The sequence below is a fragment of the Nicotiana sylvestris genome, chromosome 9 (genome assembly GCF_000393655.2).
Source record: "Nicotiana sylvestris chromosome 9, ASM39365v2, whole genome shotgun sequence".
Classification (NCBI taxonomy): Eukaryota; Viridiplantae; Streptophyta; class Magnoliopsida; order Solanales; family Solanaceae; genus Nicotiana; species Nicotiana sylvestris.
The window spans coordinates 164,823,716-164,895,804 of NC_091065.1; the positions used below are offsets into that span (position 1 = coordinate 164,823,716).

Consider the following 72,089-nt stretch of genomic DNA (forward strand, 5'->3'; position numbering starts at 1 on the left):
TTGATCCGAACCACGTTAAATCTTGTGTTCTTTCTTTTACGTTTTCGCTAACAATTGGTATCAGAGCAACAAGATTCTTTAACGATCCAAGGAGGAAGAACAAGTAAAGATGAGTTCCATGAAGTTTGAAATTGATAGATTCAGTGGACGCAACAACTTCAATATCTGGAAGATCCAGATGATGGCGTTACTGCGGAGGGAAAGTTCAATCCATGCTATTGACGGAAAGTATCTTAAGGATATATCAGCTCCCAACAAGGAGAAGATTGAAGGGGATGCATTGAGTGTAATTGAACTATCCCTTGCACCTAACGTGCTTTGTAAAGTGAGTACGAGTACCGAAGAGACGGCCAAACAGTTATGGAAAAAGCTAGAAGGGCTATACCAAGACCGATCAGTGACAACAAGGATGTTGTTACAACGGCGTCTTCACACATTTAATATGGGGTCAGGTACTTCGTTATAAGATCATTTAGATGCGTTCAATAAACTTGTCATGGACTTACAGATTGCAGGAATTAAAAAGGAGGAGGAGACGCTTGCATGTGCTTTGCTATTTTCATTGACTTCAGGATATCGTGATATTGAGAATTCAATGATGTATAGCAAGGAGCCTATCAAGCTTGAGCAAGTGCGGCAGGCACTTAACTCTAGTGATGTGCGGAGGCACATTGAAGGAGATAGAGATGACCAGGCAAGTGGGCTCTTTGTGAGAGGCCGGACTAGCCAATAGGGAAAGAGCAAATCAAAGCACATATCAAAGTCTCATGTGAACAAGAAGAATACAGAGTGTTGGGGTTGTGGCAAGAAGGGGCACTTTGAACGAGACTGCCCAATGTCAAAGTCCAAAGAAAAGGCGAGTGCATCCATAGTTGAACAGGTACATGATTTTGATAATGATTATGTACTAACAACATCGTGTAATAATAATAGTAGTTATGGAAACAAATGGGTGTTAGACTCTGCTTGCACTCTGCATATGACGTTCCGAAAAGACTGGTTTAGCAGCTATGAGAAAAGTGGAGGAACCGTAGTAATGGGCAATAATGCAACTTGTGCAATAGTTGGCATTGGCTCAGTTCGGGTTCGCTGCCATGATGGAGTCGTGAGGACTATTACACAAGTCCGTCATGTTCCTGATCTGAAGAAGAATTTGATCTCCCTGAGTACTCTGGATGAACAAGGCTACAGGTACATGAGCGAAGCAGGAACTATAAAGGTGACTAAAGGTTCTTTAGTCATGCTGAAAGGCAAGCTGGAGAACGGCCTTTACACATTGGCCGGAAGCACCATTGTTGGCTCTGCAAATGCATCTACAGTGCAGTTATCTAATGATGACAAGGCAAGACTATGGCACATGAGACTGGGTCATATGAGCGCACGTGGACTGGAGATGTTGAGCAATCGTAAACTTTTGGAAGGTGAGAAGATCAGCACGCTTGACTTCTGTGAGCACTGCGTTCTAGGGAAGCAGAAGAAGGTCAGCTTCAGCACTGGCAAACACAAGACAAGAGGAGTGCTAGACTACATCCATTCAGATTTATGGGGTCCTTCTAAACTTCCATCGAAGGGCGGAAAGAGGTATCTTCTCATTTTTATTGATGATTTCTCACGAAAGGTTTGGGTGTATTTTTTGAAGGCAAAAAGTGATGCTTTTGAAGCATTTAAAGAGTGGAAGATTTTGGTTGAAAATCAAATGGAGCGGAAAATCAAGTATCTTCGCACAGACAATGGCTTGGAGTTTTGCAATGAAGAGTTTAATGAATTCTGCAAGGTTCATGGGATCTCAAGACATAGGACTGTCAGGCATACCCCACAGCAGAATGGAGTTGCCGAGAGAATGAACAGAACTCTTCTTGAAAAGGCTCGTTGTATGCTCTTACAAGCCAAAATGTCCAAAGTATTTTGGGCTGAAGCAGTTCACACTGCTGCTCATATTGTCAATCGATCTCCAGCATCGACAATTGACTTTAAGACTCCGAATGAGGTATGGTCAGGTGAACCCTATAACTATTCATACTTACGATTATTTGGGTGTCCAGCTTATTATCACGTTAATGAAGGAAAGCTTGAACCAAGGGCTAAGATGGCCATATTCGTAGGGTATGTGGATGGAGTAAAAGGGTACAAACTTTGGTATTTGTCTTTACTCAAATTTATAGTTAGTAGAGATGTCACCTTTGATGAATCCTCTATACTTGATCCCCATAAAGTTTCCGTAGATTTTCAGGAAACAAGAACGACGAGCAGGTGGAGCTTCCGGTGGAGCTTGCCAAGGAAGAGGATCAAGAGACTCAGGTTAAAGATGAGTCAGAACATGTAGACCTTGAAGAACTTGCTGTTAATGAACCATACACAATTGCAAGGGGGGGGGGAGAAGAGGCAAACACGAGAACCGGAACGCCTTATAGATCAAGCAAACTTGATTGCATATGCGTTCGTAGCTGCACAAGAAGAGATTAAGGATCTGGAGCCCTCCTCGTATATTGAAGCAACTTCTTGCAAGGATGTTGTACAATGGCGGTTAGCCATGACTGAAGAGATGGAGTCTCTTCACAAGAATCAGACATGGGTCTTAGTGAAAAGACAAAAGGGGAAGAGGACAGTTGGATGCAAGTGGGTCTACCGAAAGAAAGAGGGAATTCCTGAAGTGGAAGATGCTAGGTTCAAGGCGAGATTGGTTGCAAAAGGATTCAGTCAGAAGGAGGGAATTGACTACAATGAGATTTTCTCTCCAGTCGTGAAGCATAGCTCAATTCGCGTGCTACTAGCATTGGTTGCCCAATTTGACTTGGAGCTTCAACAGCTTGATGTCAAAACTGCTTTCTTACACGGTGATCTAGAAGAGACAATCTATATGGATCAGCCTGAAGGTTTCCTAGCTGAGGGAAAAGAAGATCACGTATGCCAACTAAAGAAGTCTTTGTATGGTTTGAAGCAATCCCCTAGACAGTGGTACAAGAGGTTTGATGCATTCATGACTACACATGAATTCTCAAGGAGTGCATTTGATAGCTGTGTGTATCACAAGAAGATGTCTGGTAACTCAATGATTTATTTACTGTTGTATGTTGATGATATGCTTATTGCTGCTAACAACATTACAGAGATAAATGCTTTGAAGAAACTGTTGAGTAAGGAATTTGACATGAAGGATTTAGGAGCTGCAAAGAAAATCCTTGGTATGGAGATTTCAAGAGAAGACGGTGTTGTACATCTTTCTCAGAAGAGGTATATTGAAAGGGTTCTCAAGAGATTCAATATGCATACGTGCAAGCCTGTAAGTACACCATTAGCTCCTCATTTTAAACTTTCAGAGTTACAAATGCCTCAGTCCGAGGATGAGGTGGAGCATATGTCAAAGATTCCTTATGCCAGTGCAGTTGGTAGCATTATGTATGCTATGGTATGCACACGTCCAGATATTGCTCAATCTGTAAGTGTGGTAAGTAGATACATGTCCAGCCCAGGAAAGAGGCATTGGGAAGCTGTCAAGTGGATATTGAGATATCTCAAAGGAGCTTCTGGTGTTGGTCTGACCTTTCGAAAAAGTGGTGGAGGTATTTCAATTCTCGGTTATGTAAATTCTGACTATGCAGGAGATCTTGACAGAAGAAGGTTCACAATTGGATACATCTTTACCCTCGTTGGCAGTGCCGTTAGTTGGAATTCGACTCTGCAGTCGATTGCCGCTTTGTCTACGACAGAAGCAGAATACATGGCAGCAGCGGAGGCAGTGAAAGAAGCTATCTGGATGAAAAGGTTTAGTAGCGGAATTGAGTTTGGTTCAGTTAGAATCAACTCTTAGATGTGATAGTCAGAGTGCTATTCATCTAATGAAAAATCAGAGATTTCATGAGCGCACTAAACACATTGATGTCAGATTTCATTTTATTCGAGATGTTATTGAAGAGGGAACTATCAAGGTCGTGAAGGTTATCAAAGACGATAATGCTGCAGATATGTTGACCAAGATAGTCCCACTAACTAAGTTTGCACACTGCAAGGACTTGGCGGGCATGTGCATCAACTGATGCAACTCCGAAGAGAACAGTTGTTAGGTAGAGGTGGTATGTTCAACAATGGTTTAATTCTTCTTGTTTCTTACAATGGGGTTTCCCAGTAAGCTTAGAAGTTTTTGCCAGAGTTGTTCACACGCACGCTCGAAACGCAAACCAAGGTGGAGATTGAAGGTGTTGGTTTATGTTTAGTCAACAATGGCATGCCAATTGGAAGAGTTGGTGGAAAGAGTTGGTGTGGATGCTAGGAGGAAGCTTCCTCCTTTGATGTCACCCATGACATCAAGAGGAGGTAGTTTGATGTCACCAATGACATCAAGAGGAGGTCTTTACCTCTATAAATAGATGCACTCCTTCATTTGTAGAAACCATCCCAAAAATAATACAACACATTGTAGTGAGTAGAGAGTTAAGAGAGAAATTCTCTTAAGTGTAATTGGGAACTCTCCCCTTCCTGTGTTAATATTAAAAAGGCAACTGTTCTCTAGTGGACGTAGGATTATTTTGATCCGAACCACGTTAAATCTTGTGTTCTTTCTTTTACGTTTCCGCTAACATCTACTGTTCATCATCTCTTTTAGCGTAAATTCTTGCCTGCATAGATTATTTGTATACCATCTTCACAATCTGGTAACATTTCATCCATCTTTCTTTGTTGAATTTTATAATTTCATTCTTATCTTCATGATCAGTAGCCCATAGCTTCTTCTTTTTCTTCCCGTTTTTATTTATTTTATAGCTTAGGATAGTGTAATTGTTGGATTTTGTGTGTTTGGTGAAACTTGTTGAACTAGGTAAATTGAGTAGGGACAAGTTAGGTGAAAAACTTGAACAAAAATTTCAAAAACTGAAACCCTAACTCAGTGCCTGAATGAAGTACCCTCCGTGGACCGCGGTAGCCTTTGTGCGGTCCGCGGTGCCCTAACGCGGTCTGTGGTACCAGTTTGTGCGGACCGTGGTGCTCATATGGCTGAAAGTTGACTTGTGTCCACCGCGGCTGCATTGCACTTTGTGCGGTCCGCGCTGGCCCACCGCAGTCGTGATACCACTTAGTGCGGACCGCAGTGGAGAGATTCAGAGAAAGGGTTTTATGGACCCAGCCGCAATGCGGACTGCGGTGGCTTTTATGCGGCCCGTTGTGCCCTCAATGCGGCCGCACTCCTTTTTGTGCGGGCCGCGGTGTACTGTTATGCAACATGTTCTGCAAATTTTGATATGCTGTTCTGCAATTCATTTCCATCATTTGTTTCATTGCCTGTGCTTAGACTAACAATGTTAGATGTGTGTGCTTGCAGACAATGGTCAAACAAAGAGCTAGAGGTGCAAAACAACCCGGCCGAGGTGACTCCTCCTGGGGAGGCAAACGAAAACAAGTAAAACTCACTCCCCATGCTCGACAAAACACAAGGAAAGTAGTCAAGGCTGCTGATATAGCTGGTGACCAATCGGGGAGTGAGTACATGCCTTCTCAAGACATCTCCTACGACTCCATGCCAGCTCACTCAGTTCCAGCTTCACCCACTGCCCAGGCTCCATAGCGTATATCTTCTGAGTCGTCTGAGGGATTAGTAGCCGGCAGCGGTGAGTAGTCCATCTCCCCTACAGCTTCATTATCCGGGGAAAGTGCAGATGGATGTGAGAGGGTGGTGATGGTAGTGATGAGGAGGTGCCTCAGAGTAGGGGGTGTTGACCGGACCAGAAACCCCATGGTCTGGGAAGATAGATTTGTTAGCCAGGTGGCTTTCCACAAGTTCAGGATATAGTGGCCACTTCGGAAGTTGATTCTTGAGAGAAGTTTTATTGACAAAGACTTGCTACCCCTTAATCCAAATGTACATAGACAGTTTCGAGCTCGAGTGGGTTGGGAACATTTTAGGGATGATTGTATAAAGGCAAATGAGCACATGGTCAAGGAGTTCTATAGCAATGTGGCCCACATCGTGAAGGGCACAAAAGTGACCAAAGTGCGGAACAAAAATATGGTATTTACTGGTAAAGCACTAAATGATTACTTGGGGTTGAATGACGAAGATGAGACCCACTACAATGAAAAGTTGGCATTGAGTGATGAGGTTTGCCTATGGTTAGCTGCATACCTAGCAATCCCGGGTACTGTTCTAGAGTGGTTACAAGCAGGGGCAAAAATACTTCAGAGGACTCTTAATTTTGAGGCTAGAGGGTGGTTGACTTTTGTGTGCAGTAGCCTTGACCCCACTTCCCATGACCAGACTGTTCTACTTGCCCGGGCTGTTCTTATTGCATCTATCATGGCGGGCTACCCTATCAATGTGGGCAATGTGATGTCACGTGTCATTTCTGTAGTGGGGGTTGAGCATGACCGAAACTACCCTTTTCCCAATACCCTCACCATGTATTTTCGGGACCTGAAGGTGTAGAAGAAACCTTTTGATGTCAAGGTCAAACCGGTGGCTCCGTTCTCGTGGTACATCTTAAAGGGGCCAAACAAGCCCAAAGACAAGAATTACAAGCCACCTGCCTCTGCCCCAACTGGCCAGTCTGAGGAGCCGGTTGCGGTAGAGCCTTTCATTGAGCCTGCTTCCACTATTGCTGACATGCCTCCCGGACCTTCCACTACTGCTGGTCCCTCTACTTCAATTGGCCTGGGGATCCTATCTTCCTGGGCCCATCTATCACTACCAACCAGCTGAGCCAGACACTACATAGCTTGAACAACTGGATGTCAGTTGCGTTATCCAAGTTGTCTACTCTGTCTTCTACCATTGAGGCTCAGTCAGCACCACAAACAACTCATATTCAACAGTCCATTGAGGATACATTGAAGAAGATCTTGGAGAACCAGAAAAAGATCATGAGTACTCAGACTGCCTTGTCTAAAGTAGTGAATTCACATTGCAAGGCTCTAAAGGAGCTTGCCCGGGAGCACAAGAAAATGCGCAAAACACGGGCTTCCAAGGAGTCTGTGAAGGAGCTCAGAGAGGATGAGGACAAGCTGAAGGTGGACCAGCTGCCTTTGGACTTGTTATTTGCGGATCCAGCTCCTGCAGTAGCACCAATAGCAGAGCCACAGCAGCAGCATTTGCAGAGGTTTCAAGGAAGAAGAGGAAGCTCCCTAGTGCAGATGAGGCGATCATCCAGTTGGCGGACCTACCAGAGGCCTCCTCCAGTCAGCCACAAGATGCTCCTGATTCAGCCCGTCCAGGTCCAGGCCCCAGTCCCATCAGCTGAGCAGCAGGATATCGGGAACCATTCTGAGGTTCGCGCGCATACAGAGGACCCGGGGGCCACTCATGTTCCCATGCAGACTGACGAGGCTTAGGGAGTTCCCATATCCTTTACTTATGTTTTTGGTGCTTATTTGCTTAGTTGTCATTGGGGACAATGCCAGCTTTTGTTTGAGGGGGTGCACCCTACATTTTATCCATTGGATGACTGTGCATATAGATTGATTAAGTTTATGCTTACTTTTGATTTTCTATTGGTCTGTATATAACTTTACATTTAGTTACTTTTATCCTAGTTTTTATCTTCTCTTTGGTCTGTATATAAAGTTACATTATTGTATATATTCATCCCACATTGTATATTCTAATCCCATATTGTAAATATTCATTCTATTTTCTATTTTCATAAAAAAATTCGTTTTTAGCTTCGTAGATAGGCTCGTAACCTTTTGTTTCATTTTTGGTACTTTCAATAAGCCTTTGGTTTTTTTATTGTCACGGTTCTTTCCAAAGGTGGAGTAGTGTGTGAACCAGGTGGCTCTTCCCGATGATGGATGGCGTGACAACCTTCTCAAGGGTTTGAGTTCGTTTTTATTTTTCTTTTGTTTTTGGTAGTTTATAATTAAGGGTACCTCAAGCAAAGTTTCACTTGGGCCTAACACATTTGCCTTTAATCCCATGGTCAAAGACAAGTGGTTGTGTTTAGGATGGTGAAAGTAGTGACCTTGAGACTCTTGTGTTGACCAAACAATCATCATGTAGTATTTCGGGACAATTGTATGCTCAATCGTGTCTAAGGTTGTTGTAGGCCCCCGACTCTATGTCTTTAGCAATCCTTGAGTTGTGTGGTGAGAAATCGAATTTTGAGTCCAAGTCCCAAGCCAATGGTCTAGAACTTGCCCTGAATGTTTATTGAGGCGAAATCTTGAGTGAAATTTGACTTAAGAAGTGATTATAGGCTCTCCCTGATCCAAATGATAGTTGAACAATTCCATAGCCTACCAATGATATAATCCCTAGTTAACTCTTTTGAGACTTAAACCTTTTTCTTTCAAGAACCAAGGCTGTAAGCCTATATTCGTTCTAAAATATACCCTCTCTTGGCACCCAAATCTTCCCTTGACTAATGGTAAAAGTTTAAGTTTACGGGGAGAGACAAGAAAGGAAACAAGTGGTAAAAGGTACAAAAGCAAAGAAAAGGAAGGCAATGAAAAAGAAAGAAAAGAAAAAGACAAAAAGAAAGCCCAATATGAAAAAGAATAAAAAGGGGATTCAAGAAAAGCAAAAGAGAAAAAGGTGTGGAAAAAGTAAAAAAAGGAGAAACACTTTGAATTGCATAAGAAAGAGTGACATTGTGTCTCTCCAACCCCTTGAAAAGAAGTGAGATACTCAAAGAATCAAGAGAATTGTGCCAAAATGAATCAAAAGAAGTGCTTAAGGGAAAATGGAACTCATTTAGACCAAAAACATTTCCTACCCTGAACCAAAAGCCTTCACATTGATTCCACAAAAGCCCTATATGATCTTGAGTTGAATGACACTTGCATTAGTGGACACTTACATGATAGTCAAGCATATGGTACTTAGAGCCGGACTTGTGACCTTTCTTTGAGAGAGACGAGTGAATTCCCATTAACCTCGGTTTGTGTGCTTATATTCTAAAAGATGAGGTTTGCTTAGGGAGATTTGAGGATGTGTGAGTTTGGGTTCCACAACAACCAAAGTAATTCAGAGAGTTCTTTGATGTAATGAGTCAATTCTTGATGCTCTTGTGTCACACTTGATCCTTAGTTTTTCAAAGTTTAAATGTTGTTAATGATCCATTCGCATTGAGGGCAATTGTTAGTCCCAATTGATGCTTGTTGAGGTTACTTTAGGACAGTTGGAATTACTTGGATTTTCCTTTTAGGGGTGGGTCGTATTTTGTTTGCTTGAGGACAAGCAAAGACTTAAGTTTGGGGGAGTTGATAAGGAGGGATTTTAACGTGTTTTATGCTCCTACATGCCTATGCTTTGAATATAAATTGTTATAAAATAGTCCCAAAAGGCTCATAAGTTGTGCTTGATTGCAGGTTAATTTCAAAGATCGGCTCAAAAGGAGTGAAACCTGCTCAAGTATCAAAGACTAAGTAAACCGAGGGCAAACAGGCCTAGTGCGGACCGCACAGAGTCGAATGCGGCTGCACTAGGTGGTTCAGAGAGTTGGCAAAACAAGGCTGAGGCAACGCGGCCGTGGTACAGTTTTAGCGGTATGCAGTGAAGGCTCTACGGCCGCACTACCTTTCTGTGCGGTCTGCGGGCGAGAGATTGAAAAATACCAAATCCAAGCCATGTGGTCCGCGGTCCTGATTGTGCAGACCGCACCAGCTTCCTCTGCAGCTGCTGTCCATTCTACGCGGTTTGCGGAGCCCAAGTTCAGAGAGCCTAGAATTGAAGTCAAAGAGCCTAGTGCGGCCGCGGTCCATTTTATGCGGCCCGCACTGATCCCGCAGGGGTATTTTTGTCTAGTTTTTCCAGCCTAGTATAAATAGAACATTTTTTCATTTTTAGGTTATCTTTTTCTCCAGTATTGAGCTGCGCTCGTGGGAACTCGATTTGTAGCCATTTTTGGCACCTTAGCTTCAAATTAATGATAGATTGTTGTATTTTCATTTAGTATTTAATTAATATGTCTTGTTCTTCATCTATTTATTTATTTTCTTTGTCAAGCATGAGTAGCTAAACCCATTAGCTAGGGTTGTGGCTCAACCCTAGTGTGGGTAATTGATGGGTGTTGCCATCTAAGGTTAGATTGACTATGGGTGTTTGCTATTCAGGTTGATTTTATGTTTTAATCTAAGAATTGGTGGTTGCAAACACTGATTTGAGCTTTGTGGACTTGACTCTTCTTGAGAAAGAGAATCTATGTCTCCAAATTTGACCCAACAAGGAATTGGGATGGACTCATAAGAAATGATAGTCCCAATTAACAGGTTAAACATCGAGAGAATAATCACCCTACTTGAACCCTAGTTGCTTGATCTAATTTGCCGACCCATTTGGTCTCGAGAGAGTCAATTGGGCAAAATCACTCTCTCTACCGAGAGGTGTAAGAGTCGGTAAAATTATGCAACGGTTATAGCATAAGCCCCAATTATGTCAATCGAACCTTAGTAACATCTACCCGTCAATTAGCCACCTAGTTGATGTCACGACCCTAGTGCCCTTCTTTCCATTAGATACAACTTAGCAATCTTCTCATAGCATAATTTAGTTTCAATTAATAGTTTGATAATAGTAGTTATAATTGAAAACCCAAAATATGTTGGAAGTGATATTTGGAGTAATTACATATTTCTAAGCTAGATAGATATTCCAACTCCACTACTAGCTCCTTGAGAAATTCGATCCCGACCCTCAAATCGGGTAAAAGCTATTGCGACCCACTATTCCTACCTTGGTGTATCGTTGAGTTGGCAGCGATCATATATTATTCTTATAATTCAGCAGATGTTATTTAGGTTTATATCTTAGACGGTTGCTTAGGGGTGCGTGACAGGTAGGACTCGGGCACCCATCGAGGCCCATCGATTTGGGTCGTGACAAAAGTGGTATCAGAGTAGTTCTGTCATAGGGTTGTCTACAGACCGTGCCTAGTGGAATCTTGTTTATGGGTGTGTTGTGCACCACAATTATAGATAGGAGGCTACAAGATATATATGATGTTATCGTCTCTTTTTATCTCAGATCGTGTGATACAAGAATTCATGTTCCTAATGATATGTTATATTTTCAACGATGCCTCCAAAGAGTACGGCCGCCCAGAAGGCAAAGTCCGTGGCTGGTGAGACTACTAGTCAAGTGCCACGAGTTACTAGGGCTTGGGGAGAGTCTCATAGTTAGATTCCATCTCAGACTTCACATAACCCACCCTTTCCAGATGAGTTCCAAGGGGCACCAGCTCCAGCGCCTGCCCCTGTACGTCCAGTTTCTCAGCTAGATGCTCCTAGTCAGGATATGAGAGATGTTATTCAGTTATTGACCCGATTGGTAGCAACGCAGGCTCGGCGTCAAATAGTAGGTATTGGTCATGCAGATAGGTCCATCAGTGCGAGGGTTCGTGAATTCATTAATTTAGACCCTCTGATATTCACCGGGGCAGATCCAAACGAGGATCCTCAGGTATTTATTGATAGAGTGCAGAGGACGTTAAGGGTAATGAAGGCCACTGCCACTGAGTGAGTTGGCTAGCTTCCTATAGACTCCGAGATGTTGCAGTTAATTGGTATGAGTTTTGAGAATTGTCTAGAGGTGAGGATGCCCCTCCAGCGGTATGGCAGGAGTTTACAGAGGCTTTTCTTCGTCATTATATGCCACCAGAGCTTAGACATAAGTGTTCGGGAGTACAATCTTCAGTTTGATTCGTTGGCTAGGTATGCTCCCACTATTGTATCTAAGATGGAGGATGTCACGACCCTAACCCCGAACCCGGTCATGATGACACCTCTCTTGAAGTCAAGGCCAGCCAGTCTAACACATTCCAACCTTTTAAACAGTTAATTAACATAGAAATAGTCTAAAGCATGATTAAATAGCAATATTTAGCGGAAATAACGATAACAAAGTGGAAAACCATCCCGACACAGCCCTAATCGGGGTGTCACAAGTCATGAGTGTCTAAGATACTAAATCCTCACATGTAACTACAGAGTCTCAGATACTGAAATAGAACATATAAGAAATAGATAGTGACGAGCTCCAGGCTGCAAAACGCTAGCAACTACCTAAAGACTCCTCGAAGATCCGTCTGAAGCTGGAATAAATCAGCCCTCGGAAGTGGGACTTGCTACGCCTGAATCTGCACACACGGTGCAGGGGGTAATGTGAGTACTCCGACCCAGTGAGTAATAAATACAAATAATAGCTGAAAGTAAGAAAACACGTAAAAGCACAAAGCATTCTATACCGAAGCAGTAAAATCACTTAAAATAGTGAATCAGTGAAATATCCAGTAAAATCCCTTGCTCAACAAGTAAAACAATTATTTTTAACAGGTAAATAACAAATAGAGATTCACTCCTCGGGCACAGTATCAACAAATTCGCCCCTCGGGCTCAATCTCGGAAGAGTACCAGCCCCTCGGGCTAAATCCAGAATAGTGTCAGCCCCTCAGGCTCAATATCACATAACAATGGGTACTCGCGCTCACTAGGGGTGTACAAACTCCGTGAGGGGCCCCTTAGCCCAAGCGCAATATCAAGCCATCTCGTGGCATCAAATCTAGACCCTCGGGCTCATATCAATCAAGCCACCTCGTGGCGTATGCATGTATCTCAGGCCCTCGGCCTCATATCAATATCAGTGTATCCTCACAACTGGCCCTCGGCCATACTCAGTCCGAAAATCATCACAAGCCCCTCGGGCATTAGTAAAATAGTAGTTCTCAGCCCAAAACATCATTTAAAATATCATTTAAGTCTCAAAACTGAGTAAAAATGGCTGAGTAGTAAATCCCCGAAGGGATCAAACAGTTGGCACGAAGCCCAAATATGGCAATCAGCACGAATCATGATGATAATAAATAAATTTCAGTCAAATACGCGGTTAAATCAGTAATCGGGATGGACCAAGTCACAATCCCCAATAGTAAACGACCCCACGCTCATCATCAAGTGCGTGTCTCACCTCAATATAGCACTACGATGTGCAATCCAGAGTTTCAAACACTCAGAACATCATTTACAATCATTACTCACCTCGAACCAGCTAAAACTCTAGCTCGCGACAGTCTTTTCCCCTCGAATTGGCCTCCACGTGGGTCGAAACTATCCAAAATCAGAATGAATACGTCACAATATGCTAAAGGAACAAAGCCCAAGCGAAAACAACAGAAAAATATCAAAAATCCCGAAATTAGCAAAACCCGAGCCCCGGGCCCACTTCTCGAAACTCAGAAATTTTTGCATCAACGGGTTCCTTATCCTCCCACGAATTCATACATATCAAAATTTCTCAAATCCGACCCCAAATGGACCTCCAAATCCCCAATCAAAGATTTAAAATCCCAAGCTCTAGTTCTTCCATTTTTAGCTTAAGTTTCCATGAATTCCTAGGTGGATTTCACAATAGAATCGAGTTTTAGGTCCGAAATTCTTACCTCCAAGCGTTTCTCCTTGAATCCCTCTTTAATTTCCTTCAAAAAGCTCTCAAAATAATCAACAATGGGGGAAATGAGTCCCAAAATCGCGGATGAAATGACTTAAAACATTCTGCCCAGTTCTGCCCTTTCCTTCATCGCGATCGCGACACTAGCCTCGTGATCGCGAAGAACAAATCTTCAAGACCTCAAAAATACACTACACGAACGTGACCAAGACCCTGTGAACGCGATGCTTCCGCTTCCCATACCTACGCGAACGCGAACTCACTTATGCGAACGCGAAGAACAAAAGGCCCTAGGCCCCTCAGATCAAATCACTCTACGCGATCGCGAGTGCCCTCTCGCGGATGCGATGCACTGAACCCCAGCCTTCCGCGAACGCGAAGGCTTAAATCTGGCCTTCCTCAATTCCTTCTAAGCGATCGCGATACAACCTATACGATCGCGAAGGCTTAAATCTCTGCAACAGCTGAACTCAAAATCTGCAACTTCTCAAAGTCCAAAGTGGTCTGATTGACCACCAGAAACTCACCCGAGGCCCCCGGGACCTCAAACAAAAGCACAAAAACATCTTAATACCTTATTCAAACTTGTTCCAATCATCGAAACACCTCAAACAACATCAAATCCACCAATTCACATCGAATTCAAGCCTAAGTTTTCTAAAAACTTCCGAAATACGCATCGACCAAAAACTCAACCAAACCACATTCGAATGACCTGAAATTTTTCAAACACATCCCAAATAACAAAAGGAAGCTACTACAACTCCCGAAATTCCATTCTGACCCCCGGATCAAAATCTCACCTACCAACCGGAAATCGCTAAAATATCAACTTCGCCAATTCAAGCCTAATTCTACTCCGGACCTCCAAAACCCATTCCGATCACACTTTTAAGTCATAAATCACCTCCTGAAGCTAACCAAACCATCAGAACTCACATCCGAGACCTCTAACACATAAGTCAACATCCGGTTGACTTTTCCAACTAAAACCTTCTTAAAAGAGACTAAGTGTCTCAAACTTCACCAAACTCTTTCCGGACTCAATCCGACCAACCCGATACCACAAAACACAGATAACGAAGCATAAAGAAGCAGAAATGAGGGAAACGGAGCGGTAACTCATGAGACAACTGGTCGGGTTGTTACATCCTCCCCAACTTAAACAAACGTTTGTCCTCAAACGAGTCAAAGAACATACCTGAAGCCTCAAATAGGTAAGGATATCTGCTCCGCATCTTCCGCTCGGTCTCCCAAGTAGCCTCCTCCATGGGCTGACCTCTCCACTGCACTTTTACTGAAGCTATATACTTTGATCTCAACTTCCGAACCTGATGACCCGAAATAGCCACTAACTCCACATCATAGGTCAAATCATCATCCAACTGAACCGTGCTGAAGCCCAAAACATGAGACGGATCCCCAACATACTTCCGGAGCATAGAAACATGAAATACCGGATGCACACTTGACAAACTGGGTGGCAAAGCAAGCATATAAGCCACCTCATCAATCCTCTGAAGCACCTCAAAAAGGCCCAATGAACCGAGGACTCAATTTCCCTTTCTTCCCAAATCTCATAACACTCTTCATGGGCGAAACCTTTAGCAAGACCTTCTCACCCACCATATAGGACACATCTCGAACCTTCCTGTCAGCATAACTCTTCTGTTGCGGCTGCGCTGTACGAAGCCTCTCCTGAATCACCTTCACCTTCTCCAAAGCACCCTAAACCAAATCAGTCCCCAATAGCCTAGCCTTGCCGGGCTCGAACCAACCAACTAAAGATCTACACCACCTCCCATACAAAGCTTCATATGGAGCCATCTGAATACTCGACTGCTAACTGTTGTTGTAAGCAAACTCTGCAAGTGGTAGAAACTCATCCCATGAACCTCCTAAATCAATAACACAAGCACACAACATGTCCTCCAATATCTGAATAGTACACTCGGACTGCCCGTCCGTTTGAAGATGAAACGTTGTGCTCAACTCCACCTGAGTACCTAACTCTCTCTGCACGACTCTCCAAAATTGCAAAGTAAACTGAGTACCTCTATCTGAGATGATGGAAACCGGTACACCATGCAACCGAATAATCTCCCGGATATAAATCCCTGCCAACCACTCTGAAGAATAGGTAGTACACACCGGAATGAAGTGCACGGACTTCGTTAGCCGATCCACAATCACCCAAATAGCATCAAACATTTTCAAAGTCCGTGGAAGTCCAACAACAAAGTCCATAGTGATCCTCTCCCACTTCCACTCATGAATAACCATCTACTGAAGCAAGCCACCCGGTCTCTGATGCTCATACTTCACCTGCTGACAATTGAGATACCGAGCTACAAACCCTACAATATCTTTCTTCATTCTTCTCCACCAATAGTGTTGCCTCAAATCCTGATACATCTTTGCGGCACCCGGATGAATGAAATACCGCGAGCTATGGGCCTTCTCTAGAATTAACTCCCGAAGCCCATCCACATTGGGCACACAAATCCGGCCCTACATCCTTAACACCCCATCATCACCAATGGTCACATCTCTGGTATTATCATGCTGAACTTTGTCCCTAAGGATAGCAAATGCAAATCATCATACTGGCGCTCTCTGATGCGATCATATAAGGAAGACAGAGAAACCACACAAGCCAACACCCGACTGGGCTCCGAAATATCCAACCTCACGAACCGATTGGCCAAGGTCTGAAAATCAACTACAAGGGGTCTCTCCCCAACTGGAATATATGCCAAACTCCCCACACTCACTGCCTTTCGGCGCAAAGCATCGGCCACCACATTGGCCTTTCCCGGATGATACAATATGGTGATATCATAATCCTTAAGCAACTCCAACCATCTCCGCTGCCTCAAATTAAGATCCTTTTGCTTGAACAAATGCTGAATACTGTGATGATCAATGAATACCTCACAAGATACACTATACAAATAATGCCTCCAAATTTTTGGTGCATGAACTATGGCAGCCAACTCCAAATCATGAATGGGGTAGTTCTTCTCATGGGGCTTCAACTGACGAGAAACATAAGCAATAACTCTACCCTCCTTCATCAATACAAAACCAATCCCAACTCTCAAAGCATCACAATACACGATATATGAACCTGAAGCTGATGGCAAAACCAATACTAGGGATGTGGTCAAGGCTGTCTTGAGCTTCTGAAAGCTCTCCTCACACTCGTTCGACCATACAAATGGAGCACCCTTCTGAGTCAACTTGGTCAAGGGCGATGCGATAGATGAAAATCCCATAATAAATCGGCGATAATAGCCTGCCAAACCAAGAAAGCTACGAATCTCTATGGCTGAGGATGGTTTAGGCCAACTCTGAACAGCCTTTATCTTCTTCGGATCAACCTGAATACCCTCGCTAGACACCACGTGCCCCAAGAAAGCCACTAAATCGAGCCAAAACTCACACTTGGAGAATTTTGCATAAAGCTTCTCCTGCCTCAATCTCTGCAATACAACTCTCAAATGCTTCGCGTGATCCTCCTGACTATGAGAGTACACCAGAATATCATCAATGAAGACTATAACAAACGAATCAAGATAAGGCCGGAACACAATGTTCATCAAATGCATGAACATTGCTGGGGCATTGGTCAGCCTAAAAGACATAACAAGGAACTCATAATGACCATATCGGGTCCTGAGAATAGTCTTAAGAATATCTGAATCCCTGATCTTCAACTGATGATAGCCCGAACAGAGAACAATCTTGGAGAACACCCTCGCCCCCTGAAGCTAGTCAAATAAATCATCAATGCGAGGCAAATGATACTTGTTCTTAATTGTTACCTTGTTCAATTGCCTATAATCAATGCACATTCTCATTGTGCCATACTTATTCTTCACAAACAGAACCGGTGCACCCCAAGGTGACACACTAGGTCGAATGAACCCCTTATCTAGGAATTCCTGAAGCTGTTCCTTCAATTCTTTCAACTCCGCTGGTGCCATACGATATGGAGGGATAGAAATGGGCTGAGTGCTCGGCACCAGGTCAATACCAAAATCAATATCCCTATTCGGTGGCATGCCCGACAGGTCTGCATGAAACACATCGGGGAAATCCCTCACAATTGGGACAGAATCAATACTAGGAGTCTCAGCTCAACCATCCCTCACAAACGCTAGATATGAAAGGCAACCCTTCCCAACCAAACGCTGGGCCTTCAAGAAAGAGATCTCTCTACTAGGAACATAATCAGTCACACCACGCCACTTGATCCGCGGTACACCTGGCATAGCCAAAGTGTTTGTCTTAGCATGACAGTCTAGAATAGCACGACATGGAGATAACCAATCCATGCCAAAAATGACATAAAAATTCACCATGCTCAATAGAAATAGGTCCACTCGGGTCTCCAGACCCCCAATAGTCACCACACATGTTCGGTACACACGATCTACAACGACAGTATCGCCCACCAGGGTAGATACATGAACATGTAAAGCAAGAAACTCCCGGGGCGTACTCAAATAATGAGCAAAATACGAGGACACATAAGAAAAGGTGGAACCGGGATCAAATAATGTAGAGGCATCTCTGTGGCAGACTGAAAAAATACTTGTAATGACAGCATCTGAAGCAATAGCATTTGGCCTGCCTGGAATAGCATAGAAACGAGCCTGGCCACCACCTGATCGACCTCCCTCTCTAGGGCGACCCCTGGCTGCCTGACCTCCAACACTAGCTGTCTAGGCAAGTGGTGAAGCAACTGGAGCAGAAGTCGAGGGCTGACCTCTCTGCTGGGATGAACTAGCAACATGACGAGGAAACTACCTCCACATATGCCCAAACTCTCCACACTCAAAACAACTCCCAGGTGCTAGAGAAGGGGACTGAAGGGAACCCCTCGCACCGAAGTGACTAGCAGATGCACTCGACATAGAAGAACCCTGAGCTGACCGAGCACTAGATGAACTCTGAGCTGGGAGGGCGTTGAGTGAAGACTGGCCCTACTGAGACCCATGATAACCACGACCTAAAGATGTCTCGCGATACTCTGGATGGGCTGACTAAGCAGGCCTGAAAGAACAACCTCTACCATGCTGAAACTGGCCCCTCGAAGGAGCACTACTATAACTGCCCGATCCTCGAGGCCTCTTGGCCTCCCTCTCCTCTCGCTCTTGAAGGCAAACCGTCTCAATCTCACGAGCGATATCAACCACCTCCTCGAACGTAGCACCCATCACTCTCTCTGGTTATAAGAATACGAAGATGATAATTAAGGCCATTAACAAATCTCCTGATCCTCTCACGATCTGTCGGAACCATCCAGACGGCATGACGAGCCAACTTAGAAAACCTCGACTCATACTGTGACACAGTAATAACCCCCTGTCACAACCACTCAAACTGTCTACGCAGCTCCTCTCTGCGGGACTGCGACACATACTTCTCCAAGAAGAGAGCGGAGAACTGCTACCAAGTAAGGGGCACTGCTCCAACAGGCCTACGCCTCTCATACACCTCCCACCAAGTGAAGGCAGCCCTAGAAAACTGAAAGGTGGTAAATGCCACGCCACTATACTCAAGAATCCCTACTGTACGAAGCATCCGCTTGCACTTATCTAGAAAACCCTGGGCATCCTCACCCTCAGCACCACTGAATGACGGAGGTTGGAGTCAAACCTCTCAAGATGATGCTGCTCATCATCCGACATAACTAGTACAATGAATTCCTGAGCTGGTGCAACCGGCTGGGCTGGAGGTGCCCCCGGCGTCTGTAGTCCATGCACTACCTGCTCAGGTGTGCGAGCAGCGGGGGTCTGATTTCTTCCCCCGGCCTGTGAAGTAGCTGCTGCTATGGTGGCTAAAACTGCCTGAGCTAGGCTAGTGCAAACTGACAAGATCTGTGCCAAGGCCTCCTGTAGACCCGGGGTCACGATGGGCACAGCTGGTGCCTGAATTGGTGTTGCTGGAGCCTGGTCATGAGCTGGGGCAGCTGGTGGATCAACAGGTGTTTCCCTCGCTGCTCTGCCTCTCCCATGACCAGGAATGCGTCCTCGGCCTCTAGTGGTATCAGCGGGTGGCATTGGTGGTCGTCCACCTCGTCCGGTAGCTCGTGTCCTCACCATCCGTGATAGAATAAAATAGCAAAAGTTTGGTACTCGGATCAACAAGTTCGTACGACAAGAATTTCAAGAATATGAAGTTTTTCCTAAAAGGTTCTGCAGCCTCACGAGGATAAATACAGACGTCTCCATACCGATTCACGAGACTCTTGTAAACCTGCTCATGACTCGTGAGACCTATGTAACCTAGGCTCTGATACCAACTTGTCACGACCCTAACCCCAAACCCGATTGCGATGGCGCCTCTCGTGAAGACAAAGCCTGCCAGTCTAACACATTCCAACCTTTTAAATAGTTAATTAACATAGAGATAGTCTAAAGCATGATTAAATAGCAATATTTAGCGGAAATAACGATAACAAAGTGGAAAACCATCCCGACACAGTCCTAACCAGGGTGTCACAAGTCACCAGCGTCTAAGATACTAAATCCTCACATGTAACTACAGAGTCTCAGATACTGATATAGAACATATAAGAAGTAGATAGTGAGGAGCTCCAGGCTGCGAACACCAGCAGCTACCTAAAGACTCCAAGATCCGCCTGAAGCTTGAATGAATCAGCCCTCGGAAGCAGAACCTGCTATGCCTGAATCTGCACACCTGGTGTAGGGGGTAATGTGAGTACTCCAATCTAGTAAGTAATAAATATAAATAATGGCTGAAAGTAAGAAAACACGTAAAAGCACAAAGCATTCTATACCGAAGCAGTAAAATCACTTAAAACAGTAAATCAGTGAAATATCCAGTAAAATCCCTCTTTCAACAAGTAAAACAAGTATTTTTAACAAGTAAATAAAAAATAGAGATTTGCCCCTCTGGCACAGTATCAACAAATTCGCCCCTCGGGAAACAACTCAGAACAGTACCAGCCCTTTGGGCTCAATCTTGGAACAATACCAGCCCCTCAGGCTAAATCTCAGAACCGTGCCAGCCCCTCGGGCTCAATATCACATCATAATGGGTACCCGTGCTCACTAGGGGTATACAGACTCCCGGAAGGGTCCCTTATGGCCCAAACACAATATCAAGCCATCTTGTGGCATCAAATCTAGACCATCTATCTCATATTAATCAAGCCACCTCGTGGAGTATACATCTATCTCAGGCCCTCAACCTCATATCAGTATCAATGTATCCTCACAACTGGCCCTTGGCTGTACTCAGTTCAAAAATCATCACAAGCCCCTCGGGCATTAGTAAAACAATAGTTCTTAGCCCAAAACATCATTTAAAATATCATTTAACTCTCAAAACTGAGTAAGAATGGCTGAATAGTAAAATAGTGTAAAACAACATGACTGAGTTCAAGTAATAAGTCAAAACATTGAGGAAATAGTGATAAAAATCCCCGAAGGGTTCAAACAGTTGGCACGAATCCCAAATATGGAAATCAGCCCGAATCATGATGATAACAAATAAGTTTCCGTCAAATACGCGGTAAAATTAGTAATCGGGACGGAACAAGTCACAATCCCCAATAGTAAACAACCCCACACACATCATGAAGTGCGTGTCTCACCTTAATATAACACTACGATGTGCAATCCGGGGTTTCAAACCCTCAGAACATCATTTACAATCATTACTCACCTCGAACCGGCTAAAACTCTAGCTCGCGACAGTTTTTGCCCCTCGAATCGGCCTCCACGCGCGCCGAATCTATCCAAAATGAGAATGAATACGTCACAATATTCTAAGGGAATAAAGCCCATGCAAAAACAATCGAAAAATATCAAAAATCCCGAAATTAGCAAAACCCGAGCCCCGGGCCCACTTCTCGAAACTCAGAAATTTTCACATCAATGGGTTCCTTTTCCTCCCACGAGTTCATACATATCAAAAGTTCTCAAATCCGACCCTAAATGGTCCTCCAAATCCCCAATAAAGATTTAAAATCTCAAGCCCTAGTTCTTCCATTTTTAGCTTAAGTTTCCATGAATTCCTAGGTGGATTTCATAATAGAATCGAGTTTTAGGTCCGCAATTCTTACCTCCAAACGTTTATCCTTGAATCCCTCTTTAATTTTCTTCAAAAAGCTCTCAAAATGATCAACAATGGGGGAAATGAGCCCCAAAATTGCGGATGAAATGACTTAAAACATTCTGCCCAGTTCTGCCCTTTCCTTCATCGTGATCGCGAAGAACAAATCTTCAAGACCTCAAAAATACACTACGCGAACATGAACAAGACCCTGCGAACGCGATGATTTCGCTTCCCATACCTACGTGAACGCGAAGAACAAAAGGCCATGGGCCCCTCAGACCAAATCACTCTATGCGATCGCGAGTGTCCTCTCACGAACGCGATGCACTGAACCCCAGCCTTCCGTGATCGCAAAGCCTCTCACGCGAATGCGAAGGCTTAAATTTGGCCTTCCTCAATTCCTTCTATGAGATCGCGATACAACCTACGCGATCGCGAAGGCTAAAATCTCTGCAACAGCTGAACTCAAAATCTGCAACTTCTCAAACTTCAAAATGGTTCGATTGACCACCCGAAACTCACCCGAGGCCCCCGGGACCTCAACTAAAAGCACCAACACATATTAAAACCTTATTAAAACTTTTTCTAATCATCTAAACACCTCAAACAACATCAAATCCACCAATTCACATCGAATTCAAGCCTAAGTTTTCTAAAAACTTCCGAAATACGCTTTCGATCAAAAATCCAACCAAACCACATCCGAATGACTTGAAATTTTTCACACACATCCCAAATGATATAACGAAGCTACTGCAACTCTCGAAATTCCATTCTGACCCCCAGATCAAAATCTCACATACCAACCGGAAATTGTCAAAATATCAACTTCGTCAATTCAAGCCTAATTCTACTCCAGACATTCAAAACCCATTACGATCACACTCTTAAGTCATAAATCACTTACCAAAGCTAACCAAACCATCAGAACTCACATCCAAGCCCTCTAACACATAAGTCAATATCCGATTGACTTTTCCAACTTAAACCTTCTTAAAGGAGACTAAGTGTCTCAAACTTCACCAAACTCCTTCCGGACTCAATATGACCAACCCGATACCACAAAACATAGATAACGAAGCATAAAAAAGCAGAAATGGGGGAAACTGAGGGGTAACGCATGAGACGACTGGCAAAGTCGTCATAGAGGATCGGGTGCACCGGTTCGTGATGGGATTAGAGCCTCACTTGCTTAACGATTTTATGTCGGTCTCACTTTATCCAGACACGGATATTTCTTGTATTCAGGCATATGCTCAGGGTGTAGAGGAGCGTAAACAGAAACAGAGGGCCGATCTTGAGCATGATAGGGCCCAGAATAAGAGAGCGAGATCTTCGTGTCCTTCTAGTGAGTTTCGAGGTGGTCAGAGGTAGCAGTACCCGAGGTGTCCAACCCAGCCATCAGCTAGAGCACCCCCTCAGTTTAGCAGTAAGAGATTTGATCGTTCCACATATTCAAGGTATGGTCAAAATTTCAGGGCCTCAGGTTCTAAGTATAGGGGTGAGTCAAGTCAGATGAGGCCGCCCTTGACACGATGTGCTCAATGTGGTAAGCAACATACCAGGTAATTATGTATGGTATTATGTGTTTTTTATACTTGTGGTTATCCCAGCTACGTTATGAGGGATTGTCTGATGAGAGGTGATGTAAGCGTAGCTCAGCCAACGGGATCTGTAGCTAGTTTGCCATCATCAGTACGCCCCCTGGGCAAGGTCTACAAGCATCAATGAGTCATGGTAGAGGCAGAGGTGGAGCATCTAGCTCAAGCAGTCCTCAGAACCGTATTTATGTGTTAGCAGGATGACAGGACCAGGAGTCATCGCCTGATGTTGTTACATGTATATTTCCAGTCTCCTCATATGATGTTATACGTTACTCCGTTGGTTGCTAGTAAGTTTGGAATAACACCTGAATTGGTTAAACCTTTTGAGGTGTCTACATATGTTGGGGACTCAATGATAGCTAAATAAGTATATAGGGATTGTATAATAGTAGTTCATAATCGATCTACCGTAGCGGACCTAATTGAGTCAGATATGGTAGCGTTTGATGTTATATGGGTATGGATTAGCTGGCTTTTTGTCATGCCAACGTTGATTGTAGATAAAAAATAGTCCGATTTTAATTTCTAGGGGAGCTTGCTTTGGAGTGGAAAGGTAATACAACATCGCCGAGAGGAAGATTTATTTCCTATCTCAAGGCAAGGAAGATGATCAGTAAGGGTTGTATTTATCACTTAGTTAGGGTTCAGGATATGGAAGTAGAGTCACAAACCATTCAGTCCATCCTAGTAGTTAATGAGTTTCCCGTTGAACTTCTGAACCTTCCCCTAGAGCGAGAAATTAAGTTTGCTATTGACCTCCTATCGGATACACATCCAATATCTATTCCTCCCTATAGAATGGCCCCCACAGAGCTGAAGGAGTTGAAAGACCAACTAAAGGACTTGCTTGAACCTGTGTTATTTGTGAGGAAGAAAGATGGTTTCTTACGGATGTGTATTGATTATAGACAGTTGAATAAGGTGACGATCAAGTATAAGTACCCGCTCCCAAGGATTGACGATTTATTTGATCAATTGCAAGGTGCCAAGTGATTTTCAAAAATATACTTGAGGTTCGGGTACCATCAGGTAAAGATTAAGGAGGAAGATATTCCGAAGACAGCATTTAGAACCAGATACGGGCACTTTGAGTTTCGTTTTATGTCGTTCGGTTTGGACAATGCCCCAACAGTATTCATGGATTTTATGAACCATGTATTCAGGCCCTTTATAGATGTTTTCGTAATTGTATTTATCGACAATATATTGGTATATTCTCGTTCAGAGGCCGAACATACAGATCATTTGCGTACTGTGCTCAAAACTCTATAAAAGGGAAGTTTTATGCAAAATTCTCTAAATGTGAATTCTGGTTAAACTCTGTAGCTTTCCTTGAGTATATCATTTTGGGTGAAGGCATCCGGGTGGATACACAAAAGATTGAGGCAATGAAGACTTGGCCTAGACCCACAACACCGACGGAGGTTCGTAGTTTTCTCAGTTTGGCAGGTTATTACAGGAGATTTGTAGATGTATTTTTTTCCCTTTAAGCACCTTTGACCGATTTGACTCATAAGGGAGCAAAATTTCAATGGACTGATACTTGTGAACGGAGTTTCCAGGCATTAAAGGACAAATTAACGTCAGCACGGGTTCTAACGCTTCCAGAAGGGACCGATGGTTACATTATCTATAGTGACGATTCAGGCGTTGGGTTGGATTGTGTGCTGATGCAGCATGGTAAGGTTGTGTCTTATGCTTCTAGATAACTAAGAAAGCACGAGAAGAACCACCCGACCCAAGATTTAGAGTTATCCGCGATGATTCATGCACTAAAAATGTGGAGGCACTACTTGTATGTCATTCATATTGATATCTATACGAATCATAAGAGCCTCCAGTACATCTTCAAGCAAAAGGATTTGAATCTACGTCAAAGGATATGGTTGGAGCTAGTTAAAGACTATGATGTTGATATTTTATACCATCCGGGGAAGGCGAACGTAGTAACTGACACCCTCAGCCATAGATCTATGGGTAGCCTGTCATATTTATAGCCAGAAAAGAGGGGAATAACCCATAAGGTTCATCAGCTAGCTAGTCTTGGAGTTCAGTAACTAGACTTAGGTGATATTGGAATTATTATTCAAGATACGACAACATCCTCTTTAGTAACTGAAGTAAAGGAATGCAAGTACGAGGATCCTGTGTTAGTTCATTATAGAAGGAGAAGACACCATTTGAAATTGCAGAAGATGGGGTCCTTCGATGTGGAGGGCGATTATGTGTGCCTAATATTGTAGGGTTGTGTCGGCAGGTTATGGGAGAAACTCACTATTCTTCTTATTCTATCCATCTAGGAGAAACAAAAATGTATCATGATATCAAGGAAGTGTATTGGTGTGACGGAATGAAAAAGGATATAGTGAAGTTTGTCGCTCAGTGTCCTAACTGTCAACAGGTTAAGATTAAGCATCAGAAACCCGGTGGGTTACTACAGTCTATGGAAATCCTAACTTTGAAATAGGAAGTAATCAATATGGATTTCATTGTGGGCTTACCTCGTACCCAACGTAAGTTTGAATCGATATGGGTGATTGTTGATAGGCTTATAAAGTCAGCGCATTTTCTGCCCGTCAGAGCTACATATTCCTCAGAGAATTATGCAAGGCTTTATATTAAGGAGATAGTACGACTACATGGTGTCCCTGTATCTATTATCTCAGATAGAGGAACTCAAGGTACAACTAACTTCTGGAGGTTCATCCCCAATCCTTGAGTTCCAGCTAACTTGAGTCCCCAATCCTTTCTAAGGATGAACCTCATAGAGGAACCCAGACAGACGGACAAGCTGAGCGTACTATTCAGAAACTTGAGGATATGTTACGAGCTTGTGTGATAGACTTCAAATGTGGATGGGATGATCATCTGCCGCTTATTCAGTTTGCATATAATAACAGTTACCACTCCAGTATCCAGATGGCTCCGTACGAGGCTTTGTATGGGCACAGGTGCAGGTCACCTATAAGGTGGTTTGATGTTGGAGAATCTGGGTTACATGGGCCAGACCTGGTTTAGCAAGCCATAGAAAAAGTGAAGCTTTTCCGAGATCGACTCTTGACAGCTCAGAGTCGTCAGAAGTCATATTCTGACGTGCAGCGACAAAATTTAGAGTTCAGGGTTAATGAATGGGTATTTTTAAAGGTGTCACTTATGAAGGGTGTGATGAGGTTTTACAAGAAAGGCAAACTTAGCCCACGGTATATTAGGCCTTATATGATCATTCGGAGAGTGGGACAAGTAGCTTATGAGTTAGAATTGCCCTCGGAATTAGAGTTTGTCCATTCGATTTTTCACGTATCTATGTTACGGAAGTGCATTGGCAATCCTACTCGAGTGCTGCTCACGGATGATGTACAGATTACAGAGGACTTGTCATACGAGGAAATTCTAGTTGCCCTCCTAGACCGACAAATCCACAAGCTACGGAATAAGTAGGTAGCCTCAGTGAAAGTACTTTGGACAAACAACAATGTGGAAGAAATGACTTGGGAGGCCGAGAAATACATGAAGTCTAGATATCCCTAGTTATTTCCTCCTCCAGAGAAGGGTCCTACTGAGACGTTATAACCTTAAGGTACGTGTATAGATTCTTGTGTTAGTTATTATCATTGTTCGTGTGAGGCCATTGTCGTTATTAATGATTATGATCCTATGTGGCATTAAATTATTAAGTTTCTATAGAAATAGTTGATAGTAGTGTTGTTATAAAGGCGACTCTGCCAAGGTTATATAGATCCCGGAGTGTTAAAACATTCGAGGACGAATGTTTCAAAAGGGGCAGGGATGTTACATCTCGCATTTTCGTACGTTAAAAGTTTTGTCTTCAGTTAATCGATATAGTCTCAGGGATGAGATTATCTTGAGGTTAATGTATTTACGCTATTTATAACAAGCGATAAATAAGTGTCATAAAAGATAAAGGATGCACGAATTAAAAATGATTTTTGTTGAAAGTAGCCAATTTGGGTTAAAATACGGGTCGCGCGATAATACCCAATAATTATGAACTAGTACCATGCAAGGTACCATATGACCACGGTAGAATAATGTATAAAGTATATTAAAAATAAGTAGAATTTTAAGTAATTTGTGGTAATTTTTAAATTATATGGGTAATTAGTTAATTACCCGATAACTGGACATTACCCAGTTAACTAATAAGTGGATAAAAATTTATAAACTACACCCCTTCAAAAAACGTGGTAGAAGGCCACAAAGTGAAGCTATGACTCTTGCTAAATCCAAGACTAGGTTGCAATTGGTGGCAAAGGAAGGGATACATTATTATGATTAATATAACATCTTACTATCAGAACTTAAGAAACTTTACAAAGACAAAAGATATTGTCATTTTGGAATCAAAAGAAACGTTAGATTCCATGAAAACAGTAACCATCTTCAAGCTTTCAACGAAAGCTAATTTCTCCATTTCTTGGCTTCATTTCGTTCAATACTTCAAAAAAACATAAGCTTAATTCCATCCGAATTTTGCGCTTCTAAAAGAGACGGCGCAATCTTCGCCAAGAATATTATACGGAGTTTTCCCTACTCCGGGTATGTTAAGGCCATCCCTTATTTCTTTTGGCATAGTCCAAATTATACAGAAGAAACGAGCAAACGCACAGTTTCCATAAATTACTCTATTCATAGAAATACTAGGGGTGTTTATATTCTTGATTCCCCATATGAATTATTATTATCTTCTACTCATAGGTCTCAGAATAATACGCAGTTGAAAAAGTTTATCCGGAAGGAATATTGAGATTATTACGTATTTTTCATGCATTTCACCCATTTATACATGTGCATTGACCCATGACCAGATGGCGTTATATACGCGTATATATGTAAATATATGTATATGGGATATGGGAAAAGGTTACGGTGTTATATACGCACCACCACCTGATCAGCTAGTATATGCTAATGATGTTCCCCATAGTGGCCGAGACGATATGATGGGACGCCCTCAGAGGCTTGATGATATTATGTACATCTATACCTATGCATGACACAACATTTATATGCACGTACATGTCATTATAAATGTTTCAGGATTTATAAAGTTATTCAGATTTACAGATGGATTTCTTTATTTCATATTTTATCTATGTCTATTATGTACTAATTTTTATGCCTTACATACTTAGTACATTATTCGTACTGACGCCCTATTTCATGGGGCCTACATTTTATGCCCGCAGGTAGGCAAGGTGACGGTCCCCTTTCTTTGGATCCCTGATCAGCGAGAGTTGGCGCGCTCCACTTGATCCGGAGCTGCTTTTGATATTGGTATGATATGTTTGTATATATATATATGGGTATGATGTGGCTTAGTCCCGTCTTTATAGAATTTTATTTCTATTAGAGGTCTGTAGACAGTATGTCTAGTTAGATAGTATTTGGGCTTGTCGGCTTCTAGTTTTGAGGTATATAGTTGTCTATAGCAGCCTTGTCGGCTCGCCCTACGTATGTTGCACATATATGTATGGATGCCTTTTTGGGCAGGTTTCCTTCTTGTATATTATTCTCGTAATTCAGCAGATGTTATTCAGGTTTATATCTTAGACGCATGCTTAGGGGTGTTTGACAAGTAAGACTCGGGCACCCATCGCGGCCCATCGGTTTGGGTCATGATAGACTGTCGGATAATACTAAGACACATACAGTCTGGAAAATAACTAATAATATCTATAGGAAGATAGGAAGGAGATGAGCAGGGCTGCGATCGCTATGCAGCTACCTTGCTAACTCCACAGATCCGCGACAGATGAAGTCAACACTTGCTAGCACGTCCAGCAATCCTTGGATCTACACACAAGATGCAGGGAGTAATGTGAGTACGCCAACTCAGTAAGTAATAAAAGTAAATAAAGACTGAGCAGTAGTGACGAGCAATAAAACATATGCAGTTCATATTATGAAATCAGAGTAGAATACAACACACTTTTAAAATCAGGGTTTTGAATCAACTCAGCTCATTTAAATCCAGTTTCAGTTAAACCATTTAAAACATCTTTCAATAGTTTAAAAACAGAGGCTCAGTGCAACAGTGAGCAAAAATGATGAAAATATAAACAGCCCCTCGAGCAAAACATCACTCGGGAACAGCCCCTCGGGCAAACATGAATCATAAATAGCCCCTCGGGCAAACCTCACAGTCACTCATATACAGCCCCTCGGGCATACCTCACAATCACTGGTAAATAGCCCCTCGGGCACAACATGAATCAAGAACAGCCCATCGGGCAAAACATCATATCACTCATAAAGGGTACTTGCGCTCAATGGAGGTGTGCAGACTCCGGAGGGGCTCCTACAGCCCAAGCGCTATAACAAGCCACCTCGTGGCATAAATCAATCAGGCCCTCGGCCTCACATAATTATGAATCAGTAACAACCTGCTGTGGCGCGTAGCCCGATCCAATAGTATCCTCACATAGCAGGCCCTCGACCTCACTCAGTCCTAAACCTCTCAAGCCACTCGTGCTATCAGTAAAGAACATGGTGCTCAACCCAAAATAACATTTTATATGCATCAAAATGGGTAATAAAGACTGAGTTATGAAATCAGTAAAGCATAACATGACTGAGTATAGATTTTTAATCAAAACGGTGAGAGGATAATAAAAGAAGGCCCCTAAGGGTCCAAACAGCTCTGGCACAAGGCCTAAATATGGCGTTCAACCCAATTTATAGAAATTCTTTCTAAGACACATAAGTATCATATAGTTCCAGTCAAATACGCAACTTTATAGTAGCTATGGGATGGACCAAGTCACAATCCCCAACGGTGCTCGTCCACACACCCGTCACCTAGCATGTGCGTTACCTTAAAGTAGTAAAACCATGCGAAATTCGGGGTTTCATACCCTCAGGACTAGATTTACAATCATTACTTACCTCAAACCGGTCAAACATCTACTCTGATGCTCCTTCCCCTCGATTCGGCCTCCAATCGCTCCGAATCTATTCACAACTAGAATAATAACATCAACATATGCTAAAGGAATGAATTCCACAAGAAAAACTACCAAAATATATGCAAATCCCGAAATTGGCTCAAATCCGGCCCTTGAGCTCACATCTCAGAATCCAACAAAAGTTACAAAACTAGAAAGCTCATTCACTCACGAGTCTACCCATACCAATTTCATCAAAATCCGACATCATTTGGTCCCTCAAATCCTCAAATCACGCTCTCCAATTTTTCAAGCCTTAACCCCTCATTTTCATCCCAAATCTCCATTAATTACATGATTAAACAAAGAAAAATTACCATAAATATGCGTATTAGGGCTCAAGTAACTTACCTCAATGAAAATCCCCTTGAATCCCTCTTCAAATCACTCCCAAAAGCCCCAAAATCGAATAAAAATGGTGAAGAATAAACCAAAATTCGTGAAGTGTGCAATATATACCTTCTGCCCAGGTTTTTTGCACCTGCGATCTATTTCTCGTGCCTGCGTGACCGCACCTGCGGTCAAGGCGCCGCACCTGCGCATTTCACTTAAGTCTCCATCTTCCGCACCTGCACCCCAGGGCTCGCAGGTGCGGGCTCGCAGGTACGGCCAAGCCTGCGCACCTGCCCTTCAGTCTCAGCTACCAAAATCCCGCATCTGTGCACCTTCCCTCCGCGCCTACGACCTCGTACCTGCGGCTCTCTTTCCGCAGGTGCGGAAAACACCAGAAGTTCCAAAAACCAGCAGAAACCAGCTATCTTCGCAACACCAAAATCAATCCATTAGCCACCTGAAATACACCCGAGGCCCTCGGGACCTCAACCAACAATACCAACAAGTCACATATCAATATACGAATTTAGTCGAACCTTCGGAACACTCAAAACAACATTAAAACACCAAATCACTTTCGGATTCAAGCCTAAGAACTTCTAAACTTCCAAATTCCACAAACGATGCTGAAACCTATCAAACCTCATTCGAATGACCTCAAATTTTGCACACACATCAAAAATGATACCACGAACCTACCCCAACTTTTGAAATTCCATTCCAACTCCAATATCAAAATTTCCACTGTCGACTGAAAATCGCCAAATTTCCAATTTCCACCACAGACCTCCAAGTCACATTTCGAACACGCTCCCAAGTCCAAAATTACCTAACGGAGCTAACCAAATCATAAATAATTCAAATCCGAGATCGAATACTAAAAAGTCAAAACTTGGTCAAACCTTTCAAATTTAAAGCTTCAAGCTGAGAATCATTCTTCCATATCTAGTCCGATTAACCTGAAAACCAAAACCGACGATTTACATAAGTCAAAATACATCATACAGGGCTAGACATGCCCGAGAACTGGCGAGTGAAGTGCAACTCAAAACGACTGGTCGAGTCGTTATAGTTTATCACCTTATTTCAGATTATTTGGTTTCTATTGTTATCATTTGATTTGAATTATTAAAATTGGTTAATAAATATAGCTAACGTTATCTTGTCTAGCAAGTGAAATTTTAAACGCCATCATAATCCGAAATCTCGAGGGTGAGAAATTCGGATCGTGACACAAACAATAGTAATTTAGCGTTCTATGCCGTCTATATAGGAAGAGGAAGAACAGACTAGAAACAAAAGCTTAAAAAGATTAACAAGGCAAGATTTTGATATAATAAATATAAAATAGAACTTTCAAGTTATGGCTCCACAAAAGCTTGTGTTAAAGGGAATGAAAAAATAAAGCTATTCAAATCAAATCCCCTCAATTATTTTTAATCGTGAGGCCAATTAAAGGAAGGCAAAAATGTGACACTCTAGATGAATTCCACACCGACAAAACACGGGAGAAATATTGGGTATATAAGTAAACAACCCTTAGACTTTAGTAATGCGTTTTAAAGTCATGCAGGTCTAAGTCTAAAACAGACAATATCACTAGTGAGATAAGCTGTTACATATCGCGGGAGAGATGCTGAGTATATAATTAACCAAACCTTAAATCCCAATGATGTTTTTAAAGTCATATGGGTCTAAATTCAAAACGAACAATATCACTAATGAGTTGGACTGTTACAGAATTACAGAAAGAAAGAAAGAAAGAAAGAAAGAAAACAATGAATGGGTTCTCTACATATTAGGATACAATTCCATAGAAGGCACCAAAGATTTGTATATCTCATGCATCAATCTGTTCTCAAACTCTGTATTTGTATAACCAACTTGAACTTGTCGAGCCTTGGGAATCCTTTTACCACCAAATACATTTCCATTGCTTAAGTAACTGACATTTCCGGACAAGTTAAGCATCATATTGATATAGGCATTCTTCAACTTTTTCCATAATTTCAATGGGGAAAACATCTTCATTTTCAACTTTGGGACTGCTTTAATCTTCCATATTGCTCTCTTCCCACCAAACCTTGTAACTTTCATGTTATTCCTTCCAACACCATCCAGATGATGATATTTTCTTCTTCTCCATTGCTTGTTTAAGTTTCTAAGGAATATTTTTTTAAGCAATTCCATCCCCTCTACCTGTATTTGTGATTGTGCTTATGTTTGTGATCGAGAGAGGTAATTAAGGGATGATATATACAACTATACAAGGAAAGAATGAGATTTTTTGTTTATATAAGCAAATTTTTGTGTAATAGAAGCAAGAAATATTTAATAAGTTAATTATTGTAGTATTGTATGTAGTGAGGAAAATGAGACATCAAAAGGAGTCAGGTCAGCAGGTCAACAATGCCGGTAGCAGAATTCAATGATAAACGACTAATTAAAATGATAAGTATATATATATATATATATATATATATATATATATATATATAGTCAAACCTCATAATAATCTCGTTTTTTGACTTTTTTTCCTGCGAACTGTTGCTATAGAAAATATATATTATAATATAACATAAAAATTTATTTCAAAGAAAACTTAACTATTATAATAAAGTGTTTTTATAGATGATAATTGTTATAGAAAAATTTGACTGTAATAGAAAATAATTAATGTAAAGAGCAGGAGGAAATTACTTAAGACAGAACCTGCGTGGAAGTTTGACCATATTTATAAAAGAAAGAAATGCGCCTTGGCTGGAGCTTGACCCTCAAGCGTCACGGTCTCAATCAGTCCAAATTGGTTGCTCAGGCCATGCCCTCTGTTTCTGAAAAAATATATATATACTCCCTAATATATTTAAAATTGATATTTCTTTCGTTTTATTTTAGATGACACTAATATTTTTTGGAGGGTCAAACAATTTTTACTTTAACCACAACGTATGCAAAAGAGAAGTCTATAAAACAATTCTCCTATTGATCTGCCTCCAGTTTCCTACTAAACTAGTGTACATGAAATACAATGTAACATGCCATCATTGCCATGCATATGTTATAAAATTTACACGTAACAACTTCTATATTTGTCATCAAATTTCGTATTTATGCTTTCTGCAATGTTAATATGAATATTTCCTTTTTTTTTTTTAATTTAACTATATAATAAGTAAAACATGTCTGGAAGACGAAGGGTAAATTCGGAAATTTATATTAATAATATCCCTTGCGTGTTACTGTTGTAAATTCCCACGTGTCCTCGTTGAAATCAAAATTGTCCCTTTTCTTTCTTTCGCTCATTTGACATTTACCGCTGGTCTCTATTTCTCCATTTTCTCTTCAGCCCTAATTCCCACTCTTTTTCACTTTTAAGCCACCATTTCCCCCCTTTTCATTGTGCTTGAAAATTCGTTGCTTTCTCTTCCATTTTTTCACTTTATGTTGTTCTAATCGCATATGGTTCGATTGCTTGTCCTGTGGTTGCTTCTACTGTTGTACGTTTGTGGTAATTTTCTTTCTAATCTATTTCTTGTCTTGCTTGGTGTATTGATTTGTACATGCATGTATCTATAATCGACTGGTGACTAATGTAATACTTTTATGTTATCAAACGATTTGTTCATCAACTGAAATTATTAATGATTTGTTCTTTGTTTTTGGTGTCCTAATTTGGTTTCGGTGTTTTTGATATTTTATGATTACATATTGCTGTCTGTCTTTCTCCATGTTTTTTGTGGCATGTGATTTCTGTTACACAAATTTGTTTAATCTTTAGTTTCTTGTCAGCTTCTTTTCATTTCTCTTTTAAATCTTACATGATATGAGCACCACTGATGCCTATAAAATGTTAGTAGATAAAATCTCTTGAAGGAAATAAGACTCTCCACGACATGTTTCTTCCCGAAAAAGCATTACTTAACTTCTAGATTTGAGTTCCATTGCTATTTAACATTTATTAGACAGGTTGCAGCATTGAAGCAGCTACCTAGGTCCAGGACCTGATCAATTCTTGTACTGGAGATATAAGACTAATAAAAATCTCTCATCACTTGCACTAACAGTTGCAGAAGACCCCAATAGGTAAGAATGGTTTTATGAATGTTCTTTTTTTCCCTCGAGGGTCATCAAAAGGCATTGCAACCTTTAAGAGTGCCATCACTCTTGATATTTTTACCTTGCTTTTATATGGTCGGAATAGAAAGTAGATACAAAACATTCTTGGTTTTGCGTGGCAAGTTTTAGACCTTGTGACGCTGCATTCTTCAACTTATACATACTTTCTCTCAAAGAACTGATAAGTAAAAATTGATTCTCTATGCATGCATGTGTGTCTCTTACTTGGTTCTTTTGTTCAGAAAGTGCAAGCAAATGTAGTAAAGAGCAACTAATTCTTTCAGTTCCGCAAGATTATGGGGCTCTAAAACAGGTAATAATTTCTTTTCACCTTCTCGGAAAGCAACATTTTCCTCCTTTTTTTATATTTCCTTCCACTTACTAGTATTGTTTATATGTAACTCTTAAATGATATACTTTGATGATGATGCATGAGCAGTTGTTTGAAGAATTAAAGAATAACTTAAAGTTCATAGAGGCTGATATCCAGGAGGTTCAGGAAAGGCAAAACAAAAAGAATACTTCTTGGTTCATTAATCATAGAATTGTCCATTAATTACTTTAAAAAATTTAACAAGTAGGAATTTAGCAGTTTCTATATAGCTTTCAGGTATACGCTACAAATATCTAAGCTGCAGTTGAGTTGAAGCATAAATAGCTGCAAAATATTCGCAGTTTTCAAGCTAAATTGTATGCACAATTTGGAAGTAATAATCTATAGCTAATTTATAACTTTCAACTATGTTAAGTCAATTGCGTACATGCATAGGCTTTGCTCCATTATTGGAGTGAACTACATGTTATACGTACTATTAAAATGGAAATTTAGTCTCAGAAGTGCCCATTATACGACCTATTCGAATCAACATATGTTTTAGACAACTCAAAATTTACTTTATGCCAAACAAGTTCTAATTAAAGATAAAAGTTAGTGATAAAAAAATACTTTGTTTTTTCTAAGTCTTCTTATCCAAGTCTTTATTGCTAAAGCACTTATCAAAAAGTCTTTGCTGCTATGACACTTACTGAAAAGTCTTTACTGCGAAGGGCCGAAGGCTTGCATATGTAGCGTAATAGACATAAATGTAGTAAGATTAGAGAGGAATAAGGGGCGGTTTTCTTTGCAAGCATGTGGCAGACAAAATTCGTATATATCCCAGTTGAATTTTTTATTGCATCCCTTAAAAAATCTCCTACCGACTTATGGGATTGAAAGTTAGATCCAATGAGATATCTTAACCATAATGAAAAATAAAGTTCATCCTCAGCTTATTAGAACTTTGGAGCATTAATCCAGCTTAAAATGACCAATAAATTTTTATTGTAAAGTTAGTAATCGTTCGAGAGATGATGGTTTTATGAAGTGATAACCGATTATGCTGAGAAAACAAGAAACTCCACCAAGAATAGAAATGTAAAGGAAAGATAAGCGGCAGGAAAAAACAAGCTTATGATGTAATGAAAATTAGAAGATTATACAAATAAAATTTTGTGGATAACAATTACTTGAACACTGAGAGAAAAGGTAATTATTTGTGGGGTTTTCTCCCTGTCATATTGAACCTTAATATACCGTGTCCTCGTAAACTTAGCTATATTGTGCATTAACTATTAATGAATAAATTAAGAATAACTAATTTGCAGATTTGCAGTATGAGAACCAAATTACGGGAAAAATGCTTTTGAAGATTCAATCCATTATACTTTCATACATTGGTGAATCTGAAGAAATACAATGCTCTAATTCATTTTATTTCCCTTCTATCAAATTTACATAATCACGATTCCTTCATTTTTTTGCTGTTTGCTTCTTTCCTTACACTGGTTTCTCTGCTTTTTCTTTTATGTTCTTTATCCGCCTTTGTCTTTGTTCTTGTTTTGGTTGTGGATACTTTTCTGCTTCCATAAATTATTGAATGCACGTAAGTTCTTTTACAATTTAATTTCATGAATGAATTTGAGATTTTAGCATAGGGTTTGAAATTGAGGTTGTGAACCTTCAGTTAAACTTTCATTCCAGAGATGGTTCAACGATTGAAAGGTTTCTAGATGCGCATTGGTATTTGTAGGTGACTCATATTTAAGAGGTAAGAGATAAACTTATTTTTGTGGTTACTTTAATTGTACTTATGGATGGACCTGATGTAACGACCCGACCGGTCGTTTCATGAGTTACCACTTTGTTTCCCTATTTCTGCTTCTTATTGCTTTGTTTATCAGTATTATGTGTTATTGGGTTAGTTGGCTCGGGTTCGGAAAGGTTTTGGTAATGTTTGAGATACTTAGTCTTTTTTGAGTGAACTTAAGTTGGAAAAGTGAACCGAATGTTAACTTATGTGAAGAAGGGCTCGGATGTAAATTTCGATGGTTCAGACATCTTCGGGAGGTGGTTTGGGACTTAGGAGTGTGATCGGAACATATTTTGGAGGTCTGTAGTAGAGGTAGGCTTGAATTGGCGAAATTGGAATTTTGGCATTTTCCGGTTGATAGGGGAGATTTTGATATAGGAGTCAGAATGGAATTCCGGAAGTTGGAGTAGGTCCGTAGTGTCATTTGGGATGTGTGTGCAAAATTTCAGGTCATTCGGATGTGGTTTGATAGACTTTTTGATCGAAAGCGGAATTTGGGAGTTTTGGAATTCTTAGGCTTGAATCCGATGCAAATTTCGTGTTTTGATGTTTTTTTTAGCGTTCCGAAGGTTGGAACAAGTTTGAATGATGTTATGGGATATTTTGGCATGTTTGGTTGAGGTCCCGAGGGCCTCGGGTGAGTTTCGGGTGGTTAAACGGACTATTTCATATTGGAGGAAATTGCAGAAAAACTACTGTTGGTGTTGCAGGTTTTAACCTTCGCGTTCGCGATGCATGTCCTGCATTTGCGAAGGGTTTGGCTGTGAGGCAGTGGAATTTTTTCACTCCCCAACCTCGGGAGACGCGATCGGCGCTCAATCGAGTGAACCCAACTGAGCAAGCATTATCAAACACTTTCTACCCAACTCAATATGAATAAGGAAACCATACTTTCATTTATTTAGACAATAGGAAAGGTAGTACATTCAACACAGTTAGTTCATTTTATATCACAACCTTAAACCGTAGTTAAGTTTTTAAGATTCCATACAATTACACTTTAGAGAAGCGAGAGCTAGAATTACAACATGGTTCGTAGACCCATCAAACACCCGTACATAACCCACACATATGTTTACGGAGCCTCTAAGGATACAAAAGACAAGTATAACAACGCCGGCAACAAGGCTCTGGCAATACCTCAAAAGTGAAAGTCCACAACAAAAGATGTACAATACAACCCCTTGAAGGAGAAAGGGGCGCACCAAGACTTTGAGAAGAAGGTACTCCGCTACGCGCGATTGACACTATCCGCAATGGAGCCACCTACATTCATTTAAAAAAAATATAGCGCCCCCGACAAAAGGGACGTTAGTACCATGGAATAGTACTAGTGTGTATAACTAAACACCTTCTAGTTAGAAAGAACTTTCATACCAAACATAAGGAAATCACAAGTATAACTCAAAAGTTTCAAACAATCACAACATTATCAAGGAAAAGAATCATACAATTTTCACTTTAGTTTGGGGTATTTTATATTGTTTATCATTGTTCACAATACTACCGCTAGCTTGAGCGGAGTCCGATCTCGACCTGATCAGCTAGGTTGCCTCACTTGAGACATACTCTTCAATCACAATCCCATTTTCCCTTTTTATCCGGGATTGAATATCAACACAATACCACCATGTGCGCGACATGGCGTCCGATCTCATTCCGATCTGCTAGGCCACCTTACCAAGGCGTTTCCCTTTTTCATCAATCATGTCAACTCAATCTTTGTTTCACATATGTCATTTCATAGGCACTTGGGGCCACAACTATCACGTCATATATTTGGCACTAGGACACATTTCACATCATTCCCAATTTCAATGTTAAATTTGTAATTTAGGATAACATGTGCACACAAGAGCAAATAAAATTGTAAGCATAGATGAGACTTCACATAGAGGACACAACATATGCAGCTTCAATCTCAATTTAAGATCTAAGCATTTCAGTACATGATTCATACTCCTTGCACCCTTTCAAGTTATCAGGAATAGCACATTTATCATATTGAGACACATCTTTCATGCATATAAGGTCGCAACCCCAAATTCATGTGAAACAACAATCAACACAACAATTCAACTTTGATCCTACCGTATTTACACAAACACCGATGGAGCTCAATTTCTAAAAGACTGGGTTTTAGCCATATATACCTTGTTTAAGCTTTCCTTAAGTTACTACGACATTCCGGAAATTCTAGCAATCCCAATCTACTTTGAGACATAACAAAATTGAACACAAATTAGGAGGGTATTCATGGTTTCAGCTCATTTGAGCATTTTATCAAATACTAGTCGAGCATCTTGATTTCAAATTTCTTTTACAAGATTTCCTTCATTCCCCAACCCAATCTTTACTTATTTATGTTCAACAATTTTCCCACAAACCTAATTTGTACATACATGTATACATAATACTATTACACCCAAGAATCATACCTCAATAACCCATCTCACAATCTCTACAACACCAACACAACCTAGGTTAGACACCTATGGCTTCCAATCACCATCCCATGAGTTCTAACGTATATATCTTACATAAATAATCACCATAGAGTAGTTAGAGATGATAGACATACCTCTTGTAGTAAGAATCTTGAGAATCCCCACTTGTAGTGTTCTTGATCAATTTAGGGATTTGAATGGGAATCTATGGATTTTCAAGATCAATCCTTGTAAATATAAGTGTTTAGGAGTAGTAATCAACTCAAAATACTCCAAAAACACTACCTTGAATCATAGGAGGGAAGTATGAGATGGATTCCCCTTGATAGAGCAAGCCCTAACTCAAAACAATGACTTAAAGACTCTCTATACTCGGTCTTGGGGTATTTATAGGGCTGCTAGGCGCGCGACCGCAGTCAAACTGCGCCCAGGACGCAGTGGTTGCGCTTGGGCCGCGCTCGGAGGCAGAAACTATCAGTTTTCCCGCGGACGCGCATCTGACACAGGTCCGGTAAAATGGTCATAATGTTCTGTATACACCTCCAAATGTCAAATGGTTTGATGAGTTGGAAACTACACTCAAAGAGCTTTAATTTGATAGGTTGTGCATCACACAAAACCTTATATAAATGGAGATATGCTTGTCCAAAGTGAGGTCTTGTGCGTACTCATTTACAACTTTAGTCTATTATGAAATTTTTCAACTTGGCTTAGACTTAGGCCTCTCCTTAGACCCCAAATCACTTATAATATGACTTATACGCTTATTAATACATCCAATTGATATCCATTATATCATGAATCCTCATTTGCACACAAGATAAAATAATTAGCTTACCTTGGCACCACGAAATCTTAAATTACTTAGCAAAATTTTCTGGGGCTTTACATTCTCCGTCGCTTAAGATCATTCGTCCTCGAATGAGGATCATGGTTCATTCATTAGCCATCCTTATGTAACTTCAACTTTTTCACATCATGAAATATATCAACAGCCCCGAATTTGGTTAACTCCTTAAATTTCTGAAAATTTCACTAGAGTTTCTTTTGTAACTAGGCCTACCACCTGTCAGAGGGCCCCAGATACATATCCTAATAGCATATACATGTTCCGTAGACATAACATAACTTGTACAACACCAACCATGGCCGCATAGGCAACATATATAATCAAAAATGGAATAGTTTAACATAGATCAAATCAAAAGATAAGAGTTCATAGGACCCAAATGCATAAAAGCTATTACATGATTATTCAAACAAATGTGGGTACTTCTTTCTCATTTCTTCCTCGGCTTCCCAAGTGGATTCCTCAACCTGCTGGTTCCCCCATAACACTTTTATGGAGGCAATTTTCTTATTTCTCAATTTCTGGACTTGCCTATCAAGAATGACAACTGGAATTTCTTCATAAGATAGTACTTTACTAACCTCAATAGTTTCAACTAGCACAATAGTGGACAGATCTCCCACTACCTTCTTCAACATAGACACATGGAAGACCGGATGTACCAATGACATCTCAGGTGGCAACTCGAGCTTGTATTCCACCTGACCAATCCTCTGAATGATTCTGTACGGTCCGACATACCTCGGACTTAATTTCCCTTTTTTCCCAAATCACATGATGCCTTTCATGGGGGAAACCTTCAAAAATACCCAATCATTTTCTTTGAACTCTAAATCTCTGCGACGAATGTCCGAATAAGACTATTGATGACTCTGAGCAGTTTTCAACCTCTCTTTAATAATCTCGACTTTCTCCATAGCCTGATGCACGAGGTCCAGCCTTATCAATTCAGCTTCTCCAATCTCGAACCACCCAATGGGTTAACTACATCTCCTACCATACAACACCTCAAATGGTTCCATCTGGATACTAGCATGAAAGTTGTTGTTGTAAGCAAATTCTATGAGTGGAAAATGGTCATCCCAACTACCTTTGAAATCAAGAGTACAATCACGCAACATGTCCTCAAGCGTCTGAATAGTCCGCTCTGCTTGCCCGTCGATTTGAGCATGGAAAGTTGTGCTAAGATGTACCTACGTACTCAAACCTTGCTGAAATTTCTTCCAAAAGTTGGCAGTGAAATGAGCCCCTCGATCTGAAATGATTGAGACTGGAGTGCCATGCAACCTGACTATTTCTTTGATATACAACTGAGCATACTGTTCCGCTGTGTTGGTAGATTTAATTGGCAAGAAGTGCGCCGATTTCGTGAGTCGGTCCACAATCATCCAAATTGAGTCAAACTTGCGCAGAGTGCGCGACAACCTTACCACAAAATCCATGTTGATCATCTCCCATTTCCACATTGGAATTTCTATTCTTTGAGCCAATCGACCAGGTCTTTGATGTTCGGCCTTCACTTGCTGACAGTTCGGACATCTAGCCACAAAGTCCGCCACATCCCTTTTCATGTTATTCCACCAATAAACTTCCCTGAGATCATGATACATTTTCGTAGAACCTGGGTGCATGGAATACCTGGAAGTGTGAGCTTCTGCCATGATCCTTTCCCGAAGACTGTCAATATCCGTAACACATAGGCGGCCTCGGTATCGTAGGGTACCATCATCCATGCCAAGGGAAAAAGCTGTGGTCTTGTGTTTATGAATCCCTTCTTTCAGTTGTGCTAACAATAGATTGTTGAATTGCTTCTATTTCACTTCCGTCACAAGCGATGATTCAGCCTTATTCTGCATAATCACTCCTCCTTCATTAGAGTCCGCCAGGCGAACTCCCAAACTAGCTAACTGGTGAACCTCCCTGGCCAACGGCCTCTGATATGCCTCCAAATGAGCCAAACTCCCCATAGATTTGTGACTAAGAGCATCCGCTACAACATTAGCCTTTCCCGGGTGGTAGAGAATATCAATGTCATAGTCCTTGAGTAACTCTAGCCATCTTCTTTGTCTCAAATTCAACTCCTTCTGCTTGAAAATATATTGAAGGCTCTTATGATCCGTAAATACATCCACGTGGACCCCATACAAATAATGTTGCCAAATCTTTAGTGCAAACACCACTGTCGCCAGCTCTAAGTCATGGGTTGGATAATTCTTTTCATGATTCTTGAGTTGCCTAGAAGCATAGGCTATAACCTTGCCGTGTTGCGTTAACACACACCCAAGCCCGATCCTTAAAGCATCTCAATATACCACAAATCCCTCGGTACCCCCTAGCAGAGCTAATACCGGTGTTGTAGTCAATCTTGATTTCAATTCTAGGAAGCTCCTTTCACAAGTATCGGACCATTGGAATTTAACTACTTTCTGCGTCAATTTAATCAATGGAGAGGCAAGAGTAGAAAACCATTCCACAAACCTCCTGTAGTACCCAGCCAAACCTAAGAAACTACGAATCTCAGTTGGGGTGGTAGGCCTAGGACAATTCTTCACAGCTACAATCTTTTGAGGATCAACCATAATTCCTTCCCTAGAGACGACATGACCCAAGAATGCAACGGATTCAAGCTAGAATCCGCATTTCGAAAATTTTGCATACAGTTGATGTTGCTGAAGAGTCTGCAGAGCTGCCCTGAGATAGTTAGCATGATCTTCTCGACTTCGGGAATATACAAGAATATCGTCAATGAATACTGTCACAAAGGAGTCTAGAAAAGGCTTGAAGACTCGATTCATAAGATCCATGAAAGCTGTCGGGGCATTTGTTAGGCCAAAAGACATCACCATAAATTCAAAATGCCCATACCGTGTCCTAAAAGCTGTTTTTGGAATATCCTGTTTCCTTATCTTCAATTGATGATCCCAGACCGCAAGTCAATTTTTGAAAAACACGTAGCACCTTGCAATTGATCAAACAAGTCATTTATCCTTGGTAGAGGATATTTATTTTTGATTGTGACCTTGTTGAGTTGCCGATAGTCAATACACATCCGCAGCGACCCATATTTCTTCCTTACAAACAAGACCTGTGCGCCCCATGGTGACACACTTGGCCGGATGAAACCCACCCCTTTTCTAGCAAATCCTTCAATTGTTCCTTTAGCTTTTTCAATTCTGTCGGTACCATTCTATAAGGTGGAATTGATATAGGCTCCGTGCCTGGCATCACATCGATCACAAAATCAATCTCCCTGTCTGGAGGAATTCTAGGGAGTTCATCCAGAAAGACATGGGGAAACTCATTCACAACTAGCACGAACTCAAGGCTAGACGTCTCGGCATTGGTGTCCATAACCCGAACTAATTGATAGATACACCCCTTCTTGATCATCTTCGCGGACTTAAGGTAAGAAATAAACCGACCTTTAGGCACTACATTATCTCCTTTCCATTCAACAATAGGTTCATTAGGAAATTCAAGCCTTATGGTTCTAGTCCGACAATCAAGTTTGGCAAAACATGAATAAAGCCAATTCATTCCCATTATTACATCAAAATCGACCATCCCTAATTCAATAAGATCGGTTGTGGTATCCCTACCCCGTACTGTAACAACACAACCTCTATAAACTCGAGCAGCAGTAATAGACTCACCCACCAGAGTAGACATCGAAAATGGCTCATGAAGCTGATCTGGTTCTATCCCAAATTCCATAGCAACAACAGGGGTAACATAGGACAAGGTGGAACCGGGGTCTGTTGATACCCAATTTTTCCCTATGTATTTTTTATATACTCAAAACACTTTCAAAATAGCATATGTGTTCATATATGAGCACCCCAAAAGATTTTGGCATTTTTAATAATTTTTAAGACCAATTTATGGCTTATTGTGCACTATAAAATCCATTAATTATTCCCAAAACTTGTCATTTTGGTGAATAATTTATTTCACTCTCACATTTACGTCAAAATATAATTTACATGATTTTTGCATAATTTTACAAGTCCATTTGGTATTTTTAAACTAAAATTGCACGAAATTGCAATTTTAGCCTACTTCTTTTAATAGCAATTTTTATTACAAAATCAGTCTTAATATTTTTAAATTAATACCTACATATTGTTTATCAACCCAGTATTTCTAATTTGATTTTTAACATCTTTTACTATTTTTATAAATTCAAAAGGGAAAAATGACTATTTCAATTTTAGCCTCTTTTTGATTTCAATTACAGCCTAATTCTAACCCCCCCAATTCCCAACCCAATTTTATTTCTACCCGACCCAGACCCAATCAAACGAACCCGACCGGATCCCATTTTAAAATTGTGGTCATTGATTGTTTTAATCAACGACCCCCGTTTGCCCTTTCCTTTTTTTAACCTAACGACCCCCAATCCCCTCTCATTCACTCACTCGTCTCTATCTCTCTATCTCTCACTCTCACTGGAACCTTCCACCTCCTCGCCAGCTCCCTTCACCTTCTCCGGCCATCTCCGGCTCATCTCCGGCGTGTCTTAGCCTTATGAGTCCATCTCGACTTGGACCAGCCCCTTTTCCAGGCCTTTCTCATTTTCTAGGGTTTCTCTGAAACCCTATGCCATTTCGAGGTTTTCTTGTTTCTCTCTAGATCTACTTTAGATCTGTGCTATTTCTGAGGTTTTTAAAGTATTTCTTACATCATTTCAAGTTTTTGCTTTCAAAACTGTTCGTCTTCTCGAACCTAGGGTTTCCTTGATTTTTACTTGTTCTACTGTGATTTCTTACCGTATTTTGCTTTGTTGTAACTCCTAAGTGTTTTCACTATGGTTTCTATGTATTCTTCTTTTATTGTATTTCCTCCTAGGGTTTGCTAGTGATTTCCTTTCTGTGTTTTCTTTCATTATGATTCCATGAAATGTTTATGTTCCTTGGATTTTCTGAGTTTACTTTGCCTAATTTTCTACGCTTTCGTCTTTACATTTAATCTATGGAGGAAACCCTAGATTTTGGGGGTTTTCAAAACACTTGTGTGCGATTGTTTTGTTTCATGTGTCTAAACTAGTTTGATTTCAAAAACCCTAATTTCTAAGTTCGTCTCATGTTCTCTGATTCTTGCTAAGCTTTGCAAGACCTTCTGATTTCTCTCATGCTATCTGACACTCTCTTCTAGCTATGTTCTTCTACTCTTGATTGCATGACCACTCTGTTTGTTTAATTCCAGCCTCGCATGTTTAAAGCTATGCACTCTTTATAGTCAGACCTTTCCCTCTCGAAATAACCCTAATTTTGGGGATTGATTTCAGACTACCATTATGTGAGCTTGTTTGATTCTTTCTTTGTCTAATTTGGACCTTTTTCTGACTTGGTTCATTATTGATTTCGAATCCTTGATTCCTTGATTTACTATGTACTAGTTGATTTACTTCTTACCTTATTTACCTAACCGTGTATTTTTAAACTTCCCTTATGTATTTACCCTTCATTGCCCAATGTGTTACTTGATTTTATTTCCTTAAATAAAACTCTGCCCTTTTACCGTTCAAATTCAGACTCCTTAATTAAAGGAATCCCCTTCTCCTGATTGATTCTAATTGATACTGAATTATTTTTTGCCTTGCTGACTTGCCTGGTTTTTAAACTATAAATACCCTGCTCTTTTTTCTTTAAACACACGAACAATAGAGTTCAAAAAAAAATACACACACACTAAAAGCTCTCTTCTCTTTACCACTATTAGTATTACTGTTGTGTCTAGTCGGCTGAAAGCCAAGGCTAGACTATAGAATCTTGCTTGCTTTTCTCAAGTGTTTGCTGAGGCTAGATTGGACTCTCTGGTTGTTTTCTTGCTTTGTTTGTTCTGCTGTTTGAAAGTTGCAACTGGTATGTCTCCATAAGTTAAATAACATTCTCCAAAACTATGTGTTTACTTCTCCCTTTCACATGTCCCTCACTATATGTTTGTATTGTGCTTTCCTGCATTCTGTAGCTATACTTTAGTCTGTTATGTTCTTTCTTCATGTTTTTGCACCTTTAAGTTCTGTTATGCTTTCTTGTCCTTCCTTGATGTTTTTCTATACATGTTTTCCATGTGCACCCTTTCCCTGGGATCCCTTATGTGTGAGTACTGTTCTAGGTTAGGGTAGCATCCCATTTCTATCCATGACCTGAGACCAGGTTCTCTTGAATCTTACTCAAATCAGTCTCATTCCCTTCTTCCCCCTTTATGTGCTGAGCCTTGACTAGAGTCTGGTAGTGTCCTAATCACCATCCAGGCTCAAGTCTGACTTTAAAAGTCTGCTCTTTATTTGTTTGGATCAAGTAAAGGGTCAGGGATGTGCCAGCCTATACTCATGGCTGGGTATGACCACCCTTTGCTCTGATTCCCTCAACTCCCCTCACTTTACACTTACTCCTAGTTCCTTAAGTTTTGCCCCCCTTTGGTAATCCATGCTTTGGGACCCTTGAGCTCCCTCTGAACTTGGATGTCTAAGGGCTGACATTTCCACACTGCACTACTCTGTTGCTATTATAATTACTCAGAGTGTTAAGCATTGCCTGGAGTTCTTAAGACTCCTTGGAACTTTGAAAACATTCTGAGCAAGGAGAAGGCCTTGGAACTGGAATCTGGATTTGGTGAAACACATGTGTTGAACATTAAGGTTGCATTGGGCTTCCTCGGATTTGTCTGTAGCTTTGATGTATTTATTTTTAGTCTTTTCCTTCCAGTTCTGTAATAACTTTGTAAAAGAAACTCGGGGAAAATATTAGTAAAGGGTGTGGGATGGATTTTACTTTCCTGCATCAAATGGTAGAAACCATGCTTTAGGGTTTTAATTCTTTTTAATGTTTCTGATCCAATCCCATAGAAATCATGCCTATAAGAGACAATATTTAACTTTCTGCAATCTTGCATATAGATATCATGCCTATAGGAATGTGCATGTTCACGATATTAGGCAAATTTTTAGGGTTAATCAAATCAGCATCTATTTACAAGTTTGTTAACATGGTTTAAAACAAATGACTCGTAGAGATCATGTCTATAGGAAGTTTTTAAAATCAAACTTGCCTCACTCGTCTAAAAGCAGTAACGATTCCATTGACTAACGGACAAAAATCAGTGGTTCTCCGAACCATTGACCCTCTTCTCAGATTAGTGCAACTCTTTCTAAAACCTAATCTTCTGGTAAACTTGCATGCTTTCTGAAACTTACTGCCTTTTCTGGTAGTTTGATGAACGATTTCCAACTCAGTTACATATCACTTTTCTGTATTTTATCATTTTTTAATAAGTTCTGCAGCTCGAACTCGTTTTCTCCTTAAACAATCTGCCCCTTTTGAAACTTGTTTAAAATTGCTCTTTCTCTACTAATCTGCAATTCAATGGTCTGTCTTTTGGGAACTATTCTACGTCGCTTTGTTAAGTCTGCGGCTTGCCTTTTCTTCAAAACTTTTCTGTCTATTTTCAAAAGAATCAGTAATCCCACTCGTGTTAATTAAGTGCCTTAATCTCTGACAATTGTATCTGAGTTGCCTAATGCAGACTTTCTGTCTAAATATATGTGTTGAACCAGTCCGCTCGCCGTTTAATTTTTAACTTAAGACCAAATCAGTATATGCTAAGACATGCTAAACTAAGTGTTGTCTGATTTAAGGGGTTTATTTGAGCCTTGTTTGCTTGTTTACTCATCCCTTTATTTGATATTTGTTTTGAATGTCGAAACTAGAATTTTATCCTTTAAACTCCATAAAGGCCCCATCCCTTTCTTCCCTCTTAGGATTAGAAGTCCTAATACCCCGGGACTGATAGGTTGGAACGACTATTAGCATGCAATAAGTAAACGAAACTAAACGCGTTTTAACACCTTAACGGGGTGGGAAGGGTCGAATATGGATATGATGACCAGTGCGCTAATATCACGTGCGACCCCTCTTCTGAGGAGTGATTGCTGGATATTGCATTGAAGTGATCCATATTAATCATAAACCTAGGACCCCCTCCCTTTTATTTGCTTTCAGCTCTTCTTGTAAGACTATTCAAATCTTTTTTTTAATAAATTTCTGCCCTCTCTATTTACCTTCAAAAGTTTTCAACCTAATTGCAATGTTGTATGCAAGTCCTTATTTGAGCCTTGATTGTTTACTTGTAAATTACAATTGTAACATGGCCGGGAACCACACTAGTGGATCTTGAGGGGTGTCTAACACCTTCCCCTCGAGATAATTTCTAGCCCTTACCCTAATCTCTGGTCTCTTCATCTCAAACCCTTTCTTAAAGTGTCCGATTGCACTATAATCATTAGGTGGCGACTTTTCAACTTCCAAACCCAATTCTCGAAAGGGAATAGAGTTGTCCTCCCAATGTCGTATACCCGATTTCTGACCCCATGGTTAGATGAAAAGGGGGCGTCGACAGCATGGCGACTCTGCTGGGGATTTTCTTTAGGCTTTTACCATTGCATGTTGCTTGTGACTTTACTATCTCATTAATTGCTTTATTTACTGTCTTTTATTCTTTCACTACGAAACTGACTTGGCTCTTCATGTCTTTTCTTTCCTTTAGCTGCTTTCCTTTACTGCTTTATTTCAATACTGTTGTAATTACTGCAATTATTGTAATCATTTATCTTATGAATGTGAAAATACATGTCAATTTGTTTTATTCTTGTAAACTACATCTTCAACATCATATTCCACTCATGCCAAACAAACACCATAGCAACGCTTATAATGAGTGGTTGCGCTCTTCTAATATTATCACCCTTTAAATTCGGCAAAGGCGTATTTGCGGTAAAATCAGTCGATCAGCGGTGCAGTCGACGGTTCCGTGCCTTTCCCTCTTGAGTTGTCCGCTCAAGGGTACCTGTCTAATACCCCAATAGAAACCTTACTCTGTTTAACTGTGCATGCATCATGGTCAAACATAGCCGAGTCAGTCATGTTGTCCACATAATGACTCATTAAGATAGCCTTGTCCAAAGTCCATCGGGTTTCCCTGAAACCCAAACGGACACCTACATGTTCTGTGCATTTATTTGGAGAACTAAATGCTTTTTATGCTAATTATTGGTTTAAATAGTCGAGTCCGGTGGGGGTGAGGTCTTAACCCTTTTGTTTTGCAGAAAATGAATGACAAAGTTCCTGACTTCGGTATGGTAAACATACCTTCACTCTTGCAGACTTGGTGGAGAAACCTCCCATCGAGCAACCAAATCAACGAATGGAAAGAGAGAGTCACCAAGGCTAGTGAGAAGCTAGAATACCTGGAGTACAGCTTGCTGGAATTGGAAGGGAAAGTGAGGAAAAGAGTCATCGACTGTCAAAATGCTGAGGAAGGCAAAGGAGAACGTCTGGCGATAGCATTTTTACTGGAAAATCTGCGCGAGCTGGAGGACTTGATCAAAGAGAACATTCAACCTGAAGAAGGTCCTTCTGGGACCAAGTAGTTAGGCGTCTTTCTTTTCGCTTTTAATGTAATAAGGTCAATGGCCATTAGTGACATTTTACTTTCCGCTATTTTAGTGTCGTTTTGGGATTCGTCTTATTTTTTATCAATAAAATGAGGCACTTAGCATTATAAGTTCTCCAAGTTAATTGTTCGCTGGGCCTACCTCAAGCACAACGAGGCACCCAAATTAGAACGTGATTTATATTCTTGCACAATGTGTTTAAATATTGCAACAATTTTCTTCTCATAACCTGCACTAACTTGTTACCTTTTTGTTTTTCTTTATTTTTATTCTCTTCCCCAAAGGTTAGTTCGTGCATTCTGGCACCATCATCATATAGTAAGAGATCCAATGCTCAGTCAGCAATTGGTCAATCAGAACCACCAGGGCCCGGAAAGCTTCGGGGTAGCAAGGCTAAACAAAAGCACCATGAATCACATTTTACTTTTTACTAGTTGATTTTATTGAAAAGAGCTCTGATACTCAAAATAATTATGAATCTAATCGAAGCATTTCAGTTTATTATATATCTCTCTCTTATTATTTTCCTATCATTCACTTTATTTTGCACAACATTACTATTACTTGCCTTGATGATGAACCAATGATTGTGACTTGCAACGAGACAACGCAACAAACGGATACGGACTCCGAAGAGGATGATATACCAGAAGAGGTCGTTAGAGGAGTTGAGAATTTTGAAAATAGGCCTAAGTCTAATTTGGATGAAACTGAGGTCGTTAATCTGGGAGATGTAGAGAATGTCAAAGAAACGCGCATCAGTGTTCACTTGTCACCATCAGAAAAGAAAGAGTACACGGAGTTCCTAAAGGAATACGAAGACATATTCGTCTATTCATATGATGATATGACTGGTCTCAGCACATCCATTGTAGCTCACAAATTGCCAACAGATTCAACATGCCCGCCGGTAAAGCAGAAGCTCAGGAAATTCAAACCCGACATGAGTTTGAAAATGAAAGAAGAGGTTACCAAGCAAGTCAAAGCCAAGGTTCTCAGGGTAGTAGAGTATCCGACATGGTTAGCCAACATCGTGCCAGTGCCAAAAAAGGATGGGAAAGTTAGAGTTTGTGTTGACTACCGGGATCTTAATCGGGCCAGCCCCAAAGACGACTTCCCCTTGCCTAACATACACATTCTTATCGACAACTGCGCCAAGCATGAGTTGCAGTCTTTTGTTGATTGTTTCGCTGGGTATCATCATATATGGATGGATGAGGAAGATGCAGAAAAAATGGCTTTCATCACACCGTGGGGAATGTACTGTTACAAAATGATGCCATTCGGTTTGAAGAACGCTGGTGCCACCTACATGAGAGCCATGACTACCATCTTTCATGACATGATACACAAGGAGATCGAGGTATATGTGGATGACATCATCATTAAATCTAAGAAAGTCAGGTATCACATGGCAGATCTAAGAAAATTCTTCAATAGACTGAGGAGGTACAATCTGAAACTGAATCCTGCCAAGTGTGCATTCGGGGTTCCTGCTGGAAAACTATTAGGTTTCATCGTGATTCGTCGAGGAATAGAATTAGATCCATCAAAGGTCAAAGCTATCCAATAATTGCCGCCGCCAAAGAACAAGAAGGACGTGATGAGTTTCCTAGGAAGACTCAACTATATCAGCCGGTTCATAGCTCAATCCACGGTCATTTGTGAACCTATCTTCAAAATGTTGAAGAAGGACGCTGCTACCAAATGGACTGATGACTGTCAAAAATCTTTTGACAGAATCAAGGAATACCTATCAACGCCGCCGGTCTTGGTTCCACCTGATCCAGGAAGACCCTTATTGCTTTACCTTGCGGTATCGGATAGAGCATTCGGTTGTGTTTTAGGACAACATGATGAAACAGGGAGAAAGGAGCAAGCCATCTACTATCTCAGTAAGAAGTTCACACCGTACGAGGCCCGGTATTCTCTTTTAGAACGCACTTGTTGTGCTCTGACTTGGGTCGCGCAGAAGTTGAGGCATTACTTATGTGCTTACACTACTTATCTCATATCCAGAATGGACCCTCTGAAGTATATCTTCCAGAAGCCTATGCTCACTGGCAAGCTCGCCAAGTGGCAGATCCTGCTAAGTGAATTCGACATTATTTACGTAACCCAGAAAGCAATCAAAGGGCAAGCCTTGGCGGACCATCTCGCCGAGAATCCCATAGACGGAGAATACGAGCCCCTAAAAATGTATTTTCCCGATGAAGAGGTATCTTTCATAGGAGAAGATCTTGCAGAATCCTATGATGGTTGGAGGTTGTTTTTCGACGGAGCTGCAAATTTCAAAGGAGTTGGCATAGGAGCAGTCTTGGTATTAGAAACCGGTCAGCATTACCCGGTATCCGCCAAGCTCAGGTTCCCATGCACCAACAACATGGCCGAATATGAAGCCTGCATTCTAGGGATTAAACTGGCCATTGATATGAACATTCAGGAGTTACTAGTAATCGGAGACTCGGACCTACTCATACATCAGGTTCGAGAAGAATGGGCAACCAAGAATCCCAAGATACTCCCTTATCTGCATCACATACAGGAATTGAGAAAGAGGTTCAGAAAGACAGATTCCAGCATGTTCCCAGGGTACAGAATGAGTTCGCCGATGCACTTGCCACTTTGTCATCTATGATTCAGCATCCAGATACAAATTTCATTGACCCCATCCAGGTCAATATTCATGACCAACCAACTTATTGTGCTCATGTTGTGGAAGAAGCCGACGGGAAACCATGGTTCCATGACATCAAAGAGTATTTGACCACAGGAGAATATCCAAAGCTTGCCAATGCTACCCAGAAACGCACGCTTCGGAAACTATCCAATAATTTCTTTCATAGCGGAGGAATCTTGTATAGGAGGACTCCTGATTTGGGTTTACTAAGGTGTGTCGATGCAAGGGAAACAACCAAGTTATTGGAGGAAGTACATTCAGGGACCTGCGAACCGCACATGAATGGTTTTGTTTTAGCAAAGAAGATACTCCGAGCAGGATATTTCTGGATGACTATGGAAACAGACTGCATCCAGTATGTCTGAAAGTGCCATCGTTGTCAGATACATGCAGATATGATAAAAGTGCCTCCAAACGAGCTTAATGCAACAAGCTCACCATGGTCGTTTGCCGCTTGGGGAATGGATGTTATCGGTCCAATTGAGCCTGCCGCGTCAAATGGGCACAGGTTCATCTTGGTACCAATTGATTATTTTACTAAATGGGTTGAAGCAGCATCATACAAAGCAGTTACCAAGAAGGTGGTAGCAGATTTCGTCCGCGACCGTATTGTTTGTCGGTTCGGAATTCCAGAGTCAATCATCACCGACAACGGTTCCAATCTTAACAGCGACCTAATGAAAACAATGTGTGAGACTTTCAAGATCAGACACAAGAACTCTACAGCTTATAGACCGCAGATGAATGGACCCGTAGAAGCGGCCAACAAAAACATCAAGAAGATACTAAGGAAGATGATCGAGAGGCACAAACAATGGCATGAGAAGTTGCCATTCGCCTTATTGGGTTATCGTACCACAGTTTGCACATCAACCGGGGTAACTCCCTACATGCTGGTTTATGGTACAGAGGCGGTCATTCCCGCTGAGGTAGAAATTCCATCATTAAGGATCATACAAGAAGCCGAGTTAGATGACGCAGAATGGGTAAAAGGTCGCTACGAGCAGTTAGCCCTCATAGATGGAAAGAGGATGAATGCAGTTTGTCATGGTCAATTATACCAGAACAGAATGTCCTGAGCCTTCAACAAGAGAGTTAAACCAAGGAAGTTTACACCAGGACAGCTGGTGTTGAAGAAGATATTTCCACATCAAGACGAAGCCAAAGGGAAATTCTCTCCCAATTGGCAGGGTCCATACATGGTTCACCGAGTTCTAACCGGAGGAGCCCTTATTCTTGCAGAAATGGACAGAGAAGTCTGGCCGAAGCTGATCAACTCAGACGCAGTAAAGAGATACTACATTTGATCGTATGCTTTTCTTTATGATGTAATTTGAACTACGCCTGACCTGATTCTCGTTTAAGAGGGGATACGTAGGCAGCCCTATGAGTTCGGTCACATTTTAATAAAAATTCCATTTTCCCCGCTAGTGGAACTGGGGCAGAATTTTGAGGAGGATCCTCAAAATTCCGAAGTCAGTTTGTCGGCTTTCGCATCAACATCAACTCAGTAAATTGGGGCAGAATTTTGAGGAGGATCCTCAAAATTCTGGAATCGATCCGCTTTCAGTTATTCAGCACAACCGTCAGCAGCGCCAGCCCAGTGAACTGGGGCAGAATTTTGAGGAGGACCCTCAAAATTTCGGAGCAAGCAAAGTTGTCGTGTCTTGAACCACGTTGCAGTTGTTGGTTCATCCAAAATAAAATCTTTTTTTTTTCAAAATATATATACTTACATTACATTTACTGAATCATGCATAAACATCATTTGTATCACCGTCGTTTAGCAATGCTACCCCAATGATACGTAACATCAGGAGCCAAGGGATACGAACTAACCTTCCCCCTCTACAGAACTCATGATTTTTCTTTGGATGCAGGAACTCAGATCGCAAGGCAAAATGTATTCACTCTTCAAAGTCGAAACCCTCGAAACAATCACTCAACTCACAAAGGTCTACTATCTACACGCAACATTCCCCAGTAGTCATGATATCGCAACCACCTATCAGCTAAGAAAATTACTACTATTTGCTCCTTTACATTCCTGCACTGAATAAGGCTACTTTCTGCCTTTCGAGACTAAGCTCTGTCTCCATCTGCATTCTTGCATAAGGCTACTTATATGCCTTTCTAGACTAAGCTCTGTCTCCATCTGCATTCTTGCATAAGGCTACTTATATGCCTTTCGAGGTTAAGCTCTACCTACATCCTGCATAAGGCTAGCTTATCTGCCTTTCGAGACTAAGCATTGTCTCCATCCGCATTTCCCTACATTGCATAAGGCTACTATTCTGCCTTTCGAGACTAAGCTCTGTCACCATCTGCATTCTTGCATAAGGCTACTTATCTCCCTTTCGAGACTAAGCTCTATCTCCATCTGCATTCTTGCATAAGGCTACTTTTCTTCCTTCTGAGGTTAAGCTCTACCTCCATCATCACCTGCATAAGGCTACCTTATCTGCCTTTCGAGACTAAGCATTGTCTCCATCCGCATTTCCCTGCATTGCATAAGGCTACTTTCTGCCTTTCGAGACTAAGCTCTGTCTCCATCTGCATTCTTGCATAAGACTACTTATCTGTCTTTCGAGGTTAAGCTCTACCTCCATCCTGCATAAGGCTACTTATCTGCCTTTCAAGGCTAAGCTCTGTCTTCATCTGCATTCTTGCATAAGGCTACTTATCTGCCTTTCGAGGTTAAGCTCTACCTCCATATTGCATAAGGCTATCTATCTGCCTTCCGAGACTAAGCTCTGTCTCCATCCGCATTTTGCATAAGGCTACTCTCTGCCTTCCGAGGTTAAGCTCTACCTCTATATTGCATAAGGCTATCTATCTGCCTTTCGAGACTAAGCTCTGTCTCCATCTGTATTTTTTGCATAAGGCTATTCTCTGCCTTTCGAGGTTAAGCTCTACCTCCATATTGCATAAGGCTATCTATCTGCCTTCCGAGACTAAGCTCTGTCTCTATCTATATTTTGCATAAGGCTATTCTCTGTCTTTCGAGGTTAAGCTCTACCTCCATATTGCATAAGGCTATCTATTTGCCTTTCGAGACTAAGCTCTGTCTCCATCCTGCATGGCTGAAATATCGCCACTTTATTTAAATCCTCGCTTCGGCTGAAATATCGCCATCTGCATTCAAATTCACGCCTTGGCTGAAAAATCGCCACTCTTTGCATTCATTCGGCTGAAAGATTGCCACATTCTCATGGTCTGAAAAATCGCCAACTTATTCAAAGGCGTCATAGTTCGGAGGCACCATCTGCATAGCCCGAGAACACCATTTCATGGCCTGCGAATCTTTATTTTATGCTCTTCATGGCCCAGGACATCATAGTCTGAGGATGTCATCCTAACCGTCCAAAGACAAGCATTCATGGTCCAATGGGAATTTGCATCATGTTTAAATTACGCACAATATGTGCATCTTCTCATCTACAGGTACACTGGCTAACAAACGGTCGTCTCAGCAGGAGCGATTCCGCTCAGGTTCTCCGCAGCCTATCCAACCTCCAAACCCCTCTCAAATCTGACCATCACGTCCGTCTTTTTGAATTTCCATCGGCATATTCCGCCAATGGTTCCTGAACTACATATGGCCTGATTCTTGTAAAACTAGGGATATGTAGGCAGCTCAGAAACCAGAGCACGGTCAAAATTCTTCTACAATCGCCAATTCCGGTCAAAATTGGTCATCTTATCTTTACCTAACAACTCTTTCATCCTCCTCGGGTAAAGAGGGGCAGCTGTTGATACCCAATTTTTCCCTATGTATTTTTTATATACTCAAAACACTTTCAAAATAGCATATGTGTTCATATATGAGCACCCCAAAAGATTTTGGCATTTTTAATAATTTTTAAGACCAATTTATGGCCTATTGTGCACTATAAAATCCATTAATTATTCCCAAAACTTTCCATTTTGGTGAATAATTTATTTCACTCTCACATTTACGTCAAAATATAATTTACATGATTTTTGCATAATTTTACAAGTCCATTTGGTATTTTTAAACTAAAATTGCACGAAATTGCAATTTTAGCCTACTTCTAGATTAAATAACAATTTTTATTACAAAATCAATCCTAATATTTTTAAATTAATACCTACATATTGTTTATCAACCTAGTATTTCTAATTTGAACTTTAACATCTTTTACTATTTTTATAAATTCAAAAGGGAAAAATGGCTATTTCAATTTTAGCCTCTTTTTGATTTCAATTACAGCCTAATTCTAAACCCCCAATTCCCAACCCAATTTTATTTCTACCCGACCCAGACCCAATCAAACGAACCCGCCCGGATCCCATTTTAAAATCGTGGCCGTTGATTGTTTTAATCAACGACCCCCGTTTGCCCTTTCCTTTTTTAACCTAACGACCCCCCAATCCCCTCTCATTCACTCACTTGTCTCTATATCTCTATGTCTCACACTCTCTGGAACCTTCCACCTCCTCGCCTCTCCGATGAGCTCCTTTCACCTTCTCCGGCCATCTCCGGCTCATCTCCGGCGTGTCTTAGCTTTATGAGTCCATCTCGACTCGGACCAGCCCCTTTTCCAGGCCTTTCTCATTTTCTAGGGTTTCTCTGAAACCCTATGTCATTTCGAGGTTTTCTTGTTTCTCTCTAGATCTACTTTAGATCTGTGCTATTTCTGAGGTTTTTAAAGTATTTCTTACATCATTTCAAGTTTTTGCTTTCAAAACTGTTCGTCTTCTCGAACCTAGGGTTTCCTTGATTTTTACTTGTTCTACTGTGATTTCTTACCGTATTTTGCTTTGTTGTAACTCCTAAGTGTTTTCACTATGGTTTCTATGTATTCTTATTTTATTGTATTTCCTCCTAGGGTTTGCTAGTGATTTCCTTTACTGTGTTTTCTTTCATTATGATTCCATGAAATGTTTATGTTCCTTGGATTTTCTGAGTTTACTTTGCCTAATTTTCTACGCTTTCGTCTTTACATTTAATCTATGGAGGAAACCCTAGATTTTGGGGGTTTTCAAAACACTTGTGTGCGATTGTTTTGTTTCCTGTGTCTAAACTAGTTTGATTTCAAAAACCCTAATTTCTAAGTTCGTCTCATGTTCTCTGATTCTTGCTAAGCTTTGCAAGACCTTCTGATTTCTCTCATGCTATCTGACACTCTCTTCTAGCTATGTTCTTCTACTCTTGATTGCATGACCACTCTGTTTGTTTAATTCCAGCCTCGCATGTTTAAAGCTATGCACTCTTTATAGTCAGACCTTTCCCTCTCGAAATAACCCTAATTTTGGGGATTGATTTCAGACTACCATTATGTGAGCTTGTTTGATTCTTTCTTTGTCTAATTTGGACCTTTTTCTGACTTGGTTCATTATTGATTTCGAATCCTTGATTCCTTGATTTACTATGTACTAGTTGATTTACTTCTTACCTTATTTACCTAACCGTGTATTTTTAAACTTCCCTTATGTATTTACCCTTCATTGCCCAATGTGTTACTTGATTTTCTTTCCTTAAATAAAACTCTGTCCTTTTACCGGTCAAATTCGGGCTCCTTAATTAAAGGAATCCCCTTCTCCTAATTGATTCTAATTGATACTGAATTATTCTTTTCCTTTCTTACTTGCCTGGTTTTTAAACTAAAACTACCCTGCTCTTTTTTCTTTAAACACACGAATAATAGAGTTCAAAAAAAAAAACACACACACACTAAAAGCTCTCTTCTCTTTACCACTATTAGTACTACTGCTGTGTCTAGTCGGCTGAAAGCCAAGGCTAGACTATAGAATCTTGCTTGCTTTTTTCAAGTGTTTGCTGAGGCTTGAGTGGACTCTCTGGTTGTTTTCTTGCTTTGTTTGTTCTGCTGTTTGAAAGTTGCAACTGGTATGTCTCCATAAGTTAAATAACATTCTCCAAAACTATGTGTTTACTTCTCCCTTTCACATGTCCCTCACTATATGTTTGTATTGTGCTTTCCTGCATTCTGTAGCTATACTTTAGTCTGTTATGTTCTTTCTTCATGTTTCTGCACCTTTAAGTTCTGTTATGTTTTCTTGTCCTTCCTTGATGTTTTTCTATACATGCTTTCCATGTGAACCCTTTCCCTGGGACCCCTTATGTGTGAGTATTGTTCTAGGTTAGGGTAGCGTCCCTTTTCTATCCATGACCTGGGACCAGGTTCTCTTGAATCTTACTCAAATCAGTCACATTCCCTTCTTCCCCCTTTATGTGTTGAGCCTTGACTAAAGTCTGGTAGTGTCCTAATCACCATCCAGGCTCAAGTCTGACTTTAAAAAGTTTGTTCTTTATTTGTTTGGATCAAGTAAAGGGTCAGGGATATGCCAGCCTATACTCATGGATGGGTATGACCACCCTTTGCTTTGATTCCCTCAACTCCCCTCACTTTACACTTACTCCTAGTTCCTTAAGTTCTGCCCCCCTTTGGTAAGTCATGCTTTGGGACCCTTGAGCCCCCTCTAAACTTGGATGCCTAAGGGCTGGCATTTCCACACTGCACTACTCTGTTGCTATTATAATTACTCAGAGTGTTAAGCATTGCCTGGAGTTCTTAAGACTCCTTGGAACTTTGAAAACATTCTGAGTAAGGAGAAGGCCTTGGAACTGGAATCTGGATTTGGTGAAACACATGTGTTGGACATTAAGTTTGCATTGGGCTTCCTCGGATCTGTGTGTAGCTTTGATGTATTTATTTTTAGTCTTTTCCTTCCAGTTTTGTAATAACTTTGTAAAAGAAACTCGGGGAAAATATTAGTAAAGGGTGTGGGAGGGATTTTACTTTCCTGCATCAAAGGGTAGAAACCATGCTTTAGAGTTTTAATTCTTTTTAATGTTTCTGATCCAATACCATAGAAATCATGCCTATAGGAGACAATATTTAACTTTCTGCAATCTTGCATATAGATATCATGCCTATAGGAATGTGCATGTTCACGATATTAGGCAAATTTTTAGGGTTAATCAAATCAGCATCTATTTACAAGTTTGTTAACATGGTTTAAAACAAATGACTCGTAGAGATCATGTCTATAGGAAGTTTTTAAAATCAAACTTGCCTCACTCGTCTAAAAGCAGTAACGATTCCATTGACTAACGGACAAAAATCAGTGGTTCTCCGAACCATTGAGCCTCTTCTCAGATTAGTGCAACTCTTTCTAAAACCTAATCTTCTGGTAAACTTGCATGCTTTCTGAAACTTACTGCCTTTTCTGGTAGTTTGATGAACGATTTCCAACTCAGTTACATATCACTTTTCTGTATTTTATCATTTTTTAATAAGTTCTGCAGCTCGAACTCGTTTTCTCCTTAAACAATCTGCCCCTTTTGAAACTTGTTTAAAATTGCTCTTTCTCTACTAATCTGCAATTCAATGGTCTGTCTTTTGGGAACTATTCTACGTCGTTTTGTTAAGTCTGCGGCTTGCCTTTTCTTCAAAACTTTTCTTTCTATTTTCAAAAGAATTAGCAATCCCACTCGTGTTAATTAAGTGCCTTAATCTCTGACAATTGTATCTGAGTTGCCTAATGCAGACTTTCTGTATAAATATATGTGTTGAACCAGTCCGCTCGCCGCTTAATTTTTAACTTAAGACCAAATCAGTATATGCTAAGACATGCTAAACTAAGTGTTGTCTGATTTAATGGGTTTATTTGAGCCTTGTTTGCTTGTTTACTCATCCCTTTATTTGATATTTGTTTTGAATGTCGAAACTAGAATTTTATCCTTTAAACTCCATAAAGGCCCCATCCCTTTCTTCCCTCTTAGGATTAGAAGTCCTAATACCCCGGGACTGATAGGTCGGGACGGGTATTAGCATGCAATAAGTAAACGAGACTAAACGCGCTTTAACACCTTAACGAGGTGGGAAGGGTAGAATATGGATATGATGACCGGTGCGCTAATATCACGTGCGACCCCTCTTCTGAGGAGTGATTGTTGGATATTGCATTGAAGTAATCCATATTAATTATAAACCTCGGACCCCCCTCCCTTTTATTTGCTTTCAGCTCTTCTTGTAAGACTATTCAAATCTTTTTTTTTAATAAATTTCTGCCCTCTCTATATACCTTCAAAAGTTTTCAACCTAATTGCAATGTTGTATGCAAGTCCTTATTTGAGCCTTGATTGTTTACTTGTAAAGTCACAATTGTAACATGGCCGGGAACCACACTAGTGGATTTGAGGGGTGCCTAACACCTTCCCCTCGAGATAATTTCTAGCCCTTACCCTAATCTTTGGTCTCTTCATCTCAAACCCTTTCTTAAAGTGTCCTAATACACTATAATCATTAGGTGGCGACTCTTCAACTTCCAAACCCAATTCTCGAAAGAGAATAGAGTTGTCCTCCCAATGTCGTATACCCGATTTCTGACCCCACGGTTAGAGGAAAAGGGGGCGTCGACAGGGTCAATAAGTGCATACACATCATGAGATTGGACAGTCAGAATACCTGTTACAACATCTGAAGAAGCCTCTTTGAAATCGGTGAATTATACGAATTATACGCTTATTAATACATCCAATTGATATCCATTATATCATGAATCCTCATTTGCACATAAGATAAAATAATTAGCCTACCTTGGAACCACGAAATCTTAAATTACTTAGCAAAATTTTTTGCGACTTTACAAATTTGGCCTTCGCATTCGCGAGGGACTAGCCACATTCACGTAGAGGAAAGGTGAGCAGCTGGGTCCATGTTGGTTTGTTCTTCGCGCTCACAGATGGGGAGTCGTGTTTGTAGTGAGTAAGGAAGCTAAGCCTTCGCATTCGCGTACTGGGAGTCGCGATCGCAATGAAGGAAAAAGTGGTCAACTCAAGTTTGTGTTTCGCGAACATGAGGCGTTGACTGCGTTCGCGAAGAAGGATTTTGAACAGCTGTGCAGAATGTTTTAAAAGACCAATTCCGCAATTTTGGGTCTAAGTTCCTTCATTGTTGAGTGATTTTAGAGCTTTTTGAATAGGATTGAAGAGGGAATCAAGAGGAAACACTTGGAGGTATGATTTATGAACTTAATACTCAATCCTGATGTGATTTCTACCTAATTAATCAAGAAATTTGTGGAATTTAAGCTTAAAAATTGGAGGTTAGGACTTAGAAATTTGGAAACCTAAATCTAGGGATTTGAGAGGTCATTTGTGGTCGGATTTTGATGTATTTGATATGTATGGACTCGTGAGAGTGTAAGGATTCTAGTTATGTGATTTTTATCAGAATTCGAGATGTGGGCCTCGTGCCAACTATTTTGGACCCTTAGGGGATTTTTACTACTATTCCTCACTATTTTGACTTCATATTTGTACTCAGTCATGCTATATTCTACTGTTTTCATAACTCAGCCATATTTACTCTGTTTTGACATCTTAAATGATATTTTGGGCTGAACATTATATTTTACTGTGCCCGAGTGGCTTTTAGAGATTTCTGACTGAGTAGGGCAGATGGCCTGTGTTGTGAGGTTATTATGGGATCGGGCTACGAGCCACAGCGGTATTGTGCTGATTCGTGATTATGAGGCCGAGGGCTGATTTGTTATGCCACAAGGTGGCTTGATATGAGGCTAAGAGCCTATTTGATTATTCCATGAGATGGCTTGATATTGTACTTGGGTCGTAAGGGGCCCCTCCCGGAGTCTGTACACCTCTAGTGAGCGCAGGTACCCAGTATGAGATGTGATATAGCTCGAGGAGCTGATGTGTTCCATATTATTGCTCGAGGGGCCGATACGAGTAATTGTGAGATAGCCCGATAGGCTAGTTCTGTTAATATTTTGCCCGAGGGGCTGATTTATGTTTATATGTTTTTTCCTTATTTTTATTCACTCATTTGAACTGCTGAAAGGTGTTTTAAAGAGATTTTTACTGAACTAAGGTGTTTTACGAGCTTTTACTGTTTTATTGCATTGTACTGGTTTTATATTGTCTCGTTGTAGCATTTTGATGTGTTGTTCGCGTTTTCTTATCATTCAATTGCCTTTACTTTTATTACTCACTGGGTTGGCGTACTCATATTACTATTTGCACTCTATGTGCAGATTCATGAGCCTCGGGTCATGCTAGCGAGGGTTGATTGCTTCCAGCAGGCTCTTTGGAGATCACTAGGTAGTTGCTCGACGTTCGCAGCCCAGTGGTTCTCCCTTCTATCCTTACTTTTCTTTGTACTAGCTCTGTAATAGACTATGTAGTCCATTCTCAAACTCTTAGTCGGATGTTTAGATGTTCATGACTGGTGATACCCCGATGTCGGGCTGTGTTTGTTTTCCGCATTTGTTCTATTTCACTCTATATCGGGATTTATCACTTATTAATGACTTAATTATGAATTATTATAACTGTTAATTGGTTTGGAGGTTTGTGTCGGCTGGCTTTGTTCCATAAGAGGCGTTATCACGATCGAGTCTAGTTTGGGGTCGTGACAAGTTGATATCAGATCTTAGGTTACATAGGTCTCACGAGTCATGAGCAAGTTTAGTAGAGTCTTACAGATCGGTACGGAGACGTCTGTATTTATACATGGGAGGCTGCAGAACCTTTAGAAAACTTCATATTCTTGAAATTCTTGTTGTGCGAATTTGTTGATCCGAGTACTAAACTTCTATTATTCTATTCTCCCACAGATGGTGAGGACACATGCTACCAGTCAGGATGGATGACCACCAATTGGGGCCACTAGAGGCCGAGGACGCGGTCGAGGCAGTGCTTGGGGCAGGGGTGTAGCCCGCACAACATCTAGGGCAGCACCTGCGGATCCACCAGCCGCCCCAGTTCATGATCAGGTACCAGTTGTGGACGCGCCAACAGCACCAGCTCAGGCACCAGCTGTGCCCATTGTTATTCCGGGTCTTCAGGAGGCCCTGGCTCAGATTCTATTAGTATGCATCGGCCTAGCTCAGGTAGTCTTAGTCACTACAGCTGTAGCTACTTCTCAGGACGGGGGAGGCACTCAGACTCCCGCCGCTCGCACACCTGAGCAAGTCGTGCAAGGAATTCAGACACCTGGGGCACCTCCAGCCCAACTGGTTGCAGCTTTTCAGGACTATGTAGGTCCTTCCATGCCAGAGGACGAGCAACGCAGGTTGGAAAGGTTTGGTAGACTTCAGCCTCCGACTTTTAGTGATGCAGAGGGAGAGGCTACCCAGGATTTCTTGGACAAATGTTAGAAGATCTTTGTAAAGCGGGTATTCTGGAGACCAGCGGGATCGCTTTCACTACTTTTCAGTTTTCTGGAGTTGCCTTCACTTGGTGGGAGGCTTTTGAGAGGTGTAGGCATGTTGGTGCAACACTCCTTACCTGGCAACAGTTCTCCATTCTCTTTTTGGAGAAGTATGTGTCATAGTCTCGCAGAGAAGAGCTGCGCAGACAGTTTGAGGGGTTGCGTCAGAGAGATATGACTGTGACGCAGTATGAGATGAGGTTCTCGAAGTTTGCTTGTCATACCATTTAGTTGGTTCTACGGAGAGAGAGAGAGAGAGGATTAGGAGGTTTGTTGATGGTCTCACATATCAGCTTCGTATTCTCATGACCAAGGAGAGGGTGTCTGGTGCTACTTTTGAGGAGATTGTTGACATTGATCGCGAGATTGAGTTAGTTCGTCGCCAGGAGCGAGATGAGAGGGAGGCCAAGAGGCCTTAGGGATTTGGTAGTTATGATGGAGCTCCTTCGAAGGGTCAGTTTCAACACGACAAAGGCCGTCCATTCAGACATGCTTAGTCAGCTCGCCTAGGTTATCGTGGGGCGTCATCGGGTCATGGTTATCATAGTTCTCATTAGGTCCAGTCATCACTCAATACCCTTCCAGCCCAGAGTTTGTCTCGTTCTGCATCAGTTCAGGGCTCTTCTATGCCAGGTGTATCTGCTAGTCATTCTGGTGCTAGGGGTTCCCTTCAGTCCCCGTCTCTAGCACCAGGGAGCTGTTATGAGTGTGGAGAGTTGGGCTATATATGGAGCCAGTGTCCTCGTCGTCTTGGAGGTTTATCTCAGAAGAGGAGTCAGCTATCGACTTCAGCGCCAGTTACTTCACCACCACCCACCCAACCAGCTAGGGGTGGAGGACAGTCAGCTAGGGGCCACCCCAAAGGGGGAGGTCGATCAGGTGGTGGCCAGGCCCATTTCTATGCACTCCTAGCTAGACCCGATGCCATTGCTTCAGATGTTGTGATTACAGGTATTGTCTAAGTCTGTCACAAAGATGTCTTTGTATTATTTGATCTCGGTTCCACTTTTTTTTATGTGTCATCATATTTTGCTCGTTATTTGGATACTCCATGTGAGTCTCTTGTTTCATCTGTTTGTGTATCTACTCTGGTGGGTGATACTGTTGTTGTGGACCGTGTATACTGGTCGTGTGTGGTGACTATTGTGGGTCTGGAGACCCGAGAGGATCTATTATTACTTTATATGGTGGACTGTGATGTGATATTAGGCATGGATTGGCTATCTCTGTTTTGTGCTATTTTGGATTATCATGCTAAGACAGTGACGTTGGCTATGTCGGGTGTGCCGTGGATTGAGTGGCGAGGTTCGACTATTTTTGTCTCCAGTAGGGTGATTTCGTTCTTCAAGGCCCAATGCATGGTTAGGAAAGGTTTTCTTTCATACTTAGACTTTGTGAGGGATGTTAGTTCAAAGACTCCTAGTATTGATTTTGTTCCTGTTGTGAGGGATTTTCCCGATGTGTTTCCCGCAGACCTGCCGAGCATGCCACTGGATAAGGATATTTATTTTGGTATTGATTTGGTGCCGGACACTCGGCCCATTTCTATTCCACCATATCGTATGGCACCAGCGAGCTGAAGGAGTTAAAGGAGCACCTTCAGGAACTTTTTGATAAGGGGTTTATTCAGCCTAGTGTGTCGCATTGGGGTGCGCCTGTTCTATTTGAAAAGAAGAAAGATGACATGATAAGGATGTGCATTGATTACAAGCAGTTTAACAAAGTGACAATCAAAAACAAGTATCCTTTGCCTCGTATCGATGATTTATTTGACCAGCTTCAAGGAGCGAGAGTGTTCTCCAAGATTGATCTCTGTTCAGGTTATCACCAGTTGAAGATCGGGGACTCGGATATTACTAAGACAACCTTCAGAACCAGATACGGTTATTATGAGTTCTTTGTTATGTCTTTTGGGCTGACCAAAGCCCCGGCATCGTTCATGCATTTGATGGACAACGTGTTTCGGCCTTATCTTGACTCGTTCGTGATTATTTTCATTGATGATATTCTGGTGTACTCGCGTAGTCAGCAGGAGCACGCGGAGCATTTGAGAGTTGTGTTGCAGAGGTTGAGGGAGGAGAAACTTTATGCAAAGTTCTCCAAATGTGAGTTTTGGCTCAGTTCAGTGGCTTTCTTGGGGCACGTGGTGTCCAGCGAGGGTATTCAGGTTGATCCGAAGAAGATAGAGGTGGTTCAGAGTTGGCCCAGACCGTCCTCAGCTATAACGATTCGTAGTTTTCTTGGTTTGGCAGGTTATTACCGCCGGTTTGTTTAGGGATTTTCATCTATTGCATCTCCCTTGACTAAGTTGACTCAAAAGGGTTCTCCATTTAGGTGGTCAGACGAATGTGAGGAGAGCTTTCAGAAGCTCAAGACAGCCTTGACCACGACTCCAGTGTTAGTTTTGCCATCAACTTCAAGTTCATATATAGTGTATTGTGATGCTTCGAGAGTTGGTATTGGGTGTGTGTTGATGCAGGAGTGTAGAGTTATTGCTTATGCTTCTCGTCAGTTGAAGCCCCATGAAAAGAATTACCCTGTTCATGACTTGGAGTTGGCTTCCATTGTTCACGTGTTGAAGATTTGGATGCATTATTTGTATGGAGTGTCTTGTGAGGTGTTTATTGATCATCGTAGCCTCCAGCACTTGTACAAGCAAAAGGATCTCAATTTGAAGCAGCGGAGATGGTTGGATTTGCTAAAGGATTATGATATTACTATCTTGTACCATCCGGGGAAGGACAATGTGGTGGTTGATGCCTTGAGTAGGAAGAAGGTGAGTATGGGGAGTTTGGCATATATTCCAGTTAGGCAGAGACCTCTTGCAGTTTATGTTCAGGCCTTGGCCAATCAGTTCGTGAGATTAGATATTTTGGAGCCCAGTCGGGTATTGGCTTGTGTTATTTCTCGGTCTTCCTTATTTGATTGCATCAGAGAGCGCCAGTATGATGATCCTCATTTTCTTGTCCTTAAGTAAAGAGTTCAACACGATGATGCCAGATATGTGACTATTGGTAATGATGGGGTGTTGAGGATGCAGGGCCGGATATGTATGCCCAATGTGGAAGGGCTTCGGGAGTTGATTTTAGAGAAGGCCCATAGCTCGTAGTATTCCATCCATCCGGGTGCCGCGAAGATGTATCAGGATTTGAGACAACACTATTGGTGGAGGAGAATGAAGAAGGACATTGTGGGATTTGTAGCTCGGTGAAATACGAGCATTAGAGACTGGGTGGCTTGCTTCAGCAGATGGATATTCCAGAGTGGATGTGGGAGCGGGTCACTATGGATTTTGTAGTTGGACTCCCATGGATTTTGAAGAAGTTCGATGCTATTTGGGTGATTGTGGATCAGCTGACCAAGTCCACACACTTTATTCCTGTGTGTACTACATATTCTTCAGAGTGGTTGGCAGGGATCTATATTCGAGAGATTGTTCGTTTGCATGGTATCCCGGTTTCCATCTTTTCAGATAGAGGTACCCAGTTTACTTCGCAGTTTTGGAGGGACGTGCAGAGAGAGTTAGGTACTCAAGTTGAGTTGAGCACAACTTTTCACCCTCAGACGGACGGGCAGTTCGAGCACACTATTCAGATATTGGAAGACGTGTTGCGTTCTTGTGTAATTGGTTTTGGAGGGTCATGGGATCAGTTTCTACCGCTCGCAGAGTTTGCATATAACAATAGTTACCAGTCGAGTATTCAGATGGCTCCATATGAGGCTTTATATGGGAGGCGGTGTAGATCTCCAGTTGGTTGGTTTGTGCCGGGTGAGGCTAGGCTATTGGGTACAGACTTGGTGCACGATGCTTTAGACAAGGTGAAGGTGATTCAGGAGAGGCTTCATACAACACAGTCGAGACAAAAGACTTATGCTGAGAGGAAGGTTCGGGATGTGTCCTACATTGTTGGTGGGAAGGTTCTGTTCAAATTTTCACCCATGAAGGGTGTTATGAGATTTGAGAAGAAGGGTAAATTGAGTCCTCGGTTTATTGGGTCTTTTGAGGTGCTTCGGAGGATTGGGGAGATAGCTTATAAGCTTGTTTTGCCACCTAGTTTATCGACTGTGCATCCGATATTTTATGATTTTATGCTCCGAAAGTATATTGGTGATCTGTCTCATGTTTTGGATTTCGGCACGGTTCAGTTAGATGATGATTTGACTTATGATGTGGACACAGTAGCTATTTTAGAGCTTCAGGTTCGAAAGTTGAGGTCAAAGGATATAACTTCAGTGAAAGTTCAGTGGAGAGGTCGGCCCATGGAGGAGGCTACCTAGGAAACCGAGCGGGAGATGCGGAGCAGATATCCTCACCTGTTTGAGACTTCAAGTATGTTTCTTGACTCATTCGAGGATGAACGTTTTTTTAAGAAGGGGAGGATGTAATGACCCAGCCGGTCGTTTCATGAGTTACCGCTCCATTCCCCATATTTATACTTCTTATTGATTTGTTTATTTGTATTATGTGTTATCGGGTTGGTTGGCTCGGGTTCGGAAAGGTTTTGGTAAGGTTTGAGATATTTAGTCTCTTCTGAGTGAGCTTAAGTTGGAAAAGTCAACCGGATGTGAATTCCGATGGTTCGGATAGTTTCGGGAGGTAATTTGGGACTTAGGAGTGTGATCGGAACGTGTTTTGGAGGTATGTAGTAGATGTAGGCTTGAATTGGCGAAATTGGTATTTTGGCGTTTTCCGGTTGATAGGGGGAGATTTTGATATAGGGGTCGGAATAGAATTCCGAATGTTGGAGTAGGTCCGTAGTGTCATTTGGGATGCGTGTGCAAAACTTTAGGTCATTCGGACGTGGTTTAATTGACTCTTTGATCGAAAGCAGAATTTGGGAGTTTTTGAAATTCTTAGGCTTGAATCCGATGCAAATTTGGTGTTTTGATGTTGTTTTGAGCATTCTGAAGGTTGGAACAAGTTTGAATGATGTTATGGGATCTTTTGGCATGTTTGGTTGAGGTCCCGAGGGCATCGGGTGAGTTTCGGGTGGTTAAACGGACCTTTCATGTTGGAGGAAATTGCAAAAAAAAACTGTTGTTGGTTTTGCAGGTTTTTGACCTTCGCTTTCGCGATGCATGTCCCTCGTTCGCGATGGGTTAGGCTGTGAGGCAGTGGAATTTGGCCTTTGTTTTCGTGAAGATTGTCCCGCGATCGCGAAGGGTTGAGACCATGGTCATCGCGTTCGCGTAGAGGAAAGGTGAGCAGCTAGGTCCAGGTTGGTTTGTTCTTCGCGTTCGCGGATGGGGAGTCGCGTTCGCGATGAATAAGGAAGCTAAGCCTTCACTTTCGTGTACTGGGAGTCGCGATCACGATGAAGGAAAAAGTGGTCAACTCAAGTTTGTGCTTCGCAAACGCGAGTCGTTGACCGCGTTCGCGAAGAAGGATTTTGAACAGCTGGGCAGAATATTTTAAAAGACCAATTCCACGATTTTGGGTCTAAGTTCCTCCATTGTTGAGCGATTTTAGAGCTTTTTGAAGAGGATTGGAGAGTGAATCTAGGGGAAACACTTGGAGGTAAGATTTATAGACTTAATACTCGATCCTAATGTGACTTGTACCTAATTAATCATGGAATTTGTGGAATTTAAGCTTAAAAATTGGAGGTTAGGGCTTGAAAATTTGGAGACCTAAATCTAGGGATTTTAGGGGTCATTTGTGGTCGGATTTTGATGTATTTGATATGTATGGACTCGTGGGAGTGTAAGGATTCTAGTTTTGTGATTTTTATCAGAATTCGAGATGTGGGCCGGGGTTCGGGTTTTGACCAATTTTGGGTTTTTGATGTAATTTGATTATTTTCGAGTGGGCTTTGTTCCCTTAGCATGTTTTTGTGGTTATATACTGATCTTGGTTAGATTTGGAGCATCCGGAGGATGATTCGAGGAGCAAAGGCATTGCAGGCTAGAGTTTGGACCGGATAAAGGTGAGTAAGGATTATATATGTTGTCATGAGGGTATGAAACCCCGGATTTCACCTTTTTGTGCTACCTTGAGGTGATGCACACGCTAGATGACGAGAGTGGGGTCGTGCACCGCTGGGGATTGTGACTTAGTCCGTCCCGTATGACTTTTTTACCGCGTATTTGATTGAATATTGTTTGCTATCATCATGTTTTGGGCTGAATGTCATATTTGGGCCTCGTGCCAACTGTTTTGGACCCTTAGGAATTTTTACTACTATTGCTCACTGTTTTGACTTCATATTTGTACTTAGTCATGCTGTATTCTACTTTTTTCATAATTCAGCCATATTTACTCTATTTTGACAACTTAAATGATATTTTGGGCTGAGCATTATAATTTTACTATGGCCAAGTGGGTTTTAGAGATTTCTGATTGAGTAGGGTCGAGGGCCTGTGTTGTGAGGTTATTATGGTATCAGGCAGCGCGCTGCAGCAGTATTGTGCTAATTCGTGATTATGAGGCCGAGGGCCGATTTGTTATGCCACAAGGTGGATTGATATGAGGCCGAAAGCCTATTTGATTATACCACAAGATGGCTTGATATTGCGCTTGGGCCATAAGGGGCCCCTCCCGGAGTCTGTATACTCCTAGTGAGCGCGGGTACTCGGTGTGAGATGTGATATAGCCCGAGGTGCTGATGTGTTCCATGTTATTGCCCCGATGGGCCGATACGAGTGATTGTGAGATAGCCCGAGGGGGTGGTTTTGTTGATATTTTGCCCGAGGGGCTAATTTATGTTTCTATCTTTTCTCCCTATTTTTATTCACTTATTTGAACTGCTGAAAGGTGTTTTAAAGAGTTTTTTTCTGAACTAAGGTGTTTTACGAGCTTTAATTATTTTATTATATTGTACTGGTTTTATACTGTCTTGTTGTAGCATTTTGCTATGTTTTTCGTGTTTTCTTATCACTCAGCTTCCTTTATTTTTATTACTCACTGGGTTGGCATACTCACATTACTCCCTACACTCTGTGTGCAGATTCAGGAGCCTCGAGTCATGCTAGCGGCGGCTGATTGCTTCTAGCAGGCTCTTTGGAGATCACTAGGTAGCTGTTCGGCGTTCGCAGCCTAGTGCTTTTCCCTTCTATCGTTACTTTTCTTTGTACTATCTTTGTAATAGACTATGTAGTCCATTCTCATACTCTTAGTCGGATGTTTAGATGTTCATGACTGGTGATACCCCGATGTCGGGCTGTGTTTGTTTTCCGGATTTGTTCTATTTCACTCTATATTAGGATTTATCATTTATTAATGACTTAATTATGAATTATTATAATTGTTAATTGGTTTGGAGGTTTGTGTCGGTTGGCCTTGTTTCACGAGAGGCGCCATCAAGACCGAGTCTGGTTTGGGGTCGTGACAAGTTGGTATCACATCTTAGTTACATAGGTCTCACGAGTCATGAGCAAGTTTAGTAGAGTCTCACGGATCGGTACGGAGACGTCTGTATTTATCCTTTGGAGGCTGCAGAACCTTTAGAAAACTTCATATTCTTGAAATTCTTGTCATGCGAATCTGTTGATCCGAGTACTAAACTTCTATTATTCTATTCTCTCATATATGGTGAGGACACGTGCTACCAGTCAGGATGGATGACCACCAGTACCACCAGTTGAGGCCACTAGAGGCCTAGGACGCGATCGAGGCCATGGTTGGGGCTAGGGTGTAACCCGCATAGCAGTTAGGGCAACACCTGCAGATCCACCAGCCGCCCCAGTTCATGATCAGACCCCAGTTGTGAGCGCTCCAGCAACACCAGCTCAGGCACCAGTTGTGCCCATTGTGATTCCGGGTCTTCTGGAGGCCCTAGCCTAGATTCTATTAGTATGCACCGACCTAGCTCAGGCAGTATTAGTCACTACAGCTGCAGCTACTTCTCAAGCCGGGGGAGGCACTCGAAATCCCGCTGCTCGCACACCTGAGTAGGTCGTGCAGGGACTTCAGACACCTGGGGAACCTCCAACCCAGCCGGTTGCAGTTGTTCAGGACTATGTAGGTACTGCCATGCCAGAGGACGAGCAGCGCAGGTTGGAGAGGTTTTGTAGACTTCAGCTTCCGACTTTTAGTGGTGCAGAGGGCGAGGATGCCCAGGATTTCTTAGACAAGTGTTAGAGGATTCTTCGTGCAACGGGTATTCTAGAGACCAGAGGGGTCGCTTTCACTACTTTTCAGTTTTCTGGAGCTGCTTTCACTTGGTGGGAGGCTTATGAGAGGCGTAGGCCTGGTGGTGCAACACCCCTTACCTGGCAGCAGTTCTCCGTTCTCTTTTTGGAGAAATGTGCCATAGTCCCGCAGAGAAGAGCTGCGCAGCCAGTTCGAGGGGTTGTGTCAGGGAGATATGACTGTGACGCAGTATGAGATGAGGTTCTCGGAGTTTGCTCTTCATGCCATTTGGTTGGTTCCTACGGAGAAAGAGAGAGGATTAGGAGGTTTGTTGATGGTCTCACATATCAGCTTCGTATTCTCATGACCAAGGAGAGGGTGTCTGGTGCTACTTTTGAGGAGGTTGTTGACATTGATCGTGAGATTGAGTCAGTTCATCGCCAGGAGCGAGATGAGAGGGAGGCCAAGAGGCCTCGTGGATCTGGTAGTTATGATGGAGCTCCTTCGAGGGGTCAGTTTTAGCACGGCAGAGGCCGTCCATTCAAACATGCTCAGTCAGCTCGCCTAGGTTATCGTGGGGCGTCATCGGGTCATGGTTCTCACAGTTCTCATTAGGGCCAGTCATCACTCAGTGCCCTTCTAGCCCAGAGTTCGTCTCGTGCTCCATCAGTTCAGGGCTCTTCTATGTCAGGTACATATGCTAGTCATTTCGGTGCTAGGGGTTCCCTTCAGTCCCCGTCTCCAGCATCAGGGAGTTG

The 72,089-nt window shown here is 41.6% G+C and overlaps 1 long non-coding RNA gene across 1 annotated transcript; it reads left to right on the forward strand.

The window, feature by feature from the left end:
• The first annotated feature begins 33,724 nt into the window (after positions 1 to 33,724).
• Positions 33,725 to 49,409, forward strand: LOC104220300 (uncharacterized). The gene is made up of 4 exons (XR_011402083.1): positions 33,725 to 33,870; positions 34,329 to 34,445; positions 34,721 to 34,791; positions 49,011 to 49,409. It is a non-coding gene; the product is annotated as an uncharacterized lncRNA (long non-coding RNA).
• Positions 49,410 to 72,089: the final 22,680 nt, after the last annotated feature.